The sequence below is a fragment of the Anomaloglossus baeobatrachus genome, chromosome 5, assembly GCF_048569485.1.
Source record: "Anomaloglossus baeobatrachus isolate aAnoBae1 chromosome 5, aAnoBae1.hap1, whole genome shotgun sequence".
NCBI classification, from domain to species: Eukaryota; Metazoa; Chordata; class Amphibia; order Anura; family Aromobatidae; genus Anomaloglossus; species Anomaloglossus baeobatrachus.
Genome location: NC_134357.1, coordinates 248,157,987 through 248,230,075, shown reverse-complemented (window position 1 = coordinate 248,230,075; position 72,089 = coordinate 248,157,987). Strand labels below are relative to the sequence as shown.

Here is a 72,089-nt window from a genome sequence, read left to right as displayed (position 1 = left end):
GTTGGCACCAGTGGGGGAGTGGGGGAGGTGCCAGGTGATTATGGGTCACACTCCTTTCGGATTGGGGCAGCAACAGAGGCGGCTAGGTGGGGTTTGAGCGATGATTGTATCCGGCGCATTGGGAGATGGGAATCGTCCAGGTTCCGTTTCTACATAAGGCCGTACCTGGTGAGGGGTGACGGGGAGTGATTCGGCTGGTTTGGAAGTACGGAGGTTAATAGGTGTTTACTTTGAGAACTGTTTTCCTCGTTCAGTTGCTGTTTATTCTTGGTTTTATATTTTTTAGGTGTGTGCCTGGTGTGGATTCTCGGGCATTCCTTTGTTCACTGGGGAGCGTTGCGGGCGGATGTGCGTCCCGACGGTCGGCAACTTGGAGTGGAGAGAACGGATGCACGGGTCAAATGGATCGGGATTCGGGGCATGACCTGGGGGAGAGTTCGGCCAGAGGTGGCTTACTATAGCAGGATCGACCAGGATCCCAATGTTCTCATTTTGCATGTGGGTGGGAATGATCTAGGGGTGAGGACAGCGAGGGAATTGAAAAGGGACATTAAGCTGGATCTTCTTCACCTGTGGAGAGCATTCCCGGGTATTATCATAGTATGGTCGGATATTGTAGCTAGGGAGAACTGGCGTTTTGGGAGGTCAGTCGACCGTATTAACAGGGCACGTATTAAATTGAATAGGGCGATTGGCCGGTTTGTGGCGCGGAACGGGGGTTTGGTGGTGCGACATAGGGAATTGGAGGAGTCGGCAGGTCAATATTTGCAGAGAGATGGGGTGCATCTCACAGATATCGGCTTGGACTTGTGGATGCTTGGTTTGCGGGATGGTCTGGAGCAAGCCATGGGGGTTTGGGGGCCCGGGCCACGTAAGGGGTCACGTGGCCGGTCTGTGGTGGGGGGATAGGTCCGTTCTTAGAGGCCGGGAGTAGCGATAGTCGGTTGGGAGTATGAAGTCACTCAGGGGTAGTGGCTTCAGACAGGATTGGGAACTTGTGGGCGTAGGTCCTGCAGGTTCTGGGGAGGGGTATTTTAACGATGGAACGTTATTACCCTACACCTTGGGTCGGTTGGTCACGGCCGAGGTGGTCCTCTGGGCCGGTTGTGGGTTACGGCCGGGGGATAAGGATGATTGTTGGCTTCTTGGACGGACCTATCGGTTGTTTGTCGGTTGGGAGGGTATACATGTATCGGTTATGTTAAAAGAGGGTGGCATGTTGAGCCACAAGTTTGGTACATGTATACTGTTTAAATAAAAGCTGTGGCCATTCGCCCATAACAGTTGTTATGTCTTTATTTCAAGTAGAGTGATTAAGAGTTGTGTTGTGCAGTGGAGACCCAATTATCCCTTTTAGATACGTCAAGATGGGCAATGAGCCCCATAGGGGTGAATGAGCCCATGACTATCGGGAGGGTATAGGGTAGGAAGGGGTTAACCTTGGTGGGAATAGGGCTGTGTAAGGGATTAGGGGATTGGTGGTTTTGGTGAGCGGCGAGGATTGGGCCAAAGGTCATGAGGGGTGGGGGAAAAGGGGGGGGTTAAAAGGGGGCAGTTAGGTTGGGTACCTCCTCTTTGCCATTGGTGCCATCGCAGTGTGGCCCGCCCACCCGCCCCTAATATATATATATATATATATATATATATATATAAAAAAAAATATATAATAAAATTAAAAAAAAAAGGAAACATTTTTGTAATAAAAAAAAAACAAAAAAAAACAACAACAAATGGTTTTATATGGTGGCTCTCTGTTCGTCACAGCGGGGGGATAGGTCCGTTCCTAGAGGCCGGGAGTACCGATAGTCGGTTGGGAGTATGAAGTCACTCAGGGGTAGTGGCTTCAGACAGGATTGGGAACTTGTGGGCGTAGGTCCTGCAGGTTCTGGGGAGGGGTATTTTAACGATGGAATGTTATTACCCCACACCTTGGGTCGGTTGGTCACGGCCGAGGTGGTCCTCTGGGCCGGTTGTGGGTTACGGCCGGGGGATAAGGATGATTGTTGGCTTCTTGGACGGACCTATCGGTTGTTTGTCGGTTGGGAGGGTATACATGTATTGGTTATGTTAAAAGAGGGTGGCATGTTGAGCCACAAGTTTGGTACATGTATACTGTTTAAATAAAAGCTGTGGCTATTCGTCCATAACAATTGTTATGTCTTTATTTCAAGTAGAGTGATTAAGAGTTGTGTTCTGCAGTGGAGACCCAATTATCCCTTTTAGATACGTCATGCCTGTGCTGTCTGCCTCAAGCTACCCTGGTGGTTCCTGTCTCCATTTGACACTCAGTCCTGTCTGCTCCTGTGTCCGCCCCTGCCCTGAGTGTCTGCTGCCACAGTCCCAGTCTCTACCCCATTAAAGGGTAAGCCCAGGGTTCCCCTGTGCACCAGTGGGTCCACTTTTGCTCGCTGCAGCACCATCTCCAGCAAAGAGCATTTACAAACTGAAAAGATTGCAGCTCATCCGGCTGTTGTATAAGTGGCCTAGGGTGCTGTTAGGACCAGGTGGACGGGCAGACCCAGGAGGTGGATCCACTGGGCTGAACACCTCACCGAGGGCAAGGTGCCCGGTAGCCGGAGCACTACAGGTAGCAGGACAGTCCGTGCAGAGGAGTGGAGAGAAGAAGTCCCTGGGACCACGGGGTCTCTGATGGTAGTCCGGGTGACGGAGCTCAGGTTCGGAGGCCGAGATGATGTCAGGCAGAATCCGGAGCGAGAAGGTGGGTCACCGCAGGGATCGGAGATGGTAGGAACTGACGGGATGGCAGACAGTCACCGTTCGGGGTTCGGGTATCGTCAGGACCGGTTGGCGTGGCAGGAGCGACTCTACGAGAGAAATAGGTAAGTATGGCACAAGACACAAGGAGACCTGACTCCTAGCTTAGCAAACACGAAGAACAGGCCCCGCCCACTTGGAAAGGATCCCCCTATATACCCTGTACCTGATACCTCAATATCCTGTTGGAAGACACTGGCCCTTTAAGAGAGGGTCAATGACCGCACGCGCGCCCTAATGCGCATGCGCGAGGCCCGGGTGCCAGAAGCCAGAGCAGGGAGCGGTGCACAGGAGGCAGGAGTGCCGGGCTGGATCAGAGTTGCCGCCGGGAGCGGGGACCGGGCTACCTGGGGACCGCAGGTGATGGGGCATGGAGGCTGTGGAGCGGGGGATGCGTGGCAGGGGAGCCGGTGAGCAAGGCAGGGGAGCCGGGGAGCATGGCCGAGGAGCCGGGGAGCGTGACAGTACCCCCTCCCCCACGCCCCCCTCCCCGCAACCGGGACAGGAAGGCACGTATCAGGGGAGTACCCACATTCTCCCGGGGTTCCCAGGACCTATCCTCAGGACCATACCCAGCCCAGTCCACCAGGAAGAACTGTCGGCCCCGCACGGTCTTCATGGCCATGATATCCCTTACCGCATAGATGTCATCATCAGCAATAGGAGGAGGAGCAGGACTGGCAGCAGCGGAGAAGGAACTAAGGACAACCGGCTTGAGCAGGGAGACGTGGAAGGAGTTGGGTATCCTCATCGTGGCCGGGAGCTGCAGCTTGTAGGAGACCTCATTAATCTTGCTGATGACCTTAAACGGCCCGATGTAGCGAGGACCCAGCTTGTATGATGTTAGCTTCAATCGGACGTACTTGGAAGCAAGCCAGACCAGATCTCCTGGAGAGAAACACGGATGATCCAGACGCCTCTTGTCTGCGTGTCTCTTCATCCGCAGGGAAGCACGTCCAAGGGACGTCTTGACAGAGTCCCAAATTGTTGTAAAGTCACGGACTACAGCATCAGCAGCAGGGACATCCGAGGAAGAGGATACAGGTAATGGGACGGAAGGCTGAAGTCCGTAAACGACATGGAAGGGAGAGCTGGAGGAGGACTCACTGACGTGGTGGTTATGGGAGAATTCAGCCCAAGGAAGAAGCGTGGACCAGTCATCGTGATGGGTATTAACATAGTGACGTAAGAAGGAGGTCAGGATCTGATTGACTCGTTCCACTTGGCCATTCGACTGAGGATGGTAGGCGGAAGAAAAGTCCAGAGCCACTCCCAGATGTTTGCAGAGGGCCCTCCAGAAGCGGGAGGTAAACTGAGTTCCTCTGTCGGACACAATGTGTGATGGAAAGCCATGAAACCGGAAGATGTGCTGGATGTAGGCGTCAGCGAGTTCCTGGGCAGAGGGGAGTCCAGCCATAGGGACGAAATGAGCCATTTTGGAGAACCGATCCACCACGACCCATATGACTGTGTGTCCGGCGGACAAGGGCAAGTCTGTAATAAAGTCCATTGCAATGTGTTGCCACGGAACGGAGGGAATAGGCAGAGGCAGAAGGCGACCATATGGCAGGTGTTTGGGCGTCTTGTTCCTGGCACAAGAGGAGCAGGCTGAGACAAAAGACGCGACGTCCGTGCGAAGGGATGGCCACCAGTAGTGACATACAATTGTACTCCATGTTCTCTTCAGTTTCAGAGACATAGGTCTTCCCGGGCGGTATCTGGGCCAGGGTGACAGGGGCCACCGGAACGATTTTACTTGGGCAGATGATGGGCTGAGACGTCTCCTCCTCCTGTTCCATGGGCATGAATGACCTGGACAAGGCATCTGCTCGCACATTCTTGTCCGCGGGCCGAAAATGGAGCTGAAAATCGAACCTGGCAAAGAACAAGGACCACCTGGCTTGGCGTGGGTTCAGTCGCTGAACTGACCGCAGGTATTCCAAATTCTTGTGGTCCGTGTAAATGATCACGGGGTACACTGCTCCCTCCAGAAGGTAGCGCCACTCTTCCAGAGCCAGTTTGACTGCTAATAGCTCTCGGTCACCGATGGTGTAGTTGCGTTCAGGCGCGGAGAAGCTCTTCGAGTAAAAACCGCAAGTAACCATCTTCCCGGAGGAGGATTTCTGCATGAGCACTGCTCCGGCTCCCGAGGAGGAGGCATCCACCTCCAAGGTGAACTGTCGGCTTAACTCAGGACGGTGGAGCACAGGAGAGGAAGCAAATGCATGTTTCAGGGAGCCAAACGCGGCGTCTGCCGCAGGTGACCAGTCCTTCGGATTAGCCCCCTTCTTGGTCAAGGCGGAGAGAGGCGCAGTCAGGGCAGAGAAGTGAGGGATAAACTGGCGGTAATAGTTTGCAAATCCAAGAAACCGTTGGATTGCCTTCAGTCCGGAAGGAGGGGGCCAGTTGAGAACGGAAGATACCTTCTCTGGATCCATCTGCAGACCGGTATCGGAGATTACGTAACCCAGGAAGGGAAGAGAAGACTGCTCGAAGACACACTTCTCGTACTTGGCGTACAGACGATTCTCTCTCAGTCTTTGTAGTACCAGCTGCACGTTCTCTCTGTGGGTCTGGAGGTCCGGAGAGTAGACCAGGATGTCATCCAGATATACCACCACACAGACGTAGAGAAGGTCCCGGAACACGTCGTTCACCAATTCCTGAAAGACTGCTGGTGCGTTACACAGGCCGAAGGGCATCACACAGTATTCATAGTGCCCATCGCGAGTATTGAATGCGGTCTTCCATTCGTCCCCAGAGCGGATGCGGACCAGGTTGTAGGCACCCCGAAGATCCAACTTGGTAAACACACGAGCTCCTCTAAGCCGATCAAACAATTCAGGGATGAGCGGCAGGGGGTATTTATTTTTCACGGTGATTTGGTTCAATCCCCGGTAGTTAATGCATGGGCGCAGGTCGCCCTCTTTCTTCTTAATGAAGAAGAAGCCTGCTCCAGCAGGAGAGGAGGATCTCCGGATGAATCCCCTTGCCAGGTTCTCAGTGATGTAGGCAGACATGGCCCTTGTTTCAGCAGGGGACAAAGGATATATCCGTCCTCGAGGTGGTGTAGTTCCCGGGAGTAGGTCGATGGCACAGTCGTAAGGACGATGTGGCGGCAGTACCTCTGACTCCTTTTTATCAAAGACGTCCGCGAAGGACCAATAGGCCGAGGGCAGTCCTGGTAGGAACTCCGGAACCGGAGGTCGTCGGATGGGCTGTATGGTCTTCAGGCAGTTCTCGTGGCAAGAGGAGCCCCATCGGGTAACTTCACCAGTACGCCAGCTGACTGACGGTTCGTGTGTCCGTAACCAGGGGAGTCCCAGCAGGATTTGATGAGACATGTGTGGGAGGACGTAGAGAGTGATGTTCTCGGTGTGCAGGGCACCGATACGTAATTCTACCGACTTTGTGATCCACGAGATGGTGTCAGAGAGGGGTCTCCCATCCACAGAGGCAATCACGAGGGGTTTGTCGAGTGGAGTAACAGGCACCTGGTACTTGTCCACCGTGGCCTGCTGGATGAAATTGCCTGCTGCCCCGGAATCGAGGTACGCCTCGGCCGTGAACCGCGTCTCTCCCGTTGTCACTTGAACAGTCCACGTAACCGGGTCTGAGAGAGTCCCAGCACCTAGGGTGGCCTCTCCTACCAACCCTAGGCTTTGGAGTTTCCCGGCCTCTCTGGACAGGAACGTAGCAGGTGTGTGCCCTCTCCGCAGTAGAAGCAGAGACCCTTAGCGAGCCGTTCTGCTCGGCGTTGGTCGGACTGCCTCAGATGATCAATCTGCATGGGTTCGTGGACAGAGACGCCAGACGATGCTGACTGAGGTACGACAGGCTTCTGCGGAGGAGAGGAATGCCGTATTGGACGTCTCTCGCGGGACACCTCTTTGGATCGTTCCTGGAATCTGAGGTCCACGCGGGTGGCTAGTGCAATTAGAGCATCCAGTGTGGAAGGAACATCGCGGCCCGCCAGCTCGTCCTTAATACGACCGGAGAGTCCTTCCCAGAAGGCGGCGGTGAGGGCTTCATTGTTCCACCCCAATTCTGAGGCCAAGGTGCGGAAGCGGATGGCATACTGCCCCACCGTCATGGTCCCCTGACGTAGCCTGAGGAGTGATGAGGCGGATGCGGCGGCACGGCCGGGTTCGTCAAAGGTGGTTCTAAACGCCTGCAGGAAGTCCTGGATGTTAGTAGTTAAAGGGTCCTCCTGTTCCCACAAGGGGTTCATCCAGGCCAGTGCCTCACCCTCTAGATGGGACATCACAAACGCCACCTTGGCTTGGTCGGAGGCAAACAGGTGCGGAAGCAGCTTGAAATGGAGGGAGCACTGATTTAAGAATCCTCTGCAGGTCTTGGGATCTCCGGCATAACGGGGTGGAGAGGCCAAGCGGAGTTTAGAAGCTTCCGAGGTAGCCACCACGGGAACCGTGGCCGTGGACTGTGCAGTAGAAGCCTGAGATGCCAGGGACGTGGCAGTTGCTTGCAGCGTGTTCAGGCGGGTATCCACCGAGGACATGAAGGCCAGCATGCGGGACTGGGTCTCGCGCTGTCGTACGAGTTCTTGCTGCAAGGTGCCCAGCTGGGCCGCTAGTGCTTCGGCGGGATCCATGGCCTGTTCTTACTGTTAGGACCAGGTGGACGGGCAGACCCAGGAGGTGGATCCACTGGGCTGAACACCTCACCGAGGGCAAGGTGCCCGGTAGCCGGAGCACTACAGGTAGCAGGACAGTTCGTGCAGACGAGTGGAGTGAAGAAGTCCCTGGGACCACGGGGTCTCTGATGGTAGTCCGGGTGATGGAGCTCAGGTTCGGAGGCCGAGATGACGTCAGGCAGAATCCGGAACCAACGGAGCGAGAAGGTTGGTCACCGCAGGGATCGGAGATGGTAGGAACTGACGGGATGGCAGACAGTCACTGTTCGGGGTTCAGGTATCGTCAGGACCGGTTGGCGTGGCAGGAGCGACTCTACGAGAGAGATAGGTAAGTATGGCACAAGACACAAGGAGACCTGACTCCTAGCTTAGCAAACACGAAGAACAGGCCCCGCCCACTTGGAAAGGATCCCCCTATATACCCTGTACCTGATACTTCAATATCTTGTTGGAGGACACTGGCCCTTTAAGAGAGGGTCAATGACCGCGCGCGCGCCCTAATGCGCATGCGCGAGGCCCGGGTGCCAGAAGCCAGAGCAGGGAGCGGTGCACAGGAGGCAGGAGTGCCGGGCTGGATCAGAGTTGCCGCCGGGAGCGGGGACCGGGCTGCCTGGGGACCGCAGGTGATGGGGCATGGAGGCTGTGGAGCGGGGGACGCGTGGCAGGGGAGCCGGTGAGCAAGGCAGGGGAGCCGGGGAGCATGGCCGAGGAGCCGGGGAGCGTGACAGGTGCCCACTCTGCCGTGTATGAGCAGAAAGCAGAGGCTAAAGAGACATGGGTGTGAGCATGGCCAGACATTTGTTTGCTATGAAATGCAGTCGGTTGGCTGGAGGTCCTTGTTGTGCTAGTTGCACCTTTGATAGGGATAGTTTCCAAGTCCTAGAATGACCTTGAATCAGAGACACCCTCCTGTTTTTGTGTGCACATTGTGCATTCCCCGGCTAGATTGGAGGACTTTGAGCTGCAAGAGGTTTAAACACCCTTCATCAGGACTTTATCCAACCAACCATAAACTTAGCCCCAACCCCCTTATGGACTCTGCCCATTCTGCCATGGACTGTATTCCAACCCCACCATGAACTTTTACCTTCATGAACTGTGTCCTTTACCCAAGGACCAATGTTGGGGGAGTAGGGATGGAAGACCTGATGTCCCAACCGGATTGAAGACATAAAGGACTATGTGCTTGGTCTGAATGGGCCATGGCCTGAGGGCTCTTCCTTGAATAAAACTTGAACTCTTTGTTCCAGGGTCCTAACCAGTAGGACAGAGGTCACGTTTATTTTATTCACTTATATAGCGCCGTTAATTCCATAGCGCTTTACAGACATGATCATCACTGTCCCCACTGGGACTCACAATCTAAATTCTCTATCAGTATGTCTTTTGAATGTGGGAAGAAACCGTACTACCCATGTTGCCCCAAAAGGGAAGAGAACACTATTTGCCCTCAGGAAGAGAGAGTAATATAATTAATGCTTTGTGTGACGTTGCATTGGTGTCTTCTAGATTGTTGAATGGTTGTGAATGACCATTATTAAAGGGAGGAATATAAGGAAGTGGACTGGGTGCTGTTATGTTCCTTCCCTGCACTTTAGCATCCGTTGATTGGCTGCAGGAATTATATGAACTAATACTGTCACGGCGAGCACGGTGTGACATCACTGGAACGGTATTGTTTTTTACAAGGGGGACTATAGTATTTAAGAAAAGTTTGTCTGATAGGGGACAACCCCTTTTAATAAATGCCCTTTGTGGGACTGTAAGAAGGTGGACTGGGTGCTGTCAAATTCCTTCCCCTGAAGACACCAATTACGTTGTGGTATAGTCATGCGTTGTAATGAGAAACGGGCCTAGCCACTGCGACGTCCCAGCAGCAGAAGAACCGCGGCCCGGTAACGAGTAGCCCCAGGTTCTGGTGGGCGTGTCAACTTGGTGTCACGAACAGGATTCCATGCCCGTCCTAATAGGTACTTTGCGTCTTAACAGACTGTGCAAAAACACTATGCACTCGCGGCCATTGAAAAAGAACAGGCGCCATGTGCAACCATATAGCCTGGGTGTATCCGCCCTTCGTGGGCTGGGTAATGGTATGGCGCAAAAAGCTGTCTCCGCCCCCTGAAGCACCAGAGCAGAAACGAAACTCGGCCCAGGACCCAGTGGTCTCGCCTCCCCCGGAAGTTTCGAAGGAACTGCGCAGAGGGATTTGGACAGCGCCATGGCAAGTCGCAACCGGAACAACTTGGAGCGCAGGGTGGCAGCGACCAGCTCCAGTGGCTGTCCGGAGAATGCCCCGATGCCGCGACCAGTCTTGGATCCCGATTTCCTCGAGGAAGAGGTGAAGAGGCTGGGATGCCGGCTACTGGAGCTTTAAGCGGGTGCGGTCCAACAATGGCAAGCATCCATGATGGAAGTGGTGGCGGAGGGACATACCCTGATGGACCGCGCATCACCAGCCCTGGAAGAGAAAATAATCAGCACCGGAGAGCAGGCCCGGGGTCAGCACCCGGCAAACCCGGTCAAATGCCGGGGCCCTGGGCAGCCACCGCTGTCACCGGCCTCCCCCCCGCTGAGGATTGAACTTTCAATTGTTTCGGCATCGCAGTTGCCGATACAATTGAAAGCCACGATGAGTGACGGAGCAGCACGCTCCCTCTGTCACCATTCTCCCCGCTGTGTCTGACACTGTCGGCGTTCTGAGCCTCTGACAGCTCAACAGCAGAGCGCGGTGACGTCATCACTGCGCTCCTGCTGAGAGGTCAGAGCGACAGCGGTGGACGGCCACGCCGAGGAGACCGGAGCAGCAGGGGAACGAGGAGAAGTGAGTATTTATGTAATCGTGGTGTCCAGACAACCATGGAGGTGCTTTAAATGATATCGGGACTGTATACTACATGGAGGTGCCTAATGCTATCAGGGTCTGCACTGTGCTATAAAGGTGCCGTGTACAACATGGAGATGCCTAATGCTATCTGGCTCTGCACTGTGCTATATAGGTGCCGTGTACTGCATGGAGATGCCTAATACTATCTGGCTCTTCACTGTGCTATATAGGTGCCGCGTACTACATGGAGATGCCTAATGCTATCTGGCTCTGCACTATGCTATATAGGTGCCGCGTACTACATGGAGATGCCTAATGCTATCTGGCTCTGCACTGTGCTATATAGGTGCCGTGTACTACATGGAGGTGCTTAATACTATATGGGTCTGCACTGTGCTATATGGCAGCTGTATACTACATGAGAGTGCCTAACGCTAACTGGGTCTGCATTGTGCTATATGGCGGCTGTATACTACATGAGGTTGCCTAACGCTAACTGGGTCTGCATTGTGTTATATGACGGCTGTATACTACATGGGGTGCCTAATGCTATGTGGGTCTGCACTGTTCTATATGGCGGCTCTATACTACATGGAGGTGCCTAATGCTATGTGGGTCTGCATTGTGCTATATGCAGCCTGTATACTACATGGAGGTGCCTAATGCTATCTGGCTATCTCTGTGCTATATGATGGCTGTATACTACATGAGGATGCCTAACGCTAACTAGGTCTGCACTGTGCTATATGGTGGCTGAATACTACATGAGGTTGCCTAATGCTATCTGGGTCTACATTGTTCTATATAGCGGCTGTATACTACATGAGGGTGCCTAATGCTATCTGGGTCTGCACTCTTCTATATGGCGGCTGTATACTACATGGAGGTGCCTAATGCTATGTGGGTCTGCATTGTGCTATATGTAGCCTGTATTCTACATGAGGGTGCCTAATACTATCTGGCTCTGCTCTGTGCTATATGTTGGCTGTATACTACATGAGGGTGCCTAATGCTATGTCTGTCTGCATTGTGTTATATGCAGCCTGTATTCTACATGAAGGTGCCTAATGCTATATGGGTCTGCACTGTGCTATATGGCAGCTGTATACTACATAAGGGTGCCTAATGCTATGTGGGTCTGCATTGTGTTATATGCAGCCTGTATACTACATGAAGGTGCCTAATGCTATCTGGGTCTGCATTGTGCTATATTGGGGCTGTATACTACATGAGGATGCCTAATGCTATATAGGTCTACATTGTGCTATATGGGGGCTGCTAAATGTTATATGGGGGTTGCATAATGCCGTATGGGGGCTGCATAGAGGACTATGGGGGCTTCATAACACTGTATGGAGGAATATGGGGGCTGCATACTGCTATACCCCCAGAGCTGCATGTCACCTCCCCACCTCAGAGCTGTTTGTCCCCCACCCCAGAGCCACTGCCCCCCTCTAGAGCTGTATGCCCCCCTCTGGAGCTGTATGGCCCCCATTGCTGTATATCCCTTTCCTCAGTATTATGTATGCCCCCCAGTAATGTGTATGCCCCCAGTCTCTCTTGTGATGTATATACAGCAGTGTTAGTGTTCTCTATGTGTGGCAATGTCTGTTAGTGACGGCCACCAATCAGTGTGGCACAGACACATGCCCAGGAGGAGCTGGATGGACACAAGCGGGGAGGTGAATGAGGCTATTGCCGGCTTCCCAATATTAGAAATATCTCTAATGTGTCTGTGTGTGCATATATATGTATCTATGTATGTCAGTGTATATTACTGTGTATAGATTTTTGTCTATTGATATGTGTTTTTGTGAATTTCCCTTGAAATATATATGTGTACATATGCCTGTATGTGTATGTATCTGTGCATGTCTATGTGTGGATAGGGCCCACTGAGACTCTTTCGCCCAGGGCCCACAAAAACCTGGAGCCGGAGAGGTAACGGAGACAACAACCCCTGTTGCCCCGGTCGCGAAGGACACTCTATTCGGACCCATTTCAGCACCCCCCCCACCCACCCCGACGCCATTGCACCTGGTACAGGTGCAGCGACGCTTGGCCTGGGACATCATGGCCGGCAGTGGGAGAGGACTGGCGGCCCCTTTAACTCCCACCCTGACCACCAGTACCATTGCGGTGTCCTGCCAGCAGCAGTTGTTAAAATTGCCAGCAGAGCGGGAGCAGCACCAGGCGAGAGGGGAGGAGATGGAGGCCCGCAATATGGCCACAAAGAAGCGGCTCCACAAGGTCCGACCATCAGAGTGGGGACCGCTAAACTACGGGACGGTCGTCCAGTTCGATCTAGAAAAAGGTTGGGGCTTTGCTAAAGAGACTGGTCTTGCAAAGGACATCTTCATCTCCCGGCGCGATGAAGAAGTCCACCTACAAAAAGGCCATCCTAAACGTGATGTGGTCGCGAAAAACCGCTATAAGGCTGGGGCCACACGGGGATTACTGCGACCTCCTCGCATGACACTCGGCTCACGCTGGCAGTACAGCAGAGCCGAGTGTCATGCTAGTGTCCCTGCGACTGAGGTCATACTGTTCAAGCGGACCTCAGCTGCGAGGGGCGGGCCGGCACTGAGGAGGGGAGGGAGGGATTTATCTCCCTCTCTCCACTGTAGCCGGCTATTGCCATTCTCACTCTGCACTCGCAGTACACCGGTGTACCGCGAGTGCAGTGCGAGTTTTCTCTTGCCCCATACACTTGAATGGGTGCGAGAGAAAGAGTCTCGGATTACAATCGCAGCATGCCGCGATTGTTTTCTCGGTCAGATTAGGGCTGAGAAAATAATCGCTCATGTGCGCTGACACACAGGCTAATATTGGTCCGAGTGGAATGCGATGTTTTATCGCACTCAACTCGCACTGTTTTTCTCGCTGTATGTCTTAGGCCTGAAGGCGAGCGTGGGTGGTACACCCTAAATGTGCAGCGCCTGGAGATAGCACCGTCGTGTGTATCAGACCGGGAGGCTGCCAACTAAGTTTGATAATGTTCAGTGTAAATATGATTTGATAATGTTTCCTTATTGATAATGCATTATGTGCGTGAGTTAAATAGACAACTGGGCTACTGGACTATGTGTAGCCAGGACTTCCTGTGTAAATAGTTACACTTATTACAGCGCCCTGTAGCAGAATTCTTTGATCACAGGAGACAAAACCCGTCTACTGGGGCAGAAGCAATGAAGCGTGATCAGGAACGCACTGTGGCCCACCCAGAGCCTACGTTGGAGGTTTGTTTGTGGCGGGTTCCCCATATTGTTTATCGTTGCTGCAAGTTTGTACATCACAGGAGCGGTGCAAGGATACTTGGCATCGTGCTCTTCAACAAAAGTTTTATTATGAGAAAAGCTGATGTTTTATATTATCAAGATGTTATAGTGTAATGTAAGAGTTTATCATGTTGGTAACATTTAAGAGAGTGCCTCCCATAAAGGGAAGAAAATGTTTAAAATGTTTACAGCATACAAAAATTTTGCATGTCTTCAAACCACTGTAATTGTGTTTTTGTTCCAGCCTGAGGACATGCTGGGATTTGCTGTTAGGGGAGTGTTGTGCCCCTGAGGCTTGAGGCACCACAGAGGTACTGCACCTCAGCCAGAAGTGTGGTATTCCATCTTGGGTAAGGAGGAGGTCAACACCGGTTCACACAAAGCACGACACCTAGGCTCAGAAACACCTCATCAGACATGGCAGAGGGCATGATTATACCCGAAACCAGGCTGGGGGGGTGGAGTCGTAGGAGTGAGAACACAATAGTACAAGTGGGAACTGTTGTGAATGCCGTCTGTGTGGGTGCTGTTTGAAGCTCCCTCTGGTGGCCAGGAATGGTAGTGGGGCTGAATCTGAGCCCGTGACTCAGGCAGGTGTCAGCGTTAATTGGGAATTAGGGAAGTCCTATTGCAGACAAGTCTGGTCTATATAGGAGGGCACTTTTTGCCGTGCATATGGCTGACGATTCTGTCTGGGGTTCGTCATTATGATAACCCAAAAAATGGTGCATGCAGCACTTTTGGGCTGTCAAAATGGCGACTAGCAGTTAATGTTTGATTTGTGAGGATGGTTTGCAGAATTGAAGATTTTCCAAGAGTGATGGTGGGACTGATGTTGAAGGTATGAGGGCTAGATGCAAAGCTGGGGTGGAGGTGGAGTCTCAAGGGGGCCTAAAAATTTTGACAGTATGGGGCCCTGAAATTCCTGGTAGCAATCCTGGGGGTCAAATAAGTCAGATTTATTTTCCTTTTTATAAAATGACTAAAAAGTAATTAAAAATAATTACAATAATTACATTTTAATGGACTTTAAAAAAAAATCATCACTAATCAGCAAATAATATGGACATATTTGGATCCCTGTCATCAGATCAACCCATACAGTGAACAGAGTTAGTGTTTTTTTTTCTCCAATAAATAAATATAAAGATGTAATAAAAATGTAACGCTGAGGCCGTGTTCACACGTAGTGTAAATGCCGTATTTTTCCCCTACACATTTTCCGCTGGTGTCTGCACAGTAATCAATCTTTTCTGATTATTGCAGTGCTGCTGCATTTTTTATGTCTTTTCCTCTTCATTTAATGCTTTATTAGTGCAGATTAGTACAGAAGAGCTTTCAGTTCATACTTCAAAGTATTTTTTCTTATTTACCTGCGTTGTTCACCAGGCTCATTATAGAAGTATATAGAGGAAAACATAAACCCTCACAGTTCAGCGCTGTCTTTAGACGCATAGTGGGCAGTTTTCGTGAAATCACACCCACTTTGTTTGGACCGTTAGGCTGTTGCTTTTCCGTATGATAAAAAATGAAATAAAATCGCAGCTTCACGTCTGAACAAAAAGCACTTCAAATAATGAGGAAAAGGCATAAAAAATGCAGCAAACGTGCAAAAACCAGAGCAGATTGTTATTGTGTAGCGTGGTGCGGACACCTGCCGAAAACAAAAAACACAGATTTATGCAACATGTGAACACGGCCTTACAGACACCCCAAAAAAGACCTCATCTAGTGCAGATACATAAAAGTCAAAAAGTTATGGCCGCTACAACTGTGAATGAACAAAAAAATAACTTTATAGGTCCCACCAAGCGACACCGTCCGGGGCGCCGCTGAATGTCCCTCACCGCCCCTTCTGTCAGGTTAGAGTGAAATGTGTGGGCTTTGGGATCATGACTGGGGTCCAGGGAACAATTGGCACCACGCACTACACGCGCCATATTGTTTATCCCTCTATCTGTTGTGTAAAAGTTAGGAGGTATGTGTCTGTATTACACCATATCTATAAAGCATATGCAGGGTCTTCCCAATAACTCTGGGTATCAGTCTGCCCCCTTACATATGGCTCACAGTGCAGCCATGATGTGCTCGCAGGAAGCTCCTCCCTTTGTGTCCGCACAACTTCTGAGCGGCGGCCATTTTCACAGCGGCTACAACACGTACCCAGTAGGCTACGAAAAGATGGCTGCCGCGCCGAGGACGGGTCTCACTCACACGTCGCTCCCTCTAGCGCTGACTATTCGGAGCCGATGACATAATAAAGAGCCGACATGTTGTTGGGAGTTTACATTTAGTGAGGGTGGAATGAGCCCGAGCTTCTTGTGCATGTAACCCTCAGTGTTGTCTGCGCCTGACAGGTGAGACGCGGCCTCTAGGGCTGTAGTGGGTGCCATGGAAACCAACACAATGCATGTCTGTTATGTAGATGGAGGGGACACGAAATGCACAATGTATAGTAATGTAGGGCACATGGGGGGTGACTGGTGCCGGTGCTTATCATCCATAACTGGTGCTACTCACTGACTAGATAGAAAACTTCGCCTGTTCTTTACTGTGCTGTGCTGCCACCATTGTGCATGGCACAGAGCAGCACCACCTGCTGGCTGTGGCACCTATTTATGGTATGGCTAGTGCCAGTGTACGCCAGGCTATGGCTTCCACTCCCCTCACTATGGCACAGCACATACAGACTTGGCTACCCAATTGTCTATGTGCATAAGGTGCATGGAGCCTGTAGAAGTCTGCTGCTTGGTGGGATTTCAGACAAAGGGGACAGTAATGGAGCATCCTTCTGGTAGATGGCGGATTTATTTGTGCGTTCCACTGGTAACAGCATTCCTGGTAAACTGCCTGAGGCTTTCTGTTAGGATGAGGTTTCTCATTATTAGAACACATTATCTATGAGTAAAGAAGGATTTTGGGATAACTTGTTCTTCGGTGCAAGAAGGCGTTCACCAGAACCATTCTTTTCTGAGGGGAAGGTTGTTCTGGTCAGGCGAAGACCGGCCGCTTTCACATTGCATTTTCACCTATGTTCACTGGTCACGTCAGGACATCCAAAGCTAACTACCCCCCACCACCACCCGCACTACTATGTTCAGGTGTCCGCCTGTAGAAAGCGTATATGCCCGAAAATAGGGCAAGACAGAGCACACGCTGACTCCGTCTGCTCCATTATAGTCAATGGCCCTGTCGGCATATGTGACCGAAACACATTTTGCAGGGGGGAGAGGCAGGTTCGGACAATTGCCCCGACGGGACCAGTGAACGTAGGTGACAATGCATTGTGAAAGCGGCCTAACCGCAATGCATACCTGGCTGGAAGAGGATCTTGGTTAGCCAAGGACCCCCCTGGTTAAAAGTTTTTGGTTAGTCAAGTACATTCCTAGTTAGAAGACTTTTTTTTTTTTTTTTTTTTTTTTAGTTAGCTAAGTACATTCCTGGTTGGAAGAGGTTCTTAGTTAGCCAAAGACATTCCTGGTTGGAAGACTTTCTTGGTTAGCCAAAGACATTCCTGGTTGGAAGACGTTCTTGGTTAGCCAAGTACATTCCTGGTTGGAAGACGTTCTTGGTTAGCCAAGTACATTCCTGGTTGGAAGAGGTTCTTGGTTAGCCAAGTACATTCCTGGTTGGAAGAGGTTCTTGGTTAGCCAAGTACATTCCTGGGTGGAAGACGTTCTTGGTTAGCCAAGTACATTCCTGGTTGGAAGACGTTCTTGGTTAGCCAAGTACATTCCTGGTTGGAAGATGTTCTTGGTTAGCCAAGTACATTCCTGGTTGGAAGACGTTCTTGGTTAGCCAAGTACATTCCTGGTTGGAAGACGTTCTTGGTTAGCCAAGTACATTTCTGGTTGGAAGAGGTTCTTGGTTAGCCAAGTACATTTCTGGTTGGAAGAGGTTCTTGGTTAGCCAAGTACATTTCTGGTTGGAAGAGGTTCTTGGTTAGCCAAGTATATTTCTGGTTGGAAGAGGTTCTTGGTTAGCCAAGTACATTTCTGGTTGGAAGAGGTTCTTGGTTAGCCAAGTACATTTCTGGTTGGAAGAGGTTCTTGGTTAGCCAAGTACATTTCTGGTTGGAAGAGGTTCTTGGTTAGCCAAGTATATTTCTGGTTGGAAGAGGTTCTTGGTTAGCCAAGTACATTTCTGGTTGGAAGAGGTTCTTGGTTAGCCAAGTACATTTCTGGTTGGAAGAGGTTCTTGGTTAGCCAAGTAGATTTCTGGTTGGAAGAGGTTCTTGGTTAGCCAAGTAGATTTCTGGTTGGAAGAGGTTCTTGGTTAGCCAAGTACATTTCTGGTTGGAAGAGGTTCTTGGTTAGCCAAGTAGATTTCTGGTTGGAAGAGGTTCTTCGTTAGCCAAGGACATTCCTGGTTGGAAGAGGTTCTTGGTTAGCCAAGTACATTCCTGGTTGGAAGACGTTCTTGGTTAGCCAAGTACATTTCTGGTTGGAAGAGGTTCTTGGTTAGCCAAGTACATTTCTGGTTGGAAGAGGTTCTTGGTTAGCCAAGTACATTTCTGGTTGGAAGAGGTTCTTGGTTAGCCAAGTATATTTCTGGTTGGAAGAGGTTCTTGGTTAGCCAAGTACATTTCTGGTTGGAAGAGGTTCTTGGTTAGCCAAGTACATTTCTGGTTGGAAGAGGTTCTTGGTTAGCCAAGTACATTTCTGGTTGGAAGAGGTTCTTGGTTAGCCAAGTAGATTTCTGGTTGGAAGAGGTTCTTCGTTAGCCAAGTACATTTCTGGTTGGAAGAGGTTCTTGGTTAGCCAAGTACATTTCTGGTTGGAAGAGGTTCTTGGTTAGCCAAGGACATTCCTGGTTGGAAGACGTTCTTGGTTAGCCAAGGACATTCCTGGTTGGAAGACGTTCTTGGTTAGCCAAGGACATTCCTGGTTGGAAGACGTTCTTGGTTAGCCAAGGACATTCCTGGTTGGAAGACGTTCTTGGTTAGCCAAGGACTTTATTGATTAGGCTGGTTTCACATCAGAGTTTTTTTGCCGGTCGGCAAAAAAAAACGCAAAACGCATCTTACAGGATCCATTGTCTGCTCAATGCAATGTCAATGGACTTGCAGTTTGCATGCGGTAGTGGCAGGATCCGGTGAGTTGCAGTTTTTTACCTTTTATCAAAAACGCAACTTCCTGGTTGGAAGACGTTCTTGGTTAGCCAAGGACATTCCTGGTTGGAAGAAAACTAGTCTTAGAGAAGGTGTTCTTGATTAGCCAAAGTCTTTTCTCATCAGAAGATGATTAGGCAAGTAGGTTCCTAATAATGAGAGCATATTTTTGGGTAAAAGATGATGTCCCCGGTTAGATTCGGACATTCTTAACAGATCTACATACACCAGGTCTTGCATTTTTGTAAGAAGGCATTTTCTACTCAGTGAAAGTTTTCTTCTTGGTAGAAGAAGGCATTTCTGAAAGGAATTAACTAAAAGTGTTGTCCAGTAAAATTATGCAAGCACACCCACAGGATAGGGGATAACTTGTTGGCTACTGGGACCAGCACCGAACCTTAGAATGGGGTAAATTTCTTCCATTAGAATAGAGGGTCTGTGTCCATGTCTGACCTCTGCAGCTTTCATTTTTTTACAGGACTGCCATATAGTGTTAAGCGAGCACTACGATGCTCGGGTGCGTGGTACTCAAAACGATTAAGTCGGACGATCTCTACTCGATTACCTAAGTATAATTGAAGTCAATTGGAAACTCGAGCACTTTTTTGGAAGATGTTCTGGAAAAATGCCCGGGTTTCCCATTGACTCCTGTTATGCTCGGTACTCAAGTTGAGCCTGTCTGAGCATCCGACAGCTTGTTTCCAGTACCAAGCATCGAGCATGGTAGAGCTCACACATCACTACTGCCAAGTCCTACTCTCGGCTTTTTCCAGAAAGTGGATAAACCAGCACATCTGTCGAGCTGTTTGGAAAATGGGATAAGAGTTGCCCATCAAGGATAAAAATTCTTAAAATGCCAATCGTTGTGGCTCCCGGTGGTTGGACAGCCACAGATCAACAAATTATTACCTATCCCAAGGTTAAACTGGAAAACCCAGCTAATGACAATGACAGTGTTCCTAGTTGGAAGTTACTTCTTGTTTTTTTTTTTTTTGGCAAAAATGTTTCTTACTAGATTAGGCACGAACATGCTTCAAGATGACATCTACGCAGACCGAGTTAAAGCTGAGATTACTGGTATCTCAAATTCCAGCTAATTTGCTAAGGTTAAAGGAAATCTAACAAAATTATAGTTTCTTATTGTAGCTTTTAATAAAAGTTTCTTATTGAAGATTTTTAATCTTTCAGTTCCCCCTAATAATCTTTGTCAGAGTTGCTGACCAGGGTACCTAACCACCATTCAGCCACCAGAAATGACGACACTGGATTCCACGGGATGTATACTTTTATAACAAGTCTAGAATCGGGAGGGTCGGGCAATGGAAATGATTGTTCAATTGTGTTGCTTTGGAATTGTGTGAAATCTGTATAGCTGAGAAAATTCCCTTACATATCCTTTATCTTGCTAATATGTCATTCTATCATATACAAAATGTAGATATCTCCTTTTTTTCAGTAAACTATGGGGACTCCGATAATGGTCTCTCACCAGTCCTATCTTAATATCAGAAGACATGCAATAGGACACCCAGTGATTCTTGTCATGGATTACGTCTAGTGCTATCTTCACATGTCCAATACTTATTTGCAGTTCTGTATCTGTTTGCCATCACAAAATGGAAATATGATGATTCAATGCAAGATCTATTAATATGAATGAGAACAGAAATGTCCCATCCATTTTAATTAGCTTTGTAACAGCCAGTTATTTTCTTTAATACAGGATACTTTGCAGACTGGTATCTCAGCGTTGATAGCTTTTCGAACTTGGTCCTATACTATAGTTCCAAAAGGTACGAAATTAATGAAACACACAAAACAAATAATAAAAGCAGTGCCTATTCACATTGCTCCCCTTGTGCAAAATATACAAAGCTTTTTAAAACTATGACACTAAAGTTCTGCATATATTTCAGTGGACATGTAGACCAAAGTTAAGTGACGGTCTATCAGAGCATTTTCTTCCAGAATACATATACAGCAGGTGAAATAAGTATTGAACACGTCACCAATCTTTTAAGTAAATACATTTCTAAAGGTGCAATTAACATGAATTTCTCACCAGATGTCAGTAACAACTTATCCAATACACATAGGTAAAGGAATTCACCCATAGAGGTCCAAAAATTTAGTGATGTGTAATTATGAAAAATTACAAAATGAGTATTGAACATGCTTGCTGAAATTTACTTTACACTTCCTAAAAAAAGTCTTTGTTAATGATGACAGCTTAATGATGCCTCATGTGTGGAGAAAGTAGTCGTATGCACTGCTCAGGTGGGATTTTGACCCATTCTTCCACACAAACACTCTTCAAATCCTAAAGGTCCCATGGGCAACTTTTATGAACTCTAAGCTTTATTTCCTTCCATAAATTTTCTATTTGATTCAGGTTAGGTGGTTGGCTTGGCCATTCTAGCATCTTTATTTTGAGTGTCCTTGGCTGTGTGTTTGAGATCATTGACTTGCTGATATGTTCTTCCTCGTTTCATCTTCATCATCCTGGTAGAGGGCAACAGATTTTTATTAAGAATGTCTCTGTACATTTGTCCATTCATCCTTCTTTCAATTATATGAAGTTTGCCATTGCTATATGCTACAAAACAGCCCCACATCATGACGATCCCACCTCCAAACGTCACAGTCGATATGGTGTTTTTGGGGTGATGTGCAGTGGCTTTTGGCCTCCAAGCAAGATGGCCTCCGTCCAAGAAAATAAGACAGGTTGTTATATTATTTTTGGCTTCAAATGATGCACTAGGGCTTATTTTCAGGGAATGTCTTATATTTTATATTGGTGCCAGTGATTGGGTCGCCCGTTAATGCCAAATAAATATTCAACCACCCCACCCACCCCTCTGTGACGGCGTCAGTGATTGGGTCGCCCATTAATGCCAAAGGAATAGTCACCTCTTCACCCGCCCATCCCTCTGTGATGGCATCAGTGATTAGGTGTAGTTAGACTGTTGTATTAATCACCCGAGGATCACATAGTAATCCTTGGACTGGTCGGCGGTTTTCCTGACTTGTGTGTGACAGCTGCATAGAAATACATGCTGTCATGGTCAGAAGAGCCGCCAGTCCTCAGAGCGAATATTACAGCAGTCTGCATCCAATCACTGATGCCGCGGCACAGAGGTATGGGCGGGTAGGGGTAAGTATACATTTGTCATTAACTGGCAGCCCAATCACTGACATCGGGACAAAGGGGTAGGCGGGTGAAAGGGTGAATATTCATTTGGTATTAACATACATGTAACTAGCTGGTGAGTGACTATAAATTTTCCAGGGCTTATATCAACACAATGGGGCAACATACAGGAATAACAGTTACATATCCTGAAGGGGCTGGCCAGGATCCTATTAGTATGATGAACTGCAGCTAGGTCTTATTTTAAACAAACAATACCAGTATACACGAGAAGTCTCGTGCCATAGTTAGCATATGGAGAAAGCCATATACAGAATATAAATGAAATAATGAAGGAAAAAATCTGTACAGAGACTTTATAGTTGAAATAGATAAAAATTTTATTAAATACAAATTACAAAAGACAAAAGATTGTTGTGGTTAAAATTTGTAGAGACAGGTGATGATAGCCACCAATGATACCCTCATACCAACCTGGCACGCTTTACATGTTTAAGGGCAGTCAGAAAGCCAAAAAAGCAAAAACTAGCTGGTCAAAAAGCGAGTGATCAACATGGATGCCAACATGCTGCTGCATAAGCCCTGTGCTGAAATAGTAGTCTTGTTCACACAGCAAATGTATGTGTGACTGATGTCACAGGGCATCAACCCCCATTATGCTGACCCACTATGAAATATCCACCACGTTATGCAAATAAAAATGTGTGGAACATATAGTCAGCCTATGGGAGTCCTAATCCAAATCACCAAGGCTATTAGTTGCAGCAGTGTAATTACCGCTCAAAGAAACGGAGTCATACATGCAAAACAGCACAAAGGCAGCCATGTGATCAATCAAAAGGGGTGTAAAGGCTACTGACTGCTAGAGATATCATGTGCCAACACCCTATATAATACCAGTAAAGACCCACAGTGCAGTTATAGCTAGTGGCACATGGTATCAAAATACAGATCAATATCGTACCTGAGGTGTGGTATGAGAGTCAGGCACCCCGACCTATAGGTTTCGTAATCCTTCTTCCGGGGGTCTTATTTTAGCGTAGGGCTTTTATTTTAGGCATACTCAAAAAAGACCCAAAAAATCCTGTTAGGACTAATTTTGGGGTAGGTCTTATTTTCGGGGAATCATTGTTAATTCTCCCAGTATTTCACAGGCTTGTCTAAATGTTGTTGAGCAAACTGAAAACATGGTTGAACATGCTTTTTGTTCATCAATGGAGTCTTGTATGGTGAACGTGCGTAGTGTCCATGGGGGTTAAGTGTATTACTTTTTGTTATCTTTGAACCAGTTGTACCTACTGATTCTTGGTCTTTCTGTAGCTTTCCACAGGTGGTTCTTGACTCTTGAACAACTCTTCTGATTATTCTTTCACTCCTCTGTCTGAAATTTTGTGGGAAGCACCTGGTCATTGCTGTTTTATGGTGAAATGATGTTCTTTACACTTGCGGATTATGGCCTCAACAGTGTTCACTGGAACCTTCAGTAGTTTAGAAATTGTTCTATAACCAATACCATCAGTATGTTTTGCAACAATAAGATTGCAATGGGCTTAAGAGAACACGCTGGTTTTACCCAACATGAGATATTTCTTGTGTAGCACCTTGGTAATGAGACACCTTTTCATAGGTCATCAGTTAACCAGCTAATATTACTTTTCACTAAGTGGCAGGATTGCTTTGTAATTACTGATAGATGTATCCATGGCTTTTTGCACCTCTTTCTTCATGTGTTCATTTCTTTTTCCCTGTATAATTTCTCATTATTACTCATAACTTACCGTATTTTTGGCCCTTAAGACACACTCCCCCCCCCCCCCCCCCCCCAAATATTGGGGGAAAGTGGGGGGTGCGTCTTATAGTCTGAATGTGGCTGCGGGGAATGAGGGTGCTGAGGTGGAGCGGGTCATCTGTGGCATGAGCAGGCTTTAGCACCCTGCCGTGACCACGTGGGGCCGCTCATTTCATATGCACGCCCATCATCCCTCAGCGCTGAAGCCAGCGCTGACAGGTGGGCGGGATGATGGGCGGGGGGGTGCACGTATAATTAATAGCCGGCCCGCGTGATCACCCCTGGCAACTACAGCCTGGAGTGATCATGTGCGGCTGTATTCACTGCCCCCCGTGCATCATCATCATCATCAGCGCGGGATGCAGTAAATCAGTATACTCACCCGTCACCATTCCCCTGCAGCATCGCAATGTCCTCCTGTCTGCCGGCCAGCTGATCTGTGTAGAAGCAGTGAGCACAGCGATGACGTCATCCCTGTGCGCATCGCTAGTCTCCACACAGGCCAGCTGACAGGCAGGAAGAGATCGCGATGCTGCAGGGGAACGGTGACGGCTCCACACTCCAGCGACGCTGCTGCCGGCACAGACAGGAGGAGGAGCGATTCTGCATGTAGCAAGGAAAGGGGAGTATGAACATTTTAATTTTTATTTTTTTTTGTGTGTGCCACATGTAGCGGGTCATATAGCTGAATGGGGGTATATAGCAGGATGGATGGATGGGGGTATATAGCAGGATGGATGGGGGTATATAGCAGGATGGATGGATGGGGTATATAGCAGGATGGATGGATGGGGGTATATAGCAGGATAAGGGCATATACCAGAATGGCGCTATGTAGGAGGATGGGGGCTATACCATGATGGCGGTATATAGCAGGATGGGAATATATAGCAGGATGGGAATATATACCAGGATGGGGGACATATATACAAGGATGGGGATCATATACAAGGCAGGAGGCTCATTATCAGGATGGGTTACCTTAGTAGAGAATTTGGGTACATTACCCCCATAACAGTGTCAGCAGCAGATTTTCGCCCCATAAGTGTCATGATCACATTTTTTGCTTAAAATTTTATTTTCCTTCTCTAAAACCAGGGTGCGTCTTATGGTCCGGTGCGTCTTATAGTCTGAAAAATACAGTAATTTATGGACATATGTGGTTTGATTTGTTTACTTGTGTTGATTGGGTTGTTACTGACATTTAATGATAAATTCATGTCAATAGCGCCTTTTGAAATATATTTACTTAAAAATTTGGTATAGTGTACAATACTTAATTCACCTGCTATATATATACCGTTGGGTTCAGATATATTTGGACAGTGACATAAATTTGGGGATTTTAGTGGTTTATCAAAACATATTCAGGATGCAGTTATATAATCAATATAGGGTCTCATCTTTTTAATTTGATTTTGATTTAATTTCCCATCTTAATTGGCATAAGGGTCTTGGGAACTACAGTTTATATGTAACTGGCTCTTTTTCAAGGGACTGAAAGTAATGGGACAATTATCTCACAATGGGCTGCAAGGGCTATTCCCGCTTTAATCCACCATCAGTTAAGCAGGTAAAAGGTCTGGAGCTGATTCCAGATAAGGCATTTGCATTTGGAAGCTGTGAACCCTCAACATGCAGTCGAAGGAGCTCTCAAAAAAAAGAGAAACTGACCATCATTAAACAGAAAATAATAAATCCATCAGAGAGACAGCAGAAATGTTGCGGGTGGCCAAATTAATATTTTGGTACATTCTGTAAAAAAAAAAAACATAAGCACACAGGTGAGCCTGGGAACTGAAAAAGGCCTGGATTTCCACAGAAGACAACTGCTGGATGAGCGCAGAATCCTTTCCATGGTTAAACACCCCTTCACAATATTCACCCAAGTAAAAAACACTCTCCAGGAATTAGGTTTTTCCGTATCGAAGTCTACCATAAAGAGAAGACTTCATGAGAGCAAATACAGCAAATACCCAAGCTGCAAACCATTAATCAGCCTTAAAAATAGAAAAGCCAGGTTTAGACTTTGCCAAAAGACATCGAAGAAGCTGCCCAGTTCTGGAAAAGCATTCTTTGGTCAGATGAAGATAAGATCAACCTGTACTCAGATTCAGCCGAATGCAGCAAGGTTGATTGGACAGCGCTCCATAGTACCGGACTACCGGTGGACAATGGCCCAAAACATACTGCAAAAGCAACCCAGAAGTTAAGGCAAAGTGGTGGAATATTCTGTAATTGGCAAGTTATTCACCAGATCTCCACTCCATCCAGCATGTATTTCACATGCTTAAGGCATAAAGACCCACAAACAAGCAACAACTGAAGTCCGCTATAGCCAAGGCCGGCAAAGTATCACAAAGGAGGAAATCCAGCGTTTGGTGACGTCCATGGCTTCCAGACTTCAGGCAGTCATTGCCTCCAAAGAATTTTACACAAAGTATTAAAAATGAATATTTTTATTTATAATAGATTTACTTTATCCAATTACTGCTGAGGCCCTGAAATGAGGAGGCTTTGTAGAAAATGGTTGAAATTCCTACACGTTTCACAGGATATTTCAGTTCCTTTACTTAAACCTTACATCTACGCTTCAATTGCGTTTCAGTTGTTTAATTTTAAATAAAAATAGTGGCATTCAGAGGTCAAATCATGAAGATTCGGTCACTTTCCAAATATCTCTGGACCTAACTTTATGTAGACTGTTATGGCCTCAAGTGGTGCAAATATATTGTCAGAAGAAAGCCTTGTTCACACACTGTGCTGTATGCTGAAAAATGGAATTCCGAGCTATAATGATTCAGACTAAGTCACTTTGGGCTTAGTCGGACTTCCATTCAGGCAGTATTCATCTTCTTTAAGCAAACACAAAAGTGCTTTAGACAGTGCTTTTGTGTAGGCCTCATAAAGACAAGTTCTGCCAGAATGGAAGCCAGATGGTTTATAAAGTGACTCTCTCACTCCATCAGGGCTTTAGATCAAAACCCTGACACAGTACTTAGAAGGATATGTGGCTTTTTTATTACGTTTTTCGTTTTTTTCTTAGATACCAGTATTCTTCTTTCCTATGACAGAATCTAATGCTATTTTTTTTTAATTTTTTTTTGTATCAAATATATAGCAGTCACACAGAACCGTAATATATACTTGGCTTCATGATAACTTTGGTGGGTTCGGCCCGTGTACGGGGTCCCATACACATTAGACTAATGGTGGCTGAACCCGCCTATATCCACGGGTTTGGCAGATGCTCTAATGTGCATGGGGCCCTGCCACATGATGATCAGGAGAGATGTCTATAGTGACTGTCTAATTTCGGACATGGAATCAAACTGTTCTCTGTCGTGTCCAGTGGGCAAGTTTATCATAAGGAACACGAGTGCTCAGCTTATGGGAGTGTCAACTTAGATGGCCAACAGCCAACTAATGTGTTTGACTAGCCTAAGGGTGGCTTTACACGCTTCGACATCGCTAAAGCAATCTCGTTGGGGTCACGGAATTTGTGACGCACATCCGGCCGCTTTAGCGATGTTGTGTGTGACACCTATGAGCGATTTTGAATCGTCGCAAAAAACATTCAAAATCGCTCATCGGTGACATCACCCCCTCTTCCCAATTATCGTTGCTGCTGCAGGTACGATGTAGTTCGTCGTTCCTGCAGCAGCACACATCGCTACGTGTGACACCGCAGGAACGAGGAACCTCATCTTACCTGCGGCCGCCCGCAATGAGGAAGGAAGTAGGTGGTCGGGATGTTACGTCCCGCTCATCTCCGCCCCTCCGCTTTGATTGGGCTACCGCTTAGGGACGTCGCTGTGACGCCGAACGAACCGCCCCCTTAGAAAGGAGGCGGTTCACCGGTCACAGCGACGTCGCTAGGCAGGTAAGTAGTGTGACGGGTCCGCAATTTTGTGCGTCACGGGCAGTGATTTGCCTGTGTCACACAAACGATGGGGGCGGGTACGCTCGCTAGTATCTGTAATGATATCGCAGTGCTTAAAGCGGGCCTAAGGGCGGCTTTGCACGTTGTGACATTGCACGTGCGATGTCAATGGGGTCAAATCGAAAGTGACGCACATCCGGCGTCGCAGTCGATATCGCAACGTGTAAAACCTTTTTGATACGATGAACGAGCGCAAAAGCGTCGTTATCGTATCATCGCTGCAGCCTCCGACATTTCCATAATGCCGATGGTGCGACAGGTACGATGTAGTTCCTCGCTCCAGCGGCAGCATACATCGCTGTGTATGAAGCCGCAGGAGCCAGGAACATCACCTTACCTGCCGCCCGGCTGCAATGAGAAGGACTGAGGTGGGCGGGATGTTTTACATCCTGCTCATCTCCGCTCCTATTGGCCGCCTGCCGTGTGACGTCGCTGTGACGCCGCACGACCTGCCCACCTAAGGAAGGAGGCGGGTCGCCGGCCAGAGGGACGTCGCACGGCAGGTAAGTGCATGTGAAGCTGCCGTAGCGATAATAATCGCTATGGCAGCTTTCACTAGATATCGCACGTGCGACGGGGGCGGGACTATCGCTGCAGCATCGGTAACACATCGTTACCGATGTCGCAGCGTGCAAAGCCCGCCTTAGTCTAAGGGGTACTTTACACGTTGCGACATCGCTAGCATCGGCTAGCGATTCCGAGCGCGAGAGTACCCGCCCCCGTCGCACATGCGATATGTGGTGATTGCTGCCGTAGCAAACATTATTGCTACGGCAGCTTCACACGCACATACCTGCTCGGCGACGTCGCTGTGACTGCCGAACTATCCCTTTTTCAAGGGGGAGGTATGTTCAGCGTCACAGCGACGTCACTAATATGACTATGGCCAATAGAAGCGGAGGGGCGGAGATGAGCGGGACATAACATCCCGCCCACCTTCTCCCTTCCGCATTACCGTCGGGATGCAGGTAAGGAGATGTTTGTCACTCCTGCGGGTTTACACACAGCGATATGTGCTGCCGCAGGAGCGACAAACATCGTACCTGCGGTCGACCCGACATTATGAAAATGACAGACACTACACAGATCACCGATTTACGACGCTTTTGCGATTGTTTATCGGTGCATCTAGGATTTACACGTTGCGATGTCGTTACCGGTGCCGGATGTGCGTCACTAACGACGTGACCCCGACGATATTTCAGATGCGATGTCGCAACGTGTAAAGTACCCCTGAGACCTGGCCAGAAGTGTTAGCACCCTTGAAATTGTTCCAGAAAAGGAAGCATTTCTCACATATGATTTCAATTACACGTTTTGTTATACACATGTTAATATCCTTTGTGTGTATTAGAACAACACAAAAAAACGCAGAAAAAAAGGCAAATTAGACATAATTTCACACAAAACTCCAAAAATAGGCCGGGTAAAATTGTTGGCATGCTCAATTTAATATTTGGTTGCCCTTTTGGATTAAATACCTGCAATCAATCGCTTCCAATAACCATCAACAAGCTTCCTATACGTCTCCACTGGAATTTTGGACTCTTCTTTTGCAAACTGCTCCAGGTCTATATTTGAAGAGTGCCTTCTCCCAACAGCAATTTTAAGATTTCTCCACAGGTGTTCAATGGGATTTAGATCTGGATTCATTGCTGGTCACTTCAGAACTCTAAAGCATTTGTTTGTTTCCATCAATTTCTTAGGGTAATTGTCCTGCCAGAAGACTCATGACCTAGCAATCAAACTCAGCTTTTTAATACTGAGCACTACATTGCCACTCCAAATCCTTTGGTAATCTTCAAATTTCATGATGCCTTCGATACAATCAAGGCACCCAGAGGCAGCAAAGCAACCCCAAACTGTCTTTGAACCTTCACCATATTTGACTGTAGGTACTGTTTTCTTTTCTTTAGGCCTCTTTTCTTTTTCGTAAACAGTAGAATGATGTGTTTTACAAAAAAGCTCAATCTTGGGCCAATCTGTCCTCAAGACTCTTTCCCAGAAGGATCTTGGCTTACTCATGTACTTGGCAAACTGCAGTCTTGTTGCCAAAGGAACATCAAGAGCACTGGAGATCGTATTGTAACCTTGAGATTGTTGATATTTTTTCAACAATTTTGGTTCTCAAGTCCTCCGACAATTCTTTTCTCCTTTTTCTGTTCTCCGTGCTTAGTGTGGCACACACAATCTAAAGATAAAGTGAAATTCTCTCCTTTTTATCTAGTTTCAGGAGTTATTTTCATATTGCCCATACCTGGTGCTTGCCACAGGTGAGTTTGTATGAGCATCACATGCTTGAAACAAAGTTTACCCGCAATTATGCAATGGTACCAACAACTTTGTCTAGTCCATTTTAATTAGGTAGGATTTGACTTTTTCTTTGTTTTGTCACACACATATTTGACAAAATTGTAATTACAATCATTTTCTGGGAGAAATACTTCAAGGGTGCCAACACTTTCGGCCATGACTTTATATCTACATTGTAGTTGTTGGTACTCTTGAGACCCCTTATCATTTTTTTCATTTTTTTTTTTTTTATTCACACCATGCCTAACCTGTCTCTGGCCTTATTTCAATATTGGGCTATCCTCACACAGTGCATCTTTTCTAACCACAAAGATGCAGCGTTTTTGACGCACCACATTTTGCGCAATGCATTTTTTAAGTCAAATCTATTGACTGGAGGGCTCAAAAACCCTGGAAAAATGCAAAAAGAATTGACATGCTGCATTTTCAAAAATGCAGCCAACAGAAGATGCTCAGTGTGGACAGCACAATAGAAATCTCATAGACTTTGCTGGGAGAAGGAAATACATGCATTTAGCTGTATCTTTGTGACCCTAAAAACACAATAAAAGATGTACTGTGTGAACATGGCCTTATATGCTGCATTTAATTACTGAGTCCCTGGACTCTTTTGAAGCAAAAACCGTTTTTAACCAATTTTTTTCCAATTCTGACCAGTGTCACTTTGTGAGGTTATAACTCTGTAACGCTTCAACGGATTCCGGTGATTCTGAGATTTTGTTTATGACCTATTGTATTTCATGTTTGTGGTAAATGTAAGACAATATGTTTTGCATTTATTTGTGGAAATATTGGAAATTTGGTGAAAATTTTGCAACTTTTACATTTTTATACCCTTAAACCAAAGAGTTATGTCGCACAAAATAATATTTAGAATCATAGAATGGTAGAGTTGGAATGGACCTCCTGGGTCATCTAGTCCAACCCCCTGGTCAAAGCGGGATTCACTAAATCATCCCAGACAGATGTCCGTTCAACCTCTTTTTAAAGACTCCATTGAAGGAGAACTCACAACCTCTCGTGGCAGCCTGTTCCACTGTCTTGCTAAATTCTACTAAAAAGGGGGCTGAAAGCCCGTACTTACGAAGCGCTCACTGATATCCTAATCAGGCACGAATACTAATATTCTTTATAGCAAGATACTATTTATTTTAATAGCACATGAATATAATCAATGGTACATAGGCATTTAGAATCTTATAGTCATAGAAACTTATACAATAACAGAAATATGCATCAACATTACCGTTATGTTGTAGCAATCCTTTCACATCGGAGGGAACTCGAGTTAAGATAAGGAATCAACATGGCATGGCATCACAGGAACAGTGCGTACGTACACTTCAATGTCCTGGAAGGTATTTCCCCAACATTAAGCGAGTTCGGTGTATATTTTATAGGAAAATATTGTAGGTTGTGTCTAAATGGTCACCAGCATATGACAGCTGAGTCATGTTCATGTAACTTGACCACAAAATGTTGTAGGTAACGGCAGCTTCCTGCACATTTCCAGCACATCCTGTCAGTTGACAACTGGCTGACCACAGTTTGACCAGTGTTAGTGAAATATTGCAATGAGCCGTAAATTTCATCCTTAAAACTGTCTTTAAGCTAACCACAAGTTTCCTGTAAGTGGAACTGTAAATGTTACTTCCTTTATCTTCAACTGCTTCAAGACATGTATTCCCTGGTCATCATTTTGGCCCTCCAAAGGACATCTTCTTTGATACTGAATTATTGATGGATCAAATAATATCTGGGATCACTCCTATCTTTTGATCATGATCCCTATCTAATAGTCATTCAAACTTCAGTCATATCACATTGGTATCACAATCGGTCCTTGATCCCAGGGATTATTTTCCATCATCAGTATTCCACTAGAAGAAGATCACTCGGAATATACCATACCATGACCAAGAAATATTGTTTGCCACAAATTTTGTTTTCTTGGTTTGTTTAGATAAACGTTGAATCACAAATATAATAATCACTTTCACTACTATGTATATTATATTAAAACTAAAAGCAATATTATCTGAAAAGCTCCCTTGAATATCATGTGTTTTGGCATTTGCTCGATATTCAAAGGAATCATTACACATTACTTTTCCCGATATGTTACTACAAGTTTCACTAGTCCCATTTATGAACATATTGGCATAAGGCCATAACATATCATGAATTGTCCTTTCCAATAAGCTGGGTTTAAAAGCATCTACAGTCCATAGAGATGAATCCCAGGTTAGTCAGTCCAGTCTTATATCTTAGTACCCAAATTCCTCCCTTAAAAGCCAGATATTGCAAATTGGTGACTGTTGCATTCAAATTGCCTTGCCACCATGGAAGATTGATCCATCCCACTACGGAAATGGGTACTGTCGCATTCTATAGATGAACACATCGAGTGTCTTTATCAGCAAGATGATCAGAACAACTTTTCTACTTTAAGATTTCCTCCATCGATACCGGGACATCCAGATAAGGGATACTGGTGGCTGTAACCGAAGAATGTGTACAGATCCAGAAATCTGTGTGTTGAAAATGTGATGGTGCATCAGAAATTCATTCGCCACAGGTTCCTCCTGATGTAGACTTGTCCATCCAACGACCAAAGAGGCAAACATCAGACACAGGAATTTCTCCATCTCATCACTATCGAGCTCTTCCCAGTAACCGATACCATGGATTCCGCTTATTTACAACACCATCTGCAAATAAAGATACACTATTATTCTCGTAAATAACATTTTTCTTGTGGGACATATTCCCACTTCTCCACTCCTGGTCTCATCAGGAAAGTACGATCTTTTCCGACCGCTATTACCGCTGTCTCTGAGGGCGGTCCTTGGAGGTTTTGAATCCATATTTTTGCTCCTACATTTTTAATATTAGAGGATCCAAAACCTTTAGTACCCCGTATTGTTAATTCTGCTGGGGCAGTTTCTTCTCTTATTTCAGACAAGTTTATTGGAATTATCAACACCTGAGCCACCTTCTGGTGTTTCATCAATATCAAAGGTTCATTTCCCAAATTTAGCATCAGTACCTTGATTTCTCCCTGATGATCTGCCTCTATTACCCCTCCCACCACTATGGCTCCTTTTAACACTAAACTAGAACGAGTGGCTATTTGACCATAATGATCCTTTGGTATCTGGCAACCCAATCCTGTTGAAATTGGTTTTACCTTACCTGGGGGTACCACGACAGTTTCCAATGTACTGAGGTCTAAACCTGCTGAATAAGGTGTCGCTCTTCCTGGTGTGCCCAAACAGCTGTACCTTGCCTTGTCAACTGTTGGACTGACTTGTCTGATGGTTGCTGCTTTATCTGCTTCTGAATTAAACAAACGTTCAAGTGAGTTAGTAGGGACATGAGCATCGACATGAAATACAGTGGTCTTGGTAGATTGAATAATCCCTTCAATGTCTTGCCACACTTCCCTGACCATCTCAAACACATTTTGCTGTTCCTCTCCCCATTGGAACTCATATTTTTTCCTCGTTACGTTGTACAAATGAGCCAACATTTGTCCCAAATGAGGGATATGTTGTCTCCAAAAATCAAACAATCCAATATAAGACTGAGTCTCCTGTTTGGATTTAGGGACCGGGAAATTAATAATTTTCTGTCTGGCATTGGGCAAGATCTCTCTGTGCCCCTTGTTCCACTGAATCCCAAGAAATTTTACCACCTGAGACGGTCCTTGAACCTTGGCATCATTGATTTCCCATCCTTTACTTCTCATATGAGCAATCAGTTTTGTCAATTGATCTTTCACACTTTGCTCATCTTGTCCTTGTATCATTATATCATCGATATAATGTGAGATCTGCATTTCTGATGGTAGATCAAATCCATCCAAATGCTCTGCCACCGTCCGGTGACAGATTGTGGGGGCTATGTAGCCATCCTTGGGGTAACCTGGTAAAGGTATATTGTCTTCCTAACCAAGTGAATGCAAATTGATCTTGAGCCTTCTCTTCTATAGGTATAGTAAAGAAAGCATTTGCCAAATCAATTACTGCATACCAAGTTCCGGAGTGAGTCTGAATATTTTCCACAATCGTTATTGTATCCGGAACTGCAGCTGTCAAGGGAGGAGTATTCTTGTTTAACTCCCTATAATCAACTGTCATGCGCCAGGAGCCATCACTCTTTTTAACTGGCCAGACAGGATTATTCCATGCGGTAGTAGTAGGGCGCATTACCCCAGTTTCTACCAATTCTTTAATGGTTTCTCCTATCTCTCTGTGACCTCCTGGTATTCGATATTGTTTCATAGCTACCATTTTTGTAGCTGGAGGCACATGTACAGGGGGCATTTTGACTTTGCCCACCACCACTGGTCGCATTTCCTTATGACAAGACTTAATCCCAAAGGAGAATTTTCCTTCTGTTAGATTAAGAGTCATCCCTTTTAGGACATCAATTCCCAAAATATATTCTGGTATAGGAACTACCAGCACCGTATACTTCTTGATAGGTAAATTACCTATCTTCAAAGCTACCTGTGTCTGAACCCCGGTGATCACTTGACCACCTAGTCCAGCAATTTTTACTCTAGGTCCTTTTATTTTTTCTGGGTTTCCATGAATTAAAGTAGCCTCCGCCCCCGTGTCAATCAAAGCTGGGACTCTTTGAACATTTCCCCCTTTCCAATGTATGCTAAGATTGACGTAGGGACGTTCGTCCCTTTTTATCAATAGGGGGGCTTGGCTGGCTACCTATAGTAAATCACTTCCTTCTGAACTTTCATTTACACAGACTTCAGTCTGTGTATTAGCCCTTCCTTCCGTGACCTTTGTGGCCACGGCTGCAGCCAGTTCTTCCCATGGATAAACTGACTGAAAATCTTCCCAAGACACTTTCTTTGGGGTTTTTTCCCCTTTTCCCTCTGATTTCTTTACCTTGGGGGTTTTTGAACCCCCTTCCACATTTGTAGTGGTCACTTTCTTTGTGGATAGAACTTTCTGTTTGTACAACTTCCATAATTCTCCTGTCTCCTTTCCATCAATCCTTTCCTTATTGATCCCGGCTTTAAGCAAAGCCTGGAACATGTCTTTGCGAGACACCCGTGGGGCCTCCCCTACTGATTTCTTTTTCCAATCAGGATTGTTTGGCTTACTGTTACCAACATGGCCTCCAGGGGACGATTTATCCCACTGTCCCATATCCTGTAACTCCCTCATCCTCCCTAGAACTACACCGATTGATTCTCCAGTCAGCGCTACAGTTAAGGTTAAAATAACTGTTTTATATGCTGGAGGAGCATGTTTAACCAGCCTATTTCTTATGCTGGCTGTCAATGGGTACTGGAGATAATCATCATCCATTCCCAAAAGAGGAAGAGCATTTCTCATTGCCTCTTCCTTCAGCCTTTCCATACCATCTTTTAAGGTATACCAAGGTTTATCATTGATAGGAAAGTCTGCTTCTGATGGGTATTTGTCCAGAAAAGCATGGGCTAAGATCATGATTAAGTTTTGAGTACCATGCTCATTATGATCAACAAAATAATTTTTTATTGATCTCTGAATTACTGGGTCCCGAGACATGGTGACAAATTTTGCCACGTCTCCGGCGTCAAAGTGCACTCCACCTCCTCCGAGATCGTGCACCCTGACCAACCAGGGAATTTCTCCTTCTCCTGGTTTTTTGTCTAAACTGTGTTAAAATGCTATCAACTTCTCCCTGAGAGTAATCTTCAATGGTTACTCGATTTTTTACATGAGGAATCGTTCTCTCATTTGTGATGGCATTACCATCTTCGTCATATTGCAGATTTCCCTGACCATCCTGGACATGTTCCCGGATGATCTCATTCTCTGTCCTCTCTAAGCGCCTCCTCACGGGATTAGCCTGAATCTTCCCTTTATGGTAATCCTCCTCATCAGATGATGAAGATGAATCCCACACATCCCCATCCCAAGTATCGGGATCCCAGTTTACAGAAGCTGAGGCGATACTTTTATGTACTTTGGTTTTATTTACTTTTCCTCTTCTTTTCTTGTACTTATTTTGAGCGATTTTTTACGGCAGCTTTTTCTGCCACATTCTGATAATGTTCCAATTTATCCTTCAACAGTCTGGTATTACATTCCAGAACTGTTTTCTGGCCACCTAATTCTATCATCTTTTGTTCCATTTGGGAACATTTCTTCTGCATCTTTAGATTACGCTCATGCATCTCGCGATATGCACTTGCCAAAATCCAGATGCGCCGTCCTAAAGACACTACATCACCTGCTTTCACAGGGACACCACTGAGTACATTAACAACATCAGTAATCTCACTACCCTTGAGCTTATTCTGCCATTGTTCTGCCAATCCACAATTGACCAATTCATGTGCTATAAGATTGTAGGGAGCCTCAGTCCAGCCGGGGATCTCCACAACAACCTCCTTAACATTATCCTTACGTTTTCTGAACATTTTCACACTATGCAAAAAGATTGAAAAAATATATCTGTAAATTTGCCAAATATATGTTTTTAACTTCTAAATTACAAAAATTCGTTTAATTACTTCTTATAGAAGTAATCCTGCCGACTACGCCAATTTATGTATCCTGCCGACTACGCCAATTTATGTCTTGCTAAATTCTACTAAAAAGGGGGCTGAAAGCCCGTACTTACGAAGCGCTCACTGATATCCTAATCAGGCACGAATACTAATATTCTTTATAGCAAGATACTATTTATTTTAATAGCACATGAATATAATCAATGGTACATAGGCATTTAGAATCTTATAGTCATAGAAACTTATACAATAACAGAAATATGCATCAACATTACCGTTATGTAGTAGCAATCCTTTCACATCGGAGGGAACTCGAGTTAAGATAAGGAATCAACATGGCATGGCATCACAGGAACAGTGCGTACGTACACTTCAATGTCCTGGAAGGTATTTCCCCAACATTAAGCGAGTTCGGTGTATATTTTATAGGAAAATATTGTAGGTTGTGTCTAAATGGTCACCAGCATATGACAGCTGAGTCATGTTCATGTAACTTGACCACAAAATGTTGTAGGTAACGGCAGCTTCCTGCACATTTCCAGCACATCCTGTCAGTTGACAACTGGCTGACCACAGTTTGACCAGTGTTAGTGAAATATTGCAATGAGCCGTAAATTTCATCCTTAAAACTGTCTTTAAGCTAACCACAAGTTTCCTGTAAGTGGAACTGTAAATGTTACTTCCTTTATCTTCAACTGCTTCAAGACATGTATTCCCTGGTCATCATTTTGGCCCTCCAAAGGACATCTTCTTTGATACTGAATTATTGATGGATCAAATAATATCTGGGATCACTCCTATCTTTTGATCATGATCCCTATCTAATAGTCATTCAAACTTCAGTCATATCACATTGGTATCACATCCACTCATTGATCACCCTCACTGTCAAAAAGTTTTTTTTCTAATATCTAATCTGTGTCTCCTCCCCATCAGTTTCATCCCATTGCTTCTGGTCTTTCCTTGTGAAAATGAGAATAAAACTGATCCCTCTACAGTGTGACAGCCTTTAAGATATTTGTAGACCGCTATTGCGTCTCCTCTGTCTTCTCTTTTGCTTTGCAAGCTAAACTATCCTAAATCCTATAACCGCTCCTCGTAGGACATGGTTTGCAGACCAGTCACCATTCTGGTCACTCTTCTCTGAACTTGCTCCAGTTTATTGATATCTTTTTTTTAAAATGTGGTGCCCAGAACTGGACACAATATTCCAGATGAGGTCTGACCAAAGAGTACTCCTTTGTCAGGGGGATAATGACTTCACGCGATCTAGAATGTATGCTTATGGTAATACATCCTAGAATGGTGTTTGCCTTTTTTGCTGCTGCGTGACACTGTTGACTCATGTACAGTCTGTGATCTATTAGTATACCTAAGTCTTTTTCACACATGCTGTTGGATAGCTAATTAAGTTAGTCTGACATGACTTATTAGTTACAAACCCATGCTGGCTCTGGTTAATCACTTCATTCTCATCCGGGTACTTGCATAAATGTTGTTTAATAATTTGTTCAAAGATCTTTCCTGGTATAGAAATTTACTACATGTCTACATTTATTACATGTCTACTTTACATCAGCACTATTTTTGAAAGATTTTTTTGTAATTTTTTCTGAAGGTAGAAAGGTTAAAAGTTGATAAGCGATTGTTCATTTTTCCAATAAAAATTTACAAAGCCTTTTTTTTTATTTTTATTTTAAGGGACCACATCACATTTGAAGTGACTTTGAGGGGCCTAGGTAACAGAAAATACCCGAAAGTGAACCCATTCTAAAAACGTCAACCCTCAAACTGCTCAAACCACATACAAGACGTTTATTAACCATTCAGGGGCTTCACAGGAACCAAAGCAATGTGGAAAGAAAAATGAAAATTGAACTTTCTTACAAAGCTATTACTTTAATCCCAAATTTTGCATTTTCACAAAAGTATTGGGAGAAAATGCACCATGCAAATTATGCAATTTCTCCTAGTATAGAGATACCCCATATGTGGTGGAAAACTATTTGGGTGCATGTCAGTGCTCAGAAAAAAATTTGCATTATTTGACTTTTTAAAAGCACATTTTGCTGGAATTAGTAGTTGAAGCCATGTCGTGTTTGAAGAGCCCCCGATGTGCCTAAATAGTGGTAACCCCTCACAAGTGATCCCCATTTTGGAAACTAGACCCCTCAAGCAACTTATATAGAGGTTTGGTGAGCACCTTGAACCCCTAGGTGCTTTACAGAATTATATAACATTAAGCCAAGAAAATAAAACCTAACTTTTCCTCAACAAATTATTTTTAGCCCCAAATTTTATACTTTCACAAAGGTAAGTGGAGGAAATGCACTGTACAATTTGTTGTGCAATTTCTCCTGAGTATGCCAATATCCTGTATGTAGTGGGAAAATACTGTTTGGACACTGTCACGCTCTGCAAGGAAGGAGTGACACTTTGGAATGCAGACTTTAATGCATTCTGCGGATTTCATGTCGTATTTGAAGAGCCCCTGCTGTATTTAAACAGTGGAGCTCCCCCACAAGTGACCCAGTTTGGGAAAACTAGAACCTTCAGGGAAATTATCTAGATGTGTGGTGAGCACATTGAATCCACAGATGCATCACAGAATTTTATAAAGTTGAACCACTAAAATAAAAAAAAATTGCTTTTTCCCACAAAAAGTGTTCTTGCCCCCAATTTTTTTTTTATTTCACAAGGGCAACAGGAAAAAATGCACCATGCAATATCTTGTGCAATTTATCCTAAATACGCTAATACCCCCCCATATTGGTGGGAAATTACTGTTTGGGTGCACAGCAGCGCTTGGAAAGGAAGAAGCACCATTTGACTTTTGGTACGCAAATCCTTGTCATGGTCTTTTCTCTATTGCAGAGTTTTGTGACAGGTTCTTGGTCAGACTCTCACTTTATCTTGTGAGACTCTGATTAAATGGATTCCCTTTCCTTTGGGGAGAAGAGAGTTAATGTCAGTTTACCTTTAAGCAGTTCCTGACTCCTGGTCAGGTGTTTGCGGTTAGCACCACGCCCAGGTTCTATAAATACCCTCTACTTTCACCAGAGGGTGCCGGTTAGTTTATTCATTTGGAAGGTTGGCGTTCGTTGCTTCAAGTGACATGTCTGGCTTGATTTGTTTAAAAATTGATTTGTTTGTTTGTCTTGCCATCCATAATATTGATAACCTCTTTCTGCAGCACCACATTTCGAAGGGGTTAATTCTTCTTCTGTCTTGTTTCATCGTCCAGGTTTCACATCTATAGGTTACTACAGAAAAGACCAGACTATGTGCGTGCTTCTTCATTGTTTGTAAAATGTTCTTCGATTTTGAAGGCCTTGTCCAGTAACTTCATTGTTGATTTGCTCGTAGCTTTTCTCCTATTGACTTCCGATGTCATCACTGCATCTTGAGTGATCATTGATCCGAGTAGGTTGAAGTTCCTTATAACTTCCAGTTTGTCGCCATCCATCTCAAATGTGTCCCGATTGTGCTTGGCAATAGTCAATATCTTTTACTTCTTTATATTAAGTAGGTGTCCCATGTTCAAGCTTTCCATCTTTACACTCTATAATAGGTCCTTTATTCCGTCTACGCTTGTTACTATCAATGTTCTATTTTCTGCGTATATAAGATTTAATGTTTCATCCAGCAATTTTTGATTTTTTATTTCTTTTTGCTTATCCAGCTATCCTGAAAATAGCTTCTGCATTTAAATTGAAGAGAAATGGTGACAGTATGCAGCCTTGTTTGACGCCTCTCTCTACTTTGAACCATGCTGTGTCACCGTGTTCTGTTCGGACTATGTCTTCTTGATCAAAGTAAGGGTTCCTAATGAGGCTCATCAGATGGTTCGAAGGGTTTGCTGTAGTCGATAAAGTAAAAATAGCTATTTGTATTCTTTGGCCTTTTCCATTCTCCATCTAATCTTAGTAATTATATCTCTTGTTCCTCTTCCTTTTCTGAATCCGCCTTGTTCCACTGGCAGCTCTTTGTCATAGCAAAGCTATAGCCATCTCTGTAGGATCTTCAGTAGTATTTGGCTGGCATGAGGTATGAGCGTAATAGCCTGATCGTTTCCACAGTCGGTCCCTTCGGAATGGGAATAAATACCGATCTTGTCCAGTCCTTGGGCCATTTACCAGTTGTCCATATCTGTTACCACAAGCTTGTGATGACATAAACTACTGCTTCAGAAGACTTTATTAGCTCTATTGGAATATTATCACATGCAGTTGCATGTGTTTTTTGTCAGACGCTTTATCGCAGCAACAACTTTGTCTTTTAAGATGTTCAGTGAGCTATCTTTTCCACTCTCCATTTCTTCCTGTATCACGAAGTCGTTCTTGTAAAGGTGCTCCATATACTCGTTCCATCTTTCTTTAATCTGTTTGTTCTCAGTTAGTTTATTCCCGTTGGCATCTTTCAACATACCCACTCTTGGTTGAAACTTTCGTTGTATCTTTGATCTTTTGGTCTGCCTTCCTGGTTTTGCCCTTCATATGTTAATTTTCTATCTCTGTACATATCTTTTGAGTAATAACATACTTTGCTGTATCAGCTCTCTTTTAGTCTTACTGATGTCTGCACCCTGCTTGTTACTTTTTGCTTCTGCCATTCGTCTTTCTTCAATGATCTTTTAAACTCTCTTCTCTTCTGTTAACCATGGTTACAGGGATCTCTCTTGCCTCGTTTATGGTCTTTCTGACTTATTCAGTAATAATAATCCTTATTTGTCCACAATTCCTCAGGCTTTCTTTCATCCGTGTCCAGTGATATAAATCGGTTGTGCAGACCATTCCAAAAACCTTCAGGTATGTTGGTCAAATCGAAGTTATAAACGACCTACTGTTTAGTCCGTTTGCGCAGCTTGACTCTAATATTTGCTGTCAAAAGTTCATGATTAGTTCCACAGTCAACCCCTGGCCTTGTTTTTGCGGTAATGTTTGATGACTTCCATCTATGGCTAGCCCATATGTAGTCCATCTGCTTCTCTTATAGGCTTATTTGATGACATGTGTAAAGTGTAACGCCCCTACTTGTGTCCCTGCTCTGTCATGCCCCACTCCCCTGGTGGGAATGCCAGCACGCTCCCCTTCCTGGCTGCCCAGCAGTGACTGCTCCATCTCTGGTTCTTGCTGCTGTCTCCCAGGGCCTGTGCATAATTCCTCCCAGCAGTACCCATAAGGCGCGAGCACCTTTTCTGAAAGGGCCAGTACGGCCTGACCCCTGAGTGCACCCCTAAGTGCCTCTTAGCATGACTGAGAGGCATCAGGTATTTAAGGCACTTTCCCCTTTAGGGAGGTGCCTGGGCAATGAGTTCTATATGTTTGTAGTTCTCAGGTCCCTTTTGTTTGCTGCTGTTACTGTTGTGCTGTGTTCGGTGGTTGATTCCTATCTGTGTTTCAATGCATGAAAAGTCCACTGCTTCAACTATCCACACTGGCGGTTTCCACAATATTCACTGCTGCAAGTATGCTCTCTGGCCGCTCCTGCGATATCCGCTGCTCCTGCCGCAGCTATCCACGCCGGTTGTCCGTAAGATACCAGTCGCTGCTGCTGCAACTACCCATACCAGCCGCTGCTATGGCATCCATCCATCACGGCAAAATCCATCACATCGGCTGCTGCTGCCGCCATCAGAGACTGACTGTGTCCATTTCTGTGGCGCCAGCCTGCTGAGGTACTGATGATCCCCTGGGGCTGCCCTCTGACGGCTACCAACCAGCTTGTGTGTCTATCCCCACCTCCGGTGGCTTTAGTGGAGACTCTGTAGCCAATCTAGTTCACTCCTCCGAGGTCAGTTATTGGTACTTTCAGTCCAGTGGATCCATTAATCCTGTGCTCGCCAGGCAAGCATTAGATAAAGTCTCTGTTTGTGATTTTGGAAGAAGGTGTTCATGATGGACAATTGATCTGCCTTACAACAGTCTGAACAATGAATCTTCCTCCAGCCTTGTTCACTAATAATAATGAGTAAGTCTTGTTTTTTGTTTTTTTTTTTAAACTTGATCGGAAATATCTGGATTAATTCCATCTCAGTTCACTAATGCCGAGTAAGGCTATGTGCGCACGTTGCGTAAATTCATGCAGTTGCGCTGCGCTTTGTAGCGCAGCGTAACTGCATGCGTCCTGCGTCCCCTGCACAGTCTATGGAGATTGTGCAGGGGCCGTGCGCACGTGGCGTTTTAAAGCGCAGCGCTTCGGCTACTGCATGTCACTTCTTTCCTGCGCTTTGCCGGCACCTCCTGCTCTGTCTATGGGAGGAGCTGCAGGCAGAGCGCACGTTCTCGCCGGCACCATGCGCTTCAGAACGGAGCTTTTCAGCTGCGCTCTGAAGCGCACCTTTTACGGTGCTGGGCTAGTACGCAACGTGCGCACATACCCTTAGTCTAGTCCTGTTCTGGCCATTTCGGCTTTGTCCATTTCAGCTTTGACTACGTCAAGTTTGCCTTGGTTCATACATTCTATGTTCCCAATTTTATGGTATCTTTGCAGCTTTTGATCTCCCCTTTTAACCAAGTGCTATCAGCACCAAGACGACCTTGCAGCTTTGATCATGCCTCGTCATGAGACTTGATCATACTCAGGTTAGCCATCGGCTCTTCTCTAGTAGCTTGTTGAGTATTTTCCAGCACTATATCAAACTTCTTTACAATAGTTGTACTAATTCCATCAAGTTTTGAGAAGAAGATTGCCATTCCTTTCTTCCATGCAGTAATGTGGCTTCCGTGAAGGAGCCACATTGAATCAGCTGTATGTTGTCAATAGAAACTGCCTCATCGCGCAACGTCCTGCTGTCGACTCAAACGCAAAACCCCCACCAGTGATCCCCTTTTTTAAAAACTAGACTCGTCAAAGAATTTATCTAGATGTGTAGTGAGCACTTTGAACCCCCAGGTGCTTCACAGAATTTTATACTCGAGCTGTGAAGATGATAATTAAAAAAAACAGGGTTTTTTTTCCCACAAAAATGTTCTTACCCCCAATGTTTTTATTTTTACAGAGTAACAGGAGAAAATGATATTGTGCAATACGCCAATACCCCATATGTGGTAGGAAGCTACAGTGATACAAAACTTTGTTGATGGCCTCAAAGCGTGTCCATGACAGCCATTTGCAGAACTTGACTGTTATGTAAAATATCAGCACTCCAATATCGCTGAATTTTTGGCTTTTTCACTATCCTCAATTGACACACAAGGCCCCCAAACTTCACTATTTTTTTTCTTCGAAATACCTTCATAGGCACGCAAAGTGACTGCAAGGATGATCGCTTCCCAGTGTCTGGGGACTAAGGCTAAGTTCACACATCCTGTGTTTTCAATCCGTCAGGTCCGTCAGCAACGGATCAGTCATTTTCAAGATGTCAACTGATGCAACTGATGTGTTTTTCACAGGATTCCTTTCACCGGAATCCTGTGAAAAAACGGATCAGTTGCGTCCGTTACATCCGCTGTGCGTCCGATTTTTGACGGATCAGTCATGATCCGTCTGTGTTTGGGACAGCCCAGTGGGCGTGCCAAGCATGCTGGGCATGCTCAGTAGAGCATGACGGAATCCTGCGCTGGATTCCGTTGTAAGACGGATTACGACGGAATCCAGCACCATAGACATGCATTACAAGCTTGACGGATGGCGACGGATTCCTGCGCGGCGCGTTAATTTTGACGGCCCGAAAAACGTTACATTCTGCGTTGCTCCCCGCTCGGCGGTCAGTCAAAAACGACGGACCGCGACGCAGCGGATGCTACGCAGGGTCATCAGTCGCAATCCGTCACTAATAGAAGTCTATGGGGAAATACAGGATTCCTGCAAAATATTTTGCAGGATTCCGTAATTCCTCAAGGCTACGGATTGTGACTGATGCAAAACACAGGATGTGTGAACTTAGCCTAAGCCGACTCGACTATAGCAGCAAGGGGGTAGAGCTCCCACAATTAAGTGAGAGCAGGTACCCCAGACACCTAATGTAGCCGAGATCAGGCACAGAACCGCAAAGAACTGCACCCGATCTTTAGTCAACAGGCAGAGAAACTTTACTATTTCTACGCATCAATGGGGATCCAGTTAGCAAATGATAAAGTGGGATTTGGAGCCAAAAATTGGTGGACGTATAATTTTGTATCAGACACAGTGAGATTTACAAATGTTTATTTCTGTGAGGCTGGTAGTGTCAAGTTGAATTCCTGATTCAGCCACAAAATCAGGAATTTGGGGCTCATAATTTTCGGGAGGTGAGGTCCATATCTGGTCACAAATGGTGGATGGGTCACCAATGATGGACACTGGCTCATTTGCTGTCATGGTGCTTCTGCAAGGGGCTTTCTTATCACTTGATGAAGAAGAGGAGGAAAAATAGATGAAGGTGGGATCTTCTCCCTTACTATCAGTGTTGGAGGCAAGAACAGCGTATGCCTCCTCGGCTGAATACCGTCTTTGGGACAAGCAGGACATTTTAGTGTGTGTGTGTCTAACCAAATGTTATCCAGGTGTGTGTGTGTGTGTGTGTGTGTGTGTTGGTATAAACTTTATTAATTCTTTAGAATAAAAGAGGAAAAAAAATGGAAGAAAATAATCTAAATAGAAAAAGATAAATATAAAATGAAAAGGTGAATATAAAAAACAAACTTATTAAATAGACCACCATATAAACAATTACTGAGCTACCACAGCTAAATAAATTACACTATCCGTAATGCTATGCAGTAGAACAAACTGTCGTATACGCACTGCAAGAATTTTCCACTAAAATTCAGAAACTAGAATTACTAAATGGACATCCATAAAAAAAAATTACTGAATGCCCACAACTATCTGACACTAATCGTGACTATATTTAGTAAAAAAAAGACTGTAGTAGATGCCGATTACTACAGTATATTTTTATTGTCCTTATTCTAGCGTTATCAACTATTCTGAAGTATTTATTTTTTTTACACTTGGAAAAAAATAAAAATCTGAGGCCAACCAGTGATGTGCATCACTGATCAGTGTCTGCAGGAAGCACGCACGAAGGTAGTGCAAATGGAGGGGGGAAGCCTAGCCAAAGCCCGATGGACAGGAACCGCACAGCACAGGAAGATATACGTTTCTTCGGTCAACAAGCTAAAATCGTCTGTGGCACCCCAGGGCCCAGCAGATCCGTAGCAGACGAGTCCGGGTGCCCTGTCACATTTTGTAGGTACCTTTCTACAAACAGACACAGTGTCCAGAAGTTCCCATAACATACATTTACGTCAATTTGCGTGAACCCGTTCCTGTCCATGACCTAAAACACTCATTCACAATTCTCTTGCCTTGTAAATGCTCCCTTACATATTCAGGCCTGGGCCTATTTCTTAGTTATCTTATATGTTTTTGGAGAGTATTTCTTTATCGTTCCTATGGGAGACCCAGACATTGGGTGTATAGCTTCTGCTTCCGGAGGACACACAAAGTACTACACTAAAAAGTGTAGCTCCTCCCTCTGAGCATATACACCCCCTGGATAACCAGATCTAGCCAGTTCATTGCTTTGTGTTCAGGAGGCATACATCCACACATGCATTCTCATCTGATTTTTTCATTTTTGGAAAGTTTTTGAAGAAAAGCGGGTCCAAGCCTGGACTCCCGGCATGTCCCTTCTCACCCCACTGTGTCGGCGGTGCTGTTAAGGTTGATTTACAAGGCTGGAGCCTTACATGTCGCGCTCCTTCACCATCCCTCGGGCTCTGGCTTGAAGTGGGAGCCAGCACGGTTCTCCTTGCTTTGCAGGAGACCGGTCTCCATCCGCAGCCCTTCAGGATCCTGCTGGACGGAGCACTCATCCCCAGGGACTTGGAACCCTGCGTCTCAGCAAGCTAAGTACCTGAGACGTTTATATTTGGGGGGTCCCGGTACTTTATTATGGTGGGAGAGTGTGCTGTGTAACTTTTGTGACATTTCCGGCCGGTTCTCTGGCTGTCGCCTGAGAACCGCGCCGATGGTGCCTGCGCGCTGGCCGCATCGCTTAAATTTAGGCCCCGGCTTCGCCGGAGGCCTACTTTCGATTTCACTGCCCTCGCATGTCAATCATGCAGAGGGACAGTGCGGCTCCGCCCAGCGGCCGTTCGGCACAGGGGAGGGACACTCCTCTCTGAGTACATGTCCCCTCCCCTGTAAATCTCCTTGGCCCTCCAGATCCCACTCTCAGAGCAGGTGCCGCCCCCTCTCCTTGCGCCATTTTCTCAGCGTTTTTCTCTGGATCAGCGCTGGCTGCAGCATCCCTGCTAAGCTGCTTGGGGGTCCGGGCTGTGGGATCTGGAGGGCACACAAACTGTCTGGTAAGCCACAACCTCCGGTTGTGGACCTTCTTATATACTCTCTGGGGGTCATTCTGGCTCAGAGCCCCCACTTCAGCAGCATGTCTCACACGAGGAGCAAGGCTGCAAGGCTGTACTCAATATGCACTGAATGTAAGCTCGTGCTGCCTGAACCGAGCACATATCCACATTGTGATGCCTGCTCTAACCTGACAATGCCTCAGCCTGGAATCGCACCCACAGTGGTCCCTCCGGCTGCTCCGGCTCCGGTGGCTGAACCCCCGGCTTGGGTAGAATCCTTCTCTAGGTCAATCTCCCAGTCTTTTGCCGACTCCATGGGACAGCTGTCCCGGACTTTGCTGAACATGCATCAGCCCCCTTCTCAGGGCGCCTCTGCTGCTAGGGCTCTCTCAGCAGAGCTCACAGAGGATTCTTCATCTGGTCCCAGACCCCGTCCTCCTAAAAGGAGACGCAGGGTCCCCTCTCCTTCCTCGTCCCGCGGCTCTGATTCACGAGCTGACTCGCAGGACGAGGAGGATGCCTTTACTGGGGGCTCGGACGCTACCTCCATGTGCCCGATTGATCTGTCCGAAAGTTACGCAGATGTTAGTGATTTGATTGCGTCCATTAATTCTGTACTGGACCTCAATCCGCCAGTATCAGAGGAGCAACCCTCTCTGGCAGAAAAGCACCAGTTTACCTTGCCTAAGAGGACAAGGAGTGTGTTCTTTACCACTCCAGTTTTCAGGCCACTGTGACCAAGCCTAGGGCCTGTCCTGACAAACGCTTCCCAAAGCGTGGTTCTGATGACCGTTTTCCCTTTCCACCTGAGGTGGTCAAGGAGTGGGCTCATTCACTAAAGGTAGACCCTCCGGTGTCTAGACTCTCAGCCCGGACCGTTGTATCAGTGGCTGATGGCACCTCTCTTAAGGATTCCACTGACCGCCAGGTTGACCTTCTGGCCAAATCTGTATATGAGGCGGCTGGGGCCTCGTTCTCCCCATCTTTTGCAGCAGTGTGGGCTCTCAAGGCCATCTCTGCTTCTCTAGAGGAGATGCATTCCCTCACCAGGGAATCTATGCCCGAAATGGTTGCCTTAACTTCCCAAGCTTCAGCTTTTTCATCCTATGCCATGTCTGCCATGCTGGAGGCTTCTCACCGCACTGCGGTGGCTTCGGCTAATTCCCTCGCTAGCCGCAGGATCTTGTGGCTTCGAGAGTGGAAGGCAGATGCTTCTTCAAAGAAGTACCTTGCTGGGCTCCCTTTTGCTGGATCCAGGCTATTCGGTGAACAACTGGATGAAATTATTAAGGAAGCTACTGGCGGGAAGAGTACTTCCATGCCACAAACTAAAACCAGGAAACCTGCCCAGGGTAGGAACCAGTCGAGGTTTCGTTCCTTTCGTTCCTCCAACTGGTCATCCTCTAAGCCCTCGGCCTCGTCCACTAACTCAGCCAAGGACCAAAAACCCAACTGGCGCACAAAGGCGCGTCCACAAAAGACCGCAGGAGCTGCTGCCACTAAGGCAGCCTCCTCTTGACTATCTGACCGCGCCAGCAACGTCCTTAGTCGGTGGCAGGCTCTCCCACTTTGGCGACGTGTGGTTTCAACACGTCTCCGATCAGTGGGTGCGGGATATCATCTCCCATGGCTACAGGATAGAATTCTCTTCCAGCCCGCCAAACAGATTTTTTCTGTCAACTCCCCCCTGCTCCAAGGCCGCCGCCTTCTCTCAGGCCGTGGCATCCTTGCAGGCCAACGGAGTAATTGTACCGGTTCCCGCCCGGGAACGGTTCAGAGGTTTCTACTCAAATCTCTTCCTAGTCCCCCAAAAAGGACGGTTCCTTCCGGCCCATCCTGGATCTCAAGCTTCTCAACAAGCATGTTCAGGTGCGACATTTTCGCATGGAGTCTCTGCGATCAGTCATTGCCTCAATGACCCAAGGAGATTTCCTGGCATCCATCGACATCAGAGATGCCTATCTGCATGTGCCAATTGCAGTTTCACACCAGCGTTGGCTACGTTTTGCAATCGGAGAGGAACATTTCCAATTCGTGGCTCTCCCCTTCGGGTTAGCCACGGCCCCTCGAGTATTCACCAAGGTCATGGCAGCAGTGGTTGCGGTTCTGCACCTCCAGGGGTTGGCAGTGATTCCTTACCTGGACGACCTTCTAGTCAAGGCTTCATCCAGCGCAGACTGTCAGCGGAGTGTCTCGCTCACTCTCGCCACTCTAACCCAATTCGGGTGGCTTGTCAATCTGCCCAAATCCACTCTGACTCCGACCCAGAGGCTCACGTACCTAGGGATGCAGTTCGAGACTCTGCCGGCACTTGTGAAGCTGCCCTTAGTCAAACAGCAGTCCCTCCATCTGGCGGTGCGCTCTCTGCTGAGGCCCCGCCGTCATTCCATCAGGCACCTGATGCAGGTGCTGGGTCAGATGGTGGCGTCAATGGCGGCTGTTCCCTTTGCCCAGTTCCATCTGCGTCCTCTGCAGCTGGACATTCTCCGCTGTTGGGACTAGCGGACTTCCTCCTTGCACAGGCTAGTGGCTCTGTCGCCACAGACCAGGGGCTCCCTTCAGTGGTGGCTTCGGCCCCTCTCTCTGTCTCAGGGACGCTCCTTCCTGGCCCCGTCCTGGGTGATCCTCACCACGGATGCCAGTCTATCCGGCTGGGGAGCGGTATGTCTCCACCACCGAGCACAGGGCACTTGGACTCCGTCCGAGTCAGCCCTCTCGATCAATGTGCTGGAAACCAGAGCTGTGCTTCTGGCTCTCCTAGCCTTTCACCACCTTTTGGCGGGCAAGCACATCCGAGTCCAGTCAGTCAAAGCGACAGCGGTTGCCTACATCAATCACCAAGGCGGGACACGCAGCCGCCTGGCAATGTTGGAGGTTCAACGCATCCTTCAATGGACGGAGGACTCCAAGTCCACCATATCCGCAGTCCACATCCCAGGCGTGGAAAACTGGGAAGCAGATTATCTCAGCCGTCAAACCGTGGACAGTGGCGAGTGGTCCCTGCATCCGGCAGTGTTTCAGTCAATCTGCCGCAAGTGGGGCACTCCGGAAGTGGATCTAATGGCATCCCGGCACAACAACAAGGTTTCCGGTTTACGTGCCTCGCTCCCACGATCCTCAGGCCCTTGCAGCGGACGCTCTGGTTCAAGATTGGGCAAGAGAGCTAGAGGGGGAAACACGTAGGACAGACGAAACTGGGACCAGAGTTCTGCGCAAGATTAGAATGGAGGGCCGTCGGGTCATCCTCATTGCTCCGGACTGGCCCAGGCGAGCTTGGTACCCAGACCTGCTCCATCTGTCCGTAGAGGTGCCGTGGCATCTTCCGGACCGTCCAGACCTTCTCTCACAAGGTCCGTTTTTACGCCAGAATTCTGCGGCTCTCAGATTGACGGCGTGGCTCTTGAGTCCTGGATCTTGACGGCTTCTGGTATTCCTCCTGAAGTCATCTCCACTATGACTCGGGCTCGGAAGTCTTCCTCGGCCAAAATCTATCACAGGACCTGGAGAATTTTCCTGTCCTGGTGTCGCTCTTCCGGCCATGCTCCTTGGCCTTTTTCCTTGCCGACCCTTCTGTCCTTTCTACAGTCCGGTCTGCAGCTAGGACTATCCCTCAATTCCCTCAAGGGACAAGTCTCGGCTCTGTCAGTGCTGTTCCAGCGGCGTATCGCCCGGCTGGCTCAGGTGCGCACCTTCATGCAGGGCGCGTCTCACATCATTCCGCCTTACCGGCGGCCCTTGGATCCCTGGGATTTCAATCTGGTCCTCACGGCCTTGCAGAAACCCCCCTTTGAGCCTCTTAGGGAGGTTTCTTTGTCTCGTCTTTCACAGAAAGTGGTCTTTCTAGTGGCCATAACTTCCCTCAGGAGAGTCTCTGATTTGGCTGCGCTCTCTTCGGAGTCACCTTTTTTTGTTTTTTTCATCAAGACAAGGTGGTTCTCCGTCCGACTCCGGATTTTCTCCCTAAGGTGGTTTCTCCTTTCCACCTTAACCAGGACATTTCCCTGCCTTCCTTTTGTCCGGCTCCTGTTCATCGCTTTGAAAAAGCGTTGCATACTCTGGATCTGGTGCGGGCGCTCCGGATCTATGTCTCGCACCGCTGTTCTTAGGCGGTGCACCTCTCTTTTTGTGCTAACCACAGGTCGGCGTAAGGGCCTCTCGGCTTCTAAGCCGACCTTAGCTCGTTGGATTAGGTCGGCCATATCCGATGCCTACCAGTGTGCCTCCCCCGCCGGGGATCAAGGCACACTCGACCAGAGCTGTTGGTGCCTCTTGGGCTTTCAGGCACCAGGCTACGACTCAGCAGGTCTGTCAGGCTGCCACTTGGACTAGCCTGCATACCTTTTCAAAGCACTACTAAGTGCATGCTCATGCTTCGGCAGATGCGAGCTTGGGCAGACGCATCCTTCAGGCGGCTGTCGCCCATTTGTGAAGTTAGGCTCCGCCTACTTCTCAGTTTTCTGTTTATTCCCACCCATGGACTGCTTTGAGACGTCCCAATGTCTGGGTCTCCCATAGGAACGATAAAGAAAAAGAGAATTTTGTTTAATGTAAATTCTTTTTCTTATAGTTCCGTATTGGGAGACCCAGCACCCTCCCTGTTGCCTGTTGGCAGTTTCTTGTTCCGCGTGTTATCACCGGCTGTTGTTGTAGACAGAGGCTCCGGTTGTTCCGGTTCTTGCTGTCTTTACTTGTGGGTGGCTATTCTCCTTTAGCTTTTGCACTAAACTGGCTAGATCTGGTTATCCAGGGGGTGTATATGCTACGAGGGAGGAGCTACACTTTTTAGTGTAGTACTTTGTGTGTCCTCCGGAGGCAGAAGCTATACACCCAATGTCTGGGTCTCCCAATACGGAACTATAAGAAAAAGAATTTACGGTAAGTAAACAAAATTCTCTTTTTTATACAGAGAAGCCCAGTTAAGCCCAAAGAGAACATGAATTCAAGCAACACATTGATTCTATGTTTCAGTAAGATTTTTTTTCTTTTATTGTTTCATTTTAACAGATATTCTACTTCTCGAAGATGGAGAAAGACAAAAGTCAAATGACTGACAGGATCCTAAACCTCACACTGGAGATCATCTACCTACTGACTGGAGAAGTGAGGGATTCAGAAATATGAACAGTTGACATTTTAATTTCTTAAAATAGTATTATTTGGCTAATAAATCCTATACTGCACATTTAGAAGATATTTTTTGGGGGTAGAGATGGGAGCAATATATTTAATCATAAATACTGATTATTCTACTGCCTCATGCTGAACTCGCAGTAAAAACTGTATGCATTAGTAAATATATCTTTCAGACCTAATAAAACTGGTGTATGTACTTAAGAAATTCATGTCAGAATGGTTGCATAATGGTTTGTAAAAGTTTAAATTAGACCCCCAACTCAGTGTGCCAGTTAAGATTTTTTTCTGTGTTCCTCCTCCCTGCTGCTGAAATCTCACACTACAAGCTGCAGCTGTGAGTCAAACGGTTAGTGGAGACTAAATAACAGAATAATTTCCCACTTTTCTGGACAGATAAAATGCTTGTATTAATATCAGAAGTGAACAGTCATTATGAAATGGACTTTCTAATAAAGTACACTGGTGTCATCAGGTCTAAGAGATTTTAATTGTAATTAGTGATGGGCGAACTTACAGATAACCAGGATCGGCGGGACTAACCGGATTTAAAAAAAAAAAAAAAAAAAAAAAAATGGAGCCGGCCCGGAATTGATCCCAGATATAAATGTCCATGTAGACCAGAATCTGGCGCTGATAAAGGGTGGTGGAAGAGATAGGGGGATTACAGCAAGCAAGCTATACTAACCGAGTCTTCGGCGCAGCTGTAACTGCTTCCCAGCCCCTCATTCTCGTCCCCGGGCCGCACACTATCGCTCATGCTTATGCACCGCTTTCTACGCCCACCGGCAGTCCCTATGTATGTGATTGGTTACTGCCTGTACGAGTTTGTCTGGCTGCAACCAATCATAGACCCTGTCTGCAGGTCACTGTAGATTGGAGTAAAAATAAATAAAGTTTGGCTCAGGGCCCCCTCATGTTATGATACACAGCTCAGATAAAGCATACGGCTACAGGCTGCAGCCCCCAGCCATGTGCTTATCGTGGCTGTGTATCAAAATAAGAGGAACCGCATGCAGCTTTTTTTTATTCAATTATTTAAATAAATAATTTGAAAAAACAACATGCAGTCCCCCCTAATTTTGACACCCAGCCATGATAAAGCCCAACGGCTGGGGGCTGGTATTCTCAGGCTGGAGAAATGCATGCTTATTGGGTCACCCAGCCTAAAAATAACAGCCTAGAGCCACCCAGAATTGTTGCATCCATTCGATGTGACAATCTCGGCATTTTTCCCGGCTCTTCCCAATTTGCCCTGGTGCAGTGGCAATCGGGGTAATAAGGGGTTAATGACAGCTCACAGCTGCCTTTAATCCCTAGATTAGGAATGGGGAGGCTCTGAGACCCCCCCCCATTACTAATCTGTAAGTCAGAAGAAATAAAATACAAAACAGAAAAAATCCTTTATTTGAAATAAAATACAAAAAACACCCCTTTTCACCTTTTTATTAACCGCAAAAACACCCAGGTCCGATGTAATCAACATGAGGTTCCACGACGGTTGCATCTCTGCTACATCTGATGTAACAGCGAGCGGCCATTAAAAAATTACTGCCCGTTGTGAGTTTCTGGCAGAGAATGAATTAGCAGCAGCAATAAGTGGTAACTTCACTCACGTTATTTGCGGTCACAGTTGGAAGTTCCTGAAATGTCTGCACCGAATTTCAGCACCAAATTTGCATCTCCTGGCAGAAAGGTGCACCAGAACAACGGTCAAAACTGTTTTGTTGGGGGGGTTTTGTTTAGTTTTTGGTTTTTTGTTTTTTTTTGGGGGGGGGCATTTTTAGGCCAACAGATGCAGACTTGGTGATTACATTTTTACACCTTATTCATGAACCCAATCCACACCTCCTGGCAAAAAAATGCATCACTACCTCATCATACCTCATGCAGTAGTAATGTGCTGTTGTTGTTGTTTTGGGTTTTTTTTTTGTTTTTTTTTTGCCAGGAGATATAGAATGGGTGCAGGAATATTCTGTAGAATTTTCACCACCAAATCTGCATTTCTGGGCAAGAAAGAGAGATGTAGGTCTGTGAGCTCGGTCACCTGGAGTCAGGTTACCTGGGATCACAGGTGGAGGGCAGTGGGAATTTCCAGCTGTGACCTTATTGCTCATTCATTCTCTGCCAGAAGCTCACACTGGGCGGTCATGTTCTATGACCTCTTGCTGTGACTTCAGATGTAGCAGAGCTGGAATTGTCGTGGGACCTTATGTGGATTATGTCGGACCTGGGCGTTTTGGGTGTTAATAAAGGGATTTAAGGGTGTGGTTTGTTTTTTCGCATTTTATTTCAAATAAAGGATTTTTTCAGTGTTTGTGTTTTTCTTTTCACTTACAGATTAGTAATGGGGTGTCTCATAGATGCCTCTCATTACTAATCTAGGGCTTAGTGGCAGCTGTGAGCTGTCATTAACCCCTTATTACCCCGATTGCCAGTGCCACAGGGCAATCGGGAAGAGCCGAGTAAAGTTCCAGGGTTGTCACATCTAATGGATGTGACAATCTGGGGTGGCTGTTGGCTGTTATTTTTAGGCTGGGGGCCCAATAAGTATGGGTCTCTTCAGCCTGAGTATATCAGCCCCCATCTGTTGGGCTTTATCATGGCTGGGTATCAAAATTGTGGGGGGGGGTGTACTGCATACGTTTCTTTTACATTATTTAAATATTTTTATAACAAAAAATAAGCTACTTACAGTTTCTCTTATTTTGATACACAGCCAAGATGAGCGCATGGCTGGGGGTTGTAGCCGTGGGCTTTATCTGTGTTGGGCATCATACTATGGGGGTACCCTACACCAATGTATTTATTTTTTTTTTCCCTTTATTTAGTTTTATACCACAATAGTGACCCGCAGACAGTCTGTGATTGGTTGTAGTCAGACATACTGTCATACAGGCTGGGTGTGCGTCTGACTGCAGCCAATCACAGACGCGGGGAAAGCAGTGCATATGGATAAGCGATAATGAGCGGCCCTGGAAGAAGAGTGAGAGGTTGCGTGAACAGTTACAACCGCTCCGGAGACTCGGTAAGTATAACGTGTTTGCTTGATTCTTATTTTCTTCAGTTTTTCCTTTATTTTTTATTTGCCAAGTTGCTGGACCCGGATCATTACACGGAGTTCCCTGAGAACTCCTGGCCCGGCACCCGGATACTTTTGAAATCATGCGGATCCGAACTTTTACATTCCAGGTCTGGTCATCACTAATTGTAATAATAATGTAATTTGCAGTACGCTGGTTGTATTGTGAATTCTGGTGCAGGCGAGCTGTCAATAATATTATGTCACCATAGATTAGTTTTGTTTTACTTCCCTCCTTTAAAAGCTCTGTATTCTGTAATTATCTAGGACTATGTACCTGCAAAGAAGTCAAGTGAGCCTGTCACACCAAGCAACTCTCATGTGTCAGGAGGACTGAGCAGGACCCAGAGCCCTAGCACTATGTCTCCTACTCACTCAAGGAAACCGGAGAAAACCAATGATGAGAAGATCCTAGACCTCACCAACAAGATCATTCAAGCGCTTACTGGAGAGGTGAGCGATGCTGGGAATACTGGGACAATATATAGCCATGCTCATGGATGATGATGTGTCTGGATGATGTGTACTATTGTATACGACAGGTTCCTATAAGATGTCAGGATGTCACAGTCTATTTTTCCATGGAGGAGTGGGAGTACATAGAAGGACACAAGGATCTCTACAAGGATGTTATGATTGAAAAGCACCAGCCCCTCACATCACCTGGTAAAATGGCTGCGTATTGATGTTGAGTTTTGATTTGTGTCAAGTACGCTAGTAATGCCGTCTTTTAAATTGGAATCTGACCTCATCCAGATCTTCTTGTTCAGGTAAAAAATAGAAGGCAGTAGGCTTATGTCAGAGAGAGCGGTTTTATTAAATTAAAGCAGTATGTAATCCTTTTCTTTATGCCCTTCCACATGGTTAATTTTGGCATTATTGTAGCATGCATCAGAGGAAGGTGTAAGCCTGGTTCTAATTTGGTGGTGCGCGTACTAGGATGACTGTAGGAAATACCATAAAAGCCCAAATTTAAACCCATGGAGATCTGGCCATTTTTTGCTTCACCTTTCAAGAGCAATACCCTAATTTTGCAGTTGACATGGCCATATAAGAACTTTCATCAGTGTGAAGAGTATACAATTTTAAATGACGCTATTTATTCATTGGAAACAAAATTCCAAGTTGGGTTAAATTGGAGGGAATAATGTCAATTCTGCAGTTGTTTTTTGACTTCTGTTTTTATGATGTTCACTGTGTTGAACAAGGGCTACCGCATTAATTTTACGGGGTTTTTTTTTTTTTTCTTCATTCACTACTTAAAGGGAACCAACCAGCAGGATTTTCATATATAAAGTAAAGCCAGTGCTATACTGGAGCTAGGCTGCTGAATGTAACCATACCTTTTTGTTCTGAGATTGGACGTTTTATTTAAGAAATATGTGCAAGTAAAGTTCCAGCAATGTACTGCTATTTGATTGACAGGTGCAACAGGAAGGGAATCTGTGGGTCGGGTCTTGCTAGCTATTCCCACCCTTGTGCCGGAATTAACGTTTATGATGGTGACGGCGAGGAAAGGGGCGGGAGTAGTCTGCACAACTTTATTCACATATTCCCTTCCTGTTGCACCTGTCAATCAAACAGCAGTGAGTTGCTGGAACTTTACTGGCATATATTTCTGAAATAAAACAGCCCCCCCACCCCCCCCCCTAAAAAAAAACAAACAGCGATTCTACAATTTTTTTGGGATTTTATTTTTTTTTCCGATTTCCACGTTCACGGTATAGGATAAATATTTAAAGTGGATACGGATCCCTTAAAATTTTTCACCCTGTTTCATTGCAGCCATTTGGTAAATTCAAAAATTCAAATAAGTTGTTTTTTTTTCTCATTAATATACACTTTGCACCCCATCTTGACAGAAAAAAACAGATGTGTAGAAATCTTTGCAAATTTATTAAACAAGAAAAACTGAAAAATCACGTGGTCATAAGTATTCAGACCCTTTGCTCAGTATTGAGTAGAAGAACCCTTTTGAGCTAGTACAGCCATGAGTCTTCTTGGGAATGATGCAACACGTTTTTCACACCTGGATTTGGGGATTCTCTGCCATTCTTCCTTGCAGATCCTCTCCAGTTCCGTCAGGTTGGATGGTGAACATTGGTGGACAGCCATTTTCAGGTCTCTCGAGAGCTGCTCAATTGGGTTTAGGTCAGGGCTCTGGCTGGGCCAGTGAAGAATGGTCAGAGTTGTTGTGAAGCCACTCCTTTTGTTATTTTAGCTGTGTGCTTAGGGTCATTGTCTTGTTGGAAGGTGAACCTTCGGCCAAGTCTGAGGTCCAGAGCACTCTGGAAGAGGTTTTCTTCCAGGATATCTCTGTACTTGGCTGCATTCATCTTTCCTTCAATTGCAACCAGTTGTCCTGTCCCTGCAGCTGAAAAACACCCCCCTAGCATGATGCTGCCACCACCATGTTTCACTGTTGGGATTGTATTGGGCAGGTGATGAGTAGTGCCTGGTGGTTTTCTCCACACATACCGCCTAGAATTAACACCAAAAAGTTCTATCATCGTCTTATCAGTCCAGAGGATCTTATTTCTCATTGTCTCGGAGTCCTTCATGTGTTTTTTTGCAAACTCTATGCAGGCTTTCAGAAGTCTTGCACTGATTTGAGGCTTCCTTTGGGCAACTCTGCCATAAAGACCCGACTGGTGGAGGCAGCAATGATAGTTGACTTTTTGGAACTTTCTCCCATCTCCCTACTGCATCTCTGAAGCTCAGCCGCAGTGATCTTGATGTTCTTCTTTACATCTCTCACCAAATCTCTTCTCCCACGATTGCTCAGTTTGGCTGGACAGCCAGGTCTAGGAAGAGTTCTGGTGGTCCCAAACATCTTCCATTTAAGAATTATGGAGGCCACTGTGTTCTTAGGAACCTTGAGTACTGTAGAAATTCTTTTGTAACCTTGGCCAGATCTGTGCCTTATTACAAGACTCATATATGTGATAACAACTAGGGAATAACAAAATACATGCACATAGACTATCCCTATAAAACTAAAATACTTTATTAAATCACTTAAAACCACACCGTGATTACTAAAAGTGCACAGGATAGATTGCTAGCCCTCAATAGCTGCACCTATCTGTGCACTGCCTTACAGCGGGGGTTGGCACCCTAAAAATGCGATGTGGCTCCCCCATTCCGCGACGACTTTCCCTGCTGCCCCTTAAGTCCCTGCCAGAAAAAAGGTGCAGTGCCTAAGATAAGTGCAACAAATAAATTGGTGTGGCAGGTGGACAGTAGGGAGGAAAATTCAAAAACTTATCTCATTGATATGAATAAAATAGTAATTTCAAGCGTCAATGCGTTTCTCCCAGATGTGGGTTCCTCAGGAGGCCAATAGTAAACTACAATGGTGGTTCAGAAAAACCCTCTGTAGCCTGATGGCTGATTCAAAGAGGGGATCCTGATGATAAATAGCACACTGCAGACCCAAATAGTGCTGGTGTCCAAGGGAAAAACTCCCTATTCAATGAGATCATTGCCTTACCTTGCCACAATTCTGTCTCTGAGCTCCTTGGGCAGTTCCTTTTGACCTCCTGATTCTCATTTGGTCTGACATGCCCTGTGAGTTGTGAGGTCTTATATAGACAGGACTTGATTTGGAAAGGCACACACCTATCAGTTTAATTAAACTCAGCTGGACTCCAATGAAAGAGTAGAACCATCTCAAGGAGGTGCACAAGGAAATGGACAGCATATGACTTAAATATGAGTGTCTGAGCAAACGGTCCGAATACTTATGACCATGTGATGTTTCAGTTTTTCTTTAATAAATTTCCAAACATTTCTACATTTGGTTTTTTTCTGTCCAGATGGGGTGCAGAGTGTACATTAATAAGAAAAAAAAAATGAACTTTTTTTGAACTTATCAAATGGCTGCAATGAAACAAACAGTGGAAAATGTAAAGGGGTCTGAATACTTTCCATACCCACTGTAGATAATTTATTCGTTCAGACAATTACACTGTTAATTTTGTGATCAGTTTTTTGCTTTTACAATATGCAGTCCATTGTACAATTACTGGTCCTTTATAAAGCCCGCTCCATTGTGTGTTCATAGGTGTTCTAATATGGCAGAGACAGGGGCCTTCACTAAGCATCTGGCTGCCATGATAACCCATCAGCACCCCTTTATCGCATTGCTGGGGGGTGTTACCTGTTAGACTCTCACTTTCTTCCACCTTTCTAACCCCTTAAATGCCTCAGATTAAGGCGGGCTTTGCACATTACGACATCGCAAGCCGATGCTGCGATGTCGAGCGCGATAGTCCCCGCCCCCGTCGCAGGTACGATATCTTGTGATAGCTGGCGTAGCGAAAATTATCGCTACGTCAGCTTCACATGCACTCACCTGCCCTGCGACCGTTGCTCTGGCCGGCGACCTGCCTCCTTCCTAAGGGGGCAGGTCGTGCGGCGTCATAGCGACGTCACACGCAAGGCGGCGGAGGGGCGGAGATGAGCAGGATGTAAACATCCCGCCCACCTCCTTCCTTCTCATTGCAGCCGGGAGGCAGGTAAGGTGATGTTCCTCGCTCCTGCGGCTTTACACGCAGCGATGTGTGCTGCCGCAGGAACGAGCAACAATATCGTACCTGTCGCTGCACCGACATTATGGAAATGTCGGAGAATACACCGATGATACGATAACGATGCTTTTGCGCTCGTTCATCGTATCAAAAAGGTTTTACACACTATGACATCGCAAGTGACGCCGGATGTGCGTCACTTTCGATTTGACCCCACCGACATCGCACTTGCGATGTCGTAGTGTGAAAAGCCGCCCCAAGTCTAAGTGGTTAAATTGTTGCAATCTGCTCTAATATAGCACAGTGAGCACAGTATGGCTGCTTTTATACTGCGTAAATTTGTATGTTACTCTTATTTTCTTTTCGCCAACAGATAACTATAAACCCAAGATGTCTCCTGAAGAATTTCACACTACTTTTCATTCCCCTTACTACATAGGACCGAATAAGAACTTCAGTAAGTCTAATCTGAGACCTGAACTGTTGACATTATATAAAACAATCGAGAGACCTGGAAAATCAGTAAGTGACGAATGGGAAGACTCTTCTTCTAGTGAGGACGATTATTTTCCAGACAGTGACCTTTACATACACACTCAATACACAGCTACTGATGGCCAAGCCACAGATTCTGACTCCAGTGATGAAGATGTAATTTATATATCCACACAACAAACGCAAACAAAGCGTCCTTCTTTATTTAGGAGGGAAGAATTGATGCCACGAGATGGAGCAAACCTCTTTCATGTCTATAACCCAAGAGCTTTAGCCTACAGACCAGCTCCTATTAAACAAATTCCTAAAACTAACATCAACACCCAGAAAATGAATGCCATGTTATTAAAGTATGGTGAATTTAACAAGAATTTTAACATTAAGAAGCCAGCTCCTCCACCTCCTCGGCAGACTTTACAAATGACGCGGAGGCTGTTCACTTGCACTGAGTGTCCAAAGGTTTTCCCTAGTAACGCCGAACTGACTAGGCATTATCGAGTCCACAGGAGAAAGAAACTGACATGTTCTGATTGTGGAAAGCTTTTCCCATACAAGTCACATCTGGTTAGACATCAGAGCGTTCACACAGGAGAAAGAGCCTTTGTATGCCCAGAATGTGGGGAGAACTTCCTCTGCAAGTCCCACCTGGTGACACATCTAAGAACCCATACAAGAGAAAAGCCTCTCATCTGTCAAGATTGCGGTAAACATTTCTCTTGTAACTCTGCTCTCATCACTCATCGGAGAATACACACCGGAGAGAAACCTTTTGTTTGTCCCATCTGTGGGAAGGCTTTTGCTCAAAGTTCGAACCTTCTCTCACATCAGAGAGGTCACACTGGAGTGAAGAAGTTCATCTGTCGGGAATGTGGCAAGAGCTTTGCTCAAAAAAATGACCTGAACAGACATTTGAAAATCCATAGAGGACAAATTGCTTTTCAACATATGTAGAGATTTTTGATTATAAATAAAACCTGTTAATCTTTCAAGTACTTTTAAGTTGTCGTTAATTTTATGTAGTTGAGAATAGACGTTTTACTTGATTACCCAACAATGCAGTGTTAAGCTAAAGATACAATGTATCAGTGTTCAGATTTTAAGATCTCCTGTATAAGACTGGGGCTATAATTGGAAAAAAGAGTAGGTCAGGACTAGCATAGAACTTTTTGGTGTACGGTATGTGTAAATGTTACTTACCATATTTTTCGCTATATAAGACGCACTGGATTGTAAGACGCACCCCAAATTTAGAACAAAACAAGGTGAAAAAAACAGTGGGTTTTTATAATCTGTGGTGTCTTACCGGGGGGCAGCAGCGGTGGCAGAGCGGAGTCACAGGAAGCAGGGGTGGTGGGTGTTCCAGAAACTATCGGCTGCGGCTTGAGCAGCCGTGGCGGGGCTCTGGTTACGGTGGCGGGTGGTGAGGGCTTCATAGAATTGGCGCCCATATTCAGCACAGATTAAGCTCTGTGCTCAATGGCAAGCTGAGATCTCATCTGCGCAAGCGCAACCTCCGGGCACTATTTTCCTTAAGTCCACTCTTCGGAGCTCAATGGGCCAGAGGCAGCGCATGCGCAGATGAGAGCTTGAGGCGAGAGCTCCATCTGATCTGCACACGTGCCGACTCCGGGTGGCATTATTTGAAGTCTTCACAGCCCGTCCCTCAGTGCCAGTCCAGCCACTGGAGACCCTGCACACCCGCCGCAGACCCTGCACCAGCCGTCACAGCACCAGCACAGCCTCAGCAGACCCCCGCACAGTTGACGCAGCATTCCCCTGGCCTCATGCGACCCTCTCCACTATCCCCAGGTAAGCTATATTCAGATTATAAGACGCACCCCTCACTTTCTTCCCAAATTTTTGGGAGGAAAAGTGCGTCTTATAAGCCAAAAAATACGGTAATTGCAGCAGTTTTATAAGGTACATTTTCAAATTTCGGAGAAAATTTTTAATTCCAGACAGCTCCAAAAACTGTAAATAAAAAAAAAAGCCATATAATTGAGTACATTTACACAAAGCTGTGAAGAAGTAGTAAAAAGAAACTATGGTTTCATGGTAATGGGCTAGTGTAAAATGGGCAACAGATCACATCGTCTGCCAGATCGTTTATTGCAAAGTGAAATCCTCCAAGCTGGACAGGAGCAAGAACATTATGACCAAGCTCCACTAATGATCGATCACACAAGTTACATGATGGAGGACACCTAGTATGTAACCTGCGGAGAGTAAATAATGAGATCTACCGGCTTTATATTCAACATTTCTAACGATCTTTGAGGAAAATCTAGACCATAAGCACATTATAAAGCATTTATTAAAAGTATTGTTTGCTTGACAACAGGGTCCCTTGAAAATAAGCTGACTACAAAGTTTGCTCCTGCTAGGATCCCCCCTGCAATCATCTGTAATCTGTGGGGAGTATGGTGGTAATGTTTAGTTCTTCTTAAGCAACATCATAGGGGATATTAAGCATTGCATAGTTCTTTTTCTAATCTGCGCAAGTCCTCGAGATAGATGCTCTTTGTAACCACTCTTCACCATGACCAGAAGTTTCCAAAAAGAACTGTTAGAACTGAAGCAGATAAAAGTGATTTTATCAAAATGATAGCAAGTAGACCAGTAAGTGACACATTGCTCAATCTGGGTCTCTGCCCCACATCATGATGTTCGCAGATGTGGTAGCAAAAACCTGGTGATCGATTCTGGCTGGGGCCAGCATCCCCTCACAGCAGCTTCCCATTTGCCATTATGGTCAATGACAAGGAAAGCTTTTCCACTAATTATGATTCTCCTGTTGACTAGGTTTTGTTTAGCCCTGTTTTAAAATTCATTTTAGGACATATTGTGCCTTGCAAAATTATTTACTCCCCCCTTGTCTTTTTAACTATTTTGTTGCAATAGAACCTGTGCTTACATTTTTTTAATCCAATTTGTGTGGGAGGTATCAGCACTAAAGAAAACTATAGACAATAATTACATTTATGGGATAAAATAAATAAAAATTACCAAGTGCATATGTATTCACCCTTTTTGCTATGAAGCTGTTGTACAAATGTCGCCGACTGGCGGAGTTAAGCTCTGTTCACGTTATGTATTCTGACACTCCGCCCAATAGTTTCTCTGCTGTCTAGAATCAACACAGGCATATCCAGGCATCAACCTGCTGTGTGCTGAATTATTGGGGGATGGTGAAACTGATCAGGACTGGTCAGAATCAGGTCCAGGAAGGAGACTCTAGCATCCCCACTATTAGGGGTATTCCTGAGAATGATAGCATAGATCTCCCTAGCTTGAGGGACAGCTTATGGGCCCCAGTTCCCCATTATCCCAGAGTCATCAGGACAGTCTGGCACTAAATCAACACAGCTCATCAGCCCAAGAACACCATCCCCACAGTGGAACATGGTGGTGGAAGCATCATGTTGGGGGATGTTTTTGGTAGCAGGGACAGGGAAAATGGTCCAAGTCGAGGGGAAGATGGATGGTGCGAAATACAGGGATATTCTTGAGCAAAACCTTTTTGAGTCCGTCAGTGATCTGAGACTGAGACAGAGGTTCACCTTCCAACACGACAATGACCCAAAACTCGAGTGGATTAAGGGGAAACGTGTAAATATATTGAGATGACCTAGTCACAGCTCAGACCTTAATTCAATTGAGATTCTGTGGTCAGACTTGACAATTGCTGTTCACCAGAGGAAACCATCCAAGGGTAAGTTCACACAGTGCGTTTTTTGCGGCGTGTTTGCACATTTTTCGGGTGCATTTTTGCTCAGAAAACGCTGTGACATTGCTTCCCCAGCAAAGTCTGAGTTTTCATTTTTGCTGTCTGCACACAGTGTTTTTTTTAGCTGCGTTTTTGTGCTGCACACAAAAACGCAGCATGTCAATTATTTTTGCGTTTTTTCACTGCGTTTTCCACCCATTGAGTTCAATGAGATGTTCAAAAATGCAATGAAAAACGCAAATTGCAAATATAGCTGCATTTTAGTGCGTTTCTATGACTAAAAACGCAGCTACAAAACGCAAGGGGTGGGTAGTAAAGTGACATGTACAGGAAGAGGATTCCTTTTGTCAGTAAACACAGAAGCGTGAATCCTCCCGGTACCATCACCGCTGCGTCCACCTTCAGTCCTGTGCATGTCCGCTCCCGTGCAGCGCCATGGCCGGACGGGAGGTGGAGGCAGCTGTGAAATCAAAAGTGAACAGCAGAAAAAAAATGGCATGCTCACGTCTGCAGACATGTCCGCTCCCAGCTCCTCTAGCGGTACCGCCGCTCCGGCTGTGTGCAGTGTCCCCGGGCTCATCCAATGGCTGCAGGACCTGGCGATGGATCACCTGATGCAGTCACCTGATGCATCAGCTGATCGTAAGTCTCGGGCTGACGCCGGCTTCACCTATCAGCTGATGCCGTTAGGAGACTTCATCACTGATTACCGGCAGCTCCTGCAGCGATCGGATGGGATCAAACGGGATCAGACTCCACTCCAGGAGCTGCCGGTAATCAGCACATAAGTGAGGTTGTTTTTTTTTGCACTGATGCATCAGCTGATTGTATAAACGGCTTTTATACAATCAGCTGCTGTGTGATGTGATTCACATCCTTGATCCTGACACATCATCTGATCGCTTTGCCTTCCAGCAAACTGATGTGATGATATTGGATCCGGATTGAACGGCGCGGGACCCTTGACCCAGGATTACTGCGGAGGGGAGTTCTTTATTTCAATAAAGATGGAGTCACTAATTGTGTTGTGTTTTATTTCTAATAAAAATATTTTTCTGTGTGTTTTTTTTTTATCTTTACTAGAAATTCATGGTGCCCATGTCTAATATTAGCGTGACATTTCGGGCTTAGAGCTAGCTGATAATATACACCTAACCCCATTATTACCCAGCAAGCCACCCATCACCGAGGCAGCTGGAAGAGTTGGATACAGCGCCAGAAGATGGCGCTTCTATGAAAGCGCCATTTTCTGGGGTGGCTGCGGACTGCAGCGGTGGTGCCCAGAAAGCATGGGCACCCTGCACTGCGGATTCCAATCCACAGCTGCCTAGTTGTACCTGGCTGGACTCAAAAATTGGGCAAAGCCCACGTCATTTATTTATTTATTTTTTTTTATTTCATGAAATCATGAAATAATACAAAAAAAAAAAAAGGGGCTTCCCTATATTTTTGGTTCCCAGCCGGGTACAAATAGGCAGCTGGGGGTTGGGGACAGCTTGTACCTGCCTGCTGTACCTAGCTACCATACAAAAATATGGTGAAGCCCATGTCATTTTTGGGATAGGGGGGGGGCAATAAACTCCTGCATACAGTCCTGTATGGAGGATGCGGAGCCTTGTAGTTCTGCAGTTGCTGTCTGCTCTCCTGCATACACTATTGGATGGAGGATGCTGAGCATTGTAGTTCTGCAGCTGCTGTCTGCTCTCCTGCATACACTATTGGATGGAGTATGCTGAGCCTTGTAGTTCTGCTCGCCCTGCCTCTCCCTCCAGCATACAGCCCTGGATGGAGCATGCTGAGCCTTGTAGTTCTTCAGCTGTCTGCTCTCCTGCATACACTAGTGGAGAATGAAGAACATATTGAAGAAGGAAATGACATCAGACCTTTTTTTTCTTCAACAATCTTTAATGGCATTGTCCACTGATAAAAAAACGCAGCAAAAAACGCACCAAATCGCGATAAAAACGCACCGCGGGTGCGTTTTTGTGCGTTTTTTTTCCGCAAAAACGCAGCGTAAAAAAAACGCAGTGTGTGAACCTAGCCTAACTTGAAGGAGCTTGAGCAGTTTTGCCTTTTGAAGCATGGGCAAAAATCACAGTTGCAAAATGTGGAAAGCTCATAGAGACTTATCCACAGCGACTTGCAGCTGTAATTGCCGTAAAAATAGGCTCTACAAAGTACTGACTTTAGGAGGGTGAATAGTTATGCACACTGAAGTTTTCACTTATTTTGTCCTATTTGTTTGCTTCAAAATAAAAAGAAAACCAAATGTTCACAACTGTTGGCATATTCTTTGCATAAAGTAATGCAAACTCTAAAACTTTTGGGTTTTTTTAAATTCCAGATTGTGAGGTAGCAAAACACGAAAAATGCCAAGGCACTGTATTTTCAGGTTCATTGCTGTTATTTAAAAAGTAACTTTTTTTTCTGGGGCTAGCAGTGAGAAAAGTTGTGAATGCTTCAGCACCGCTCTGATCAGGAGATATGCTGTGTTCTTGTGAGTGCTGGCGCTTTGCTGGCATGACAGGAAACACGTCATCATCAGACCCCGTGCTGTCATGGCAAAACATTAGCACCCAGTGATTTCGACATGGGGCTACCGATGGTGGCGGGAAACAGCGCGGTCACCGCTGGAGTGCATTAGATCGCTCTGTCAGATTTTGACAGCGCAATCTAAGGGGTTAACAGGTGATGGTGGATTAGAGATTCACCCGCGCCTGTTAGCCGCAAATGTCTTCTGCTGATCAGATCACGCCCCCCACACACTGTGCCCGCTCGGCCACGCCCCCCACACACATTGGGCACCTATACACCTCCCCCCCCAGGACTACTCCACCTATTATACTCCTCTCTCCCCAGGACTACTCCTCCTATTATCCTCCTCTCTCCCCAAGACTACTCCTATTATACTCCTCTCTCCCCAGGACTACTCCTCCTATTATCCTCCTCTCTCCCCAGGACTACTCCTCCTATTATCCTCCTCTCTCCCCAGGACTACTCCTCCTATTATCCTCCTCTCTCCCCAGGACTACTCCTCCTATTATCCTCCTCTCTCCCCAGGACTACTCCTCCTATTATCCTCCTCCCTCCCCAGGACTACTCCTCCTATTATCCTCCTCCCTCCCCAGGACTACTCCTCCTATTATCCTCCTCCCTCCCCAGGACTACTCCTCCTATTATCCTCCTCCCTCCCCAGGACTACTCCTCCTATTATCCTCCTCTCGCCCCAGGACTACTCCTCTTATTATCCTCCTCTCTCCCCAGGACTACTCCTCCTATTATCCTCCTCCCCCCCAAAACACACACACACAACGCTGCAGACACACAGCGCTCCACACCACCCAACACACACAACGCAACACACAAACACTGCTCTGACACACCCCGCATCCAGACAACACCCAGAACATTTACAGCGCCCCACACAAACACTTGGCAACTATACACAACAATCTCTCTCTCTCTCTCACACTCTCTCTCTCTCTCTCAATACCCGATGCGTTAGAATCGGGCCACCTTCTAGTATATACATACATATCCTAGGTCAGTGATGGCGAACCTATGGCACGCGTGCCACCAGGGGCACGCTGAGCCCATTCTGGTGGCACGCGTGCTGTCGCCCGATCCTGCAGTTTTGATCTGCTAGTGCAGTGGCGCCGGCAGATCAAATCTGTGTTGGAGCGGAGGAGACATTTCTCCTCCGCTCTGACACTCCTCCTCTCCCAGGCTGCAGGTGTGTTGCCTAGGAGACGGAGGAGCGGCGCCGGCGCCGTCTGCTGGCCGCGTGGGAACTGAGGACCCAGCAGCGCGCAGCGGGGGAGCATGTGCAGGTAAGTTGTGTGTTGCGCTTTTTCTTTTTTTTTTTTATAACTCGTGTGCGGCTGTACCAAGGTGGGGATGGGGGGGCAGCACCAGCATGGGGTGGGGGAACGCACATGGCAGCGTGGGGTGGGGGGAATGCACATGGCAGCGTGGGGTGGGGGTGAACGCACATGGCAGCGTGGGGTGGGGGGGAACGCACTTGGCAGTGTGGGGTGGCGGTGGGGGAACGCACATGCCAGCTTGGGGTGGGGGAGGGGGAACGCACATGCCAGCATGGGGAGGGGGAACGCACATGCCAGCATGGGGTGGGGGAGGGGGAACGCACATGCCAGCATGGGGTGGGGGAGGGGGAACGCACATGCCAGCTTGGGGTGGGGGTGGGGGAGGGGGAACGCACATGCCAGCATGGGGTGGGGGAGGGGGAACGCACATGCCAGCATGGGGTGGGGGATCGCACATGCCAGCATGGGGTGGGGGAACGCACATGCCAGCATGGGGTGGGGGAGGGGGAACGCACATGCCAGCATGGGGTGAGGACATGCATGCCAGGATGGGGGGGAAACATGCTTGCCAGCATGGGGGGGGGGACATGCATGCCAGGATGGGGAACAATGCATGTGAGGATGGAGGAAACATGCATGTGAGGATGGAGGAAACATGCATGTGAGGATGGAGGAAACATGCATGCCAGGATGGAGGAAACATGCCTGTCAGGATGGAGGAAACATGCATGCCAGGATGGAGGAAACATGCCACGATAGGGTACATTTACCAGGAAGGGGTACATTTACCTGGATGGGGGTAAATTAACCAGGATTGGGAACATTTGCCAGGATGGAGGACATTTACCAGGAATGGGGTACATGCCGGGATGGAGGACATTTACCAGGAACGGGGTACATGCCATGATGGGGGAACATTTACAAGGATGGGCAATATATCAGGATGGGGTACATTTACCAGCATGGGGGAACATGCCAGAATGGGTAACATTTACCAGGATGGAGGACATTTACCAGGATGGGGCCGTGATGGGGACAAATATACCAGAATGTAGGAAATATATATCAGGATGGGGGACATGTTTACCAGGAAGTGGCCGAGGAAGGGGACAGAACTACACAATGATGGGGAGGGGAGCCACTCGTACGTCTTTATGGGATTTCAAGATGTTCAGACTTTGAAATGTAGATGTGGATTACAGGGTGACATCTGATTGCATTCCAGGCTAAGGCTATGTGCGCACTTACCGGATTTTGCCGCGGATTTTCCGCGGATTTCCTGCATGTTTCGCTGCAGAAAATGTTCATAACATCTCTGCAGTGAATCACCAGCAAATCCTATGGAGAAAAAAAAATCCTGTGCGCACTGGGCGGAATTTGACAGCTGCATGTTTTGCTGCGGGATTCCCGCAGCAAAAACAAGTGCATGTCACTTCTTTTCCGCACATCTCTGCGGGATTTCACTCCATTGACTCCAATGTTAATCATGAAATCCCGCAGGGAATAACGGAGGCAGCAAATTCTGTGCGGTTCACTGCGTTTTCCTGCGTTATTCCCTGCGGTATTTCGCAGTTTACCTCCGGTAATGTACATCGCCTGTCTGCGGTTTTGCAGGGAAGTGATGTCATTACAGGAAGAGGAAGCCGTGCAGAGAGTAAACACACACAGACATAGAACACATAGACACAGACACATAGAACACACATAGAAAGAAAACAGAAATATAGAAAACAAAGGATGTGGGCTCCGCTGCATATTTACCTTCCAGCCGAGGTAAGCACACAGCGGCGGCCCGGTATTCTCAGGCTGGGGAGGGAGAGGGGCAGGGTAATGTCCCCTGCCTCACTCCCCCTCCCGCAGCCGAGAATATCAGCCGCAGCTGCCCCGGCACTGTCGCATGCATTATGCGGCAATACCGGCGTGTCCTCGGCTCTTCTTGCCACCGTGTAGCAGTGGTAGCAAGGTAATACAAGGGGTTAATGGCGGAGGATCACCGCCATTAACTCCAGGCTTGATCATGGCAGCGTCTATGTGACAGCTGACATGATCAACCCGTAAGTAAAGTGAATAAAACACACACACAGAAAAATCCTTTATTTTAAATAAAACCAACAAGCCTCGTTCACCATTTTATTAACCCCTCCCGCACCAAAGCTCCGGCGTAATCCACCGCTCCGGCTCCGGCGTCCTGCACTGCTGACATCCAGCCGCGACTGTCACAGACACAGCGCTGAATGAAAGCAGCAGACAGCAGAGGTAATTACCGGTCATTTCCCACGGCCGGTAATGTGAACTCACTGCCGACCGTGGGAAATGCAGCGATCTGTCCTCTATCTATCCCTCTATCTATCTATCCCTCTATCTATTCTTCTGTCTATCTACTATCAGAATTAAATGTATTTTTTTTTTTTTTCCTTCAATGTGCTTTATTGCATTGAATGCAATAAAGCACATCCCAACCCGCACGCGGCAAAACCGCGGCAATACCGCGAACAATACCGCGGTAAAACCGCAGCAAACCGCATGCGGTTTCCCGCGGTTTTTTACCGCGGGTGCGATAATCTTTGAGAGCATGCGGAATTTACGCAAGGAAATTTCATTTCCCAGTGCGCACGTAGCCTAAAATCTCTGTCTAATATGCTGCAATTTTTTCCAGAAAGATCAATCCAACTGCTGTGTCTGGAAAGGGCAGGGGATCAGCTTCAATGTGTGGTAAGCATGCATGAGCGTGATGCCCCTGCTGAAGAGAAGACGGCAAAGGTAAGGTTACAATTAATTATTTACATAATAGGATTGGTTGGCACTTCGGAAAAAAAATTGGCTCAAGGGCTACAGTTTGGGCACTCGGCCTGTAAAAGGTTCGCCATGACTGTCCTAGGTCATGAAGAGGCTAAAGGGAACCAACCTGCAGGTTTTTCACATATAAGGTACAGGCAGTGCCATACTGGTGCTAGAATTCGGATTCAAATCACACCTTTAGTTTAGAGATTCGATACTTGATTGCTGAAAAATCCTTTATGAAACCTTCAGAAATTATGTCATTGGTTCAGTGGTTTGAGCATTGGGGCATGACTTTATGGGTCGGCTTTAAAGATGAGCGAATTCATGGAAGTTCAGTTTGGTGGGTGCAGCTGAACTGCACCTCCAGGGGTTTTTTAACTTGACCCAAACCCAATGGAAGTCATTGATTGGCAGTTTGTTTCTCCAATTATTATTTTTTGGGGGGTTTGCACACTACAGCCGATCATTTAGTGTTCGCACACATGGTGTATTAACTTTTTTACTGCAGTGTAAATGGCAGGTTGCCATCTGTGGTAGTATGGCGCCACCTGCTGGTTTTCCACATTTTCAAAAATTGCTGCATATTTGTGTATTTTAATAAAAGGTTTTTGATATTTTCTGATACTAGTTTGTTGTGGTACAGTTTTTCTTATAGGATTTCCACGTATGTCTGTGTGTGACAATTATCTCCATGATGGATCTGATTCAATTATACCTTGATGTGTTTTTTGTCTGCAAAATTAACTTTCCTTGATTTGTATGTATTCCCCTGCTCATGAGCACTATATACTGTGACTGTGGAGCACAATATACAGTGATCAATGAGCACTATCTACCGTGAAAAAGGAGCAGTATATACATTGACCAGTGGGAACTATATACAGTGACTGAGAAGCACTATATACAGTGACTAATAAGCACTATATAGATGTGAAGCCCCACAAGTGCTGTATCGGTGCATACCTTCAGGGACTCCACGTAGCTGGATCTCCGTCACTGGTAGGAAATCTTCTGTTTTGATTGTGACGCCACTCTCAGTATTGCGGCCAGTAGGGACCGCCACTGCAGGTTGAGGGTCGCCTGGGGCTGATGGTGTGTGCAGTTAGATGTAGTAGCCTCCTGAGAGTGAGGCAAGCCCCAGGGCCCTGTGTAGGTTTGTAGTACCACAAGTCGCAGAATGACCACACAGGCAGGATGTCTTTCAGGGTTTTTACTCACTTCAGGTGGCAGGGTGAGTAACCCGGGCGTAGCTGAGATGAACCAGGTGGGAACCAGATATCCTTCAGGCTGACTTTATGAGGGTGACTACTGACTCGCCTTCCTTAGCCCTTGGTGGTTTGGGGTGACCCCGACTTTGAGTCCCTATGGGGGTCACCCAGGGAAGATGCTGCAGCCTCTCTCCCCTTGTTGTTTGCCGTGTGCTTGTTCCCCGGACCAGGCCACTCCAGCCTCTTGCCTCCTATGACCTATGGGCCCTCACTGCGGTTACGTGGCTGCGGCTTTTGTAGTGATGTGGTGTGGGCTTTGAGAGCCCCACACCGGCAGGTTTAGCAGAAGAAAGCTGGATCTATCTTCGCTTCGGGATCTGCCGCCCGGTTGGGCCTGGTGCTCTCTAGCAGTCTCCTTACTTCCCACTCCGTGCACTCCCTAGCTGAAGCTGGCTTTCAGGTAGCACTCCTAGTTGACCGTTCTCCCCCGTCTGTAGCCACTGCGCGGGCGCTGTTAGACAGCAACAGCCCCACAGGTCTGCTCCTCACTGAGCCCTATGGAGTTCTGCTCTAACTGACTCACTGCTCCTCCTCTCCTGTTCTTGCCTACGCCACCTAGCAACCAGACTCTCTTACCACACCCCTT

The 72,089-nt window shown here is 46.4% G+C and overlaps 1 protein-coding gene across 2 annotated transcripts; it reads left to right on the top strand.

Annotated features, from left to right (window-relative positions):
• The first annotated feature begins 15,787 nt into the window (after positions 1 to 15,787).
• Positions 15,788 to 60,895, top strand: LOC142311153 (uncharacterized). Of its 2 annotated transcripts, XM_075349326.1 has the most exons (6): positions 15,788 to 15,888; positions 20,365 to 20,434; positions 51,669 to 51,764; positions 55,144 to 55,329; positions 55,419 to 55,542; positions 59,782 to 60,895. In XM_075349326.1, exons 3-6 carry the CDS (start codon positions 51,687 to 51,689, stop codon positions 60,852 to 60,854), a joined length of 1,461 nt encoding a protein of 486 aa, XP_075205441.1. In that variant the 5' UTR covers positions 15,788 to 15,888; positions 20,365 to 20,434; positions 51,669 to 51,686; the 3' UTR covers positions 60,855 to 60,895. The 2 variants fall into 2 exon arrangements, with proteins under 2 accessions (XP_075205441.1, XP_075205440.1); XM_075349325.1 differs by lacking the exon at positions 20,365 to 20,434.
• The last annotated feature ends 11,194 nt before the right edge of the window (positions 60,896 to 72,089 follow it).

What these genes read in the sequence shown, in the direction of transcription:
- LOC142311153 (XM_075349325.1), top strand. Translation starts at nt 51,687, where the DNA reads ATGGAGAAAGACAAAAGTCAAATGACTGACAGGATCCTAAACCTCACA. An exon ending in TTCAAGCGCTTACTGGAGAG is followed by an intron (nt 55,330 to 55,418) that starts GTGAGCGATGCT and finishes TGTATACGACAG; the next exon opens with GTTCCTATAAGATGTCAGGA. An exon ending in CCAGCCCCTCACATCACCTG is followed by an intron (nt 55,543 to 59,781) that starts GTAAAATGGCTG and finishes TTTCGCCAACAG; the next exon opens with ATAACTATAAACCCAAGATG.